At 42.1% G+C, this 71,510-nt stretch overlaps 4 protein-coding genes across 11 annotated transcripts in view; 3 read left to right on the top strand and 1 right to left on the bottom strand.

Moving 5' to 3' along the window:
* LOC117453374 (uncharacterized) overlaps positions 1 to 1,629 on the top strand; it is a 3,916-nt gene extending 2,287 nt beyond the window's left edge. The window contains exon 4 of the mRNA XM_034092197.2: positions 7 to 1,629. Coding sequence (XP_033948088.1) covers positions 7 to 980 — 974 coding nt within the window. The 3' untranslated portion in view covers positions 981 to 1,629. The remainder of the gene's footprint in view (positions 1 to 6) is intronic.
* An 11,087-nt stretch (positions 1,630 to 12,716) lies between these two features.
* LOC117454335 (serine/threonine-protein phosphatase 2A 55 kDa regulatory subunit B gamma isoform) lies at positions 12,717 to 36,198 on the top strand. 4 transcript variants are annotated; one of them, XM_034093524.2, is made up of 10 exons: positions 12,717 to 12,934; positions 13,320 to 13,693; positions 22,463 to 22,560; positions 23,369 to 23,534; positions 24,858 to 24,970; positions 25,757 to 25,934; positions 26,836 to 27,000; positions 30,701 to 30,870; positions 33,598 to 33,689; positions 34,262 to 36,198. In XM_034093524.2, the coding sequence occupies exons 2-10, from the start codon at positions 13,558 to 13,560 to the stop codon at positions 34,554 to 34,556; spliced, it is 1,413 nt and encodes a 470-aa protein (XP_033949415.1). In that variant the 5' UTR covers positions 12,717 to 12,934; positions 13,320 to 13,557; the 3' UTR covers positions 34,557 to 36,198. The 4 variants fall into 4 exon arrangements, with proteins under 4 accessions (XP_033949415.1, XP_033949418.1, XP_033949416.1 ...); XM_034093527.2 differs by having other exon boundaries at positions 13,320 to 13,633; XM_034093525.2 differs by having other exon boundaries at positions 12,717 to 12,930.
* A 5,389-nt stretch (positions 36,199 to 41,587) lies between these two features.
* Positions 41,588 to 50,196, bottom strand: wfs1b (Wolfram syndrome 1b (wolframin)). Of its 2 annotated transcripts, none has more exons than XM_034093117.2 (10): positions 49,968 to 50,196; positions 48,730 to 49,116; positions 47,481 to 47,554; positions 46,930 to 47,074; positions 46,631 to 46,804; positions 46,451 to 46,531; positions 46,121 to 46,284; positions 45,721 to 45,957; positions 45,471 to 45,589; positions 41,588 to 43,922 (listed from the first exon to the last, which is right to left on the bottom strand). In XM_034093117.2, the coding sequence occupies exons 2-10, from the start codon at positions 49,112 to 49,114 to the stop codon at positions 42,371 to 42,373; spliced, it is 2,931 nt and encodes a 976-aa protein (XP_033949008.1). In that variant the 5' UTR covers positions 49,115 to 49,116; positions 49,968 to 50,196; the 3' UTR covers positions 41,588 to 42,370. The 2 variants fall into 2 exon arrangements, with proteins under 2 accessions (XP_033949008.1, XP_033949007.1); XM_034093116.2 differs by having other exon boundaries at positions 47,481 to 47,557; positions 49,968 to 50,195.
* A 3,737-nt stretch (positions 50,197 to 53,933) lies between these two features.
* The window catches only part of jakmip1 (janus kinase and microtubule interacting protein 1), a 23,295-nt gene continuing 5,718 nt past the window's right edge, over positions 53,934 to 71,510 (top strand). The window contains exons 1-13 of one of the 4 annotated variants that reach the window (XM_034093118.2): positions 54,762 to 55,271; positions 60,920 to 60,963; positions 61,300 to 61,619; positions 62,593 to 62,925; positions 63,736 to 63,897; positions 65,201 to 65,413; positions 66,137 to 66,250; positions 66,499 to 66,645; positions 66,915 to 67,085; positions 67,852 to 67,911; positions 69,220 to 69,348; positions 70,308 to 70,436; positions 70,652 to 70,735. In XM_034093118.2, coding sequence (XP_033949009.1) covers positions 61,473 to 61,619; positions 62,593 to 62,925; positions 63,736 to 63,897; positions 65,201 to 65,413; positions 66,137 to 66,250; positions 66,499 to 66,645; positions 66,915 to 67,085; positions 67,852 to 67,911; positions 69,220 to 69,348; positions 70,308 to 70,436; positions 70,652 to 70,735 — 1,689 coding nt within the window. In that variant the 5' untranslated portion in view covers positions 54,762 to 55,271; positions 60,920 to 60,963; positions 61,300 to 61,472. Of the gene's footprint in view, positions 54,209 to 54,755; positions 55,272 to 60,919; positions 60,964 to 61,299; positions 61,620 to 62,592; positions 62,926 to 63,735; positions 63,898 to 65,200; positions 65,414 to 66,136; positions 66,251 to 66,498; positions 66,646 to 66,914; positions 67,086 to 67,851; positions 67,912 to 69,219; positions 69,349 to 70,307; positions 70,437 to 70,651; positions 70,736 to 71,510 lie in introns of those variants that run through there. The other 3 variants (XM_034093119.2, XM_034093120.2, XM_034093121.2) reach the window with 3 other exon arrangements.

A 71,510-nucleotide genomic window follows, 5' to 3' on the forward strand; every position in this document is an offset into this window, starting at 1 on the left:
CTGCAGTGTCTCACTGGGATCAGGGCGGTGCAGATCACAGATCTGTCCGGGATCAAGCCTCCACCCCTTTCCTCTCCATCTCCCAGAGCGGACGTTGCTCCCCCAGACCTGACCCTGGGCTAGCTCAACCAGGGGAGTGGTTACCAGGGCTGGACGGCACCAAAGGTGGGGTGTCCGGTCTGGAGAACCTGCAGGCCGAAGGCACCAACTGCTCTGGTCCAGCTGGCAGCAGCGCCGGCACAGACACACTCTGCTTCAGACAGGGTTTTGGCTCTGACGAGACCAGCAACGAAGAAGACGATAGCTCCTTCCCTTTTCTGGACCAGGAGCCTGAGAACCACATCTCCCATCAGAACTCTGTGCAGGGCCCGGGGGCACGGCAGGTTCAGCCTCAAGCCCCACCTGGGGAATCTCCATGGAGACCCAGAGATGACAGGGGAGGGAGAGGCCCCGTCAATCACACACGGCGGGTTTCAACTTTTGGCAATAGAGACCCTCTCCGAACACAGTCCAATTCCCAGTCGCTGGCTCTGCGACACACACACACTCTCAGCCATCCTCCAGCTCCTGCTGCAGCGAATGGACGGCCGTACACCTGCCCATACTGCACCAAGTGCTTCACCTACCCCTCCCACCAGCGCAGACACCTTTTACGCCACACAGGAGTAAGACTGCATCCTTGTCAGTTTTGTGACAAGAGTTTCCTCACCCCCTCTGAGCTGACTGTGCACACTCGCACACACACAGGGGAGCGGCCTTTCGGCTGCGCCCAGTGCGGGAAACGTTTTGCCCGCAGTGGGAACCTGAGAGCCCACCAACGGGACGTTCACATGGGGAAGAGACCCTTTGCTTGCACAGAGTGTGGGAAGAGATTTGCCCACAGAGGGAACCTGAGGGTGCACAATCACAGAGTCCACCAAGGAGACCCCTACTACATGGACGAACAGCAGGAACCCGAGATAGCCCCTAATCCCATTTGAAAACGTTTAAAAAGTGATGGCTCTGCACTTTATTTTCTTCTTTCACAGTTGCCTATCCGCCTATTTCCCCATTCAAGGATTCGGGTTTTTTCATACTTGATGTGAAGTAAAAAAAAAAAGCACCATCAAATTGTATTATATTTATTTAATACATGGTCAAAATACATTTTGAGTGTCTTTATTTTATTTTATGATTCAATCTTATAATTATGGGTCACACTCAAAAGGAAAGCTTTGTATTAGGTGTATTAAATGGATGGATATAATCATCCATGAAAATATGATGAAATATCTATTGATGTAAAGAAAAAACCTTCTCAAAGATGACACGATCTTACAATGATGCTTTTCTTCTCATTGAAAAGTAACTATACAGACCCAAGCACCTGTTCATTACGAACTGAATGATCTACAAAATAATGTTTTTCACACAGCTAATAAAGAAAGTATAGTTGGTATTAGATTTAGACATGTGGCATGCAAATGTAGGATAGCATGTCTGTTCCTTCAAAATGGTGCTTACTGTATGTATGCCCATCTCCTCAAACTTTGATGTGGTGTAAAATGGAAAGTTCATGTTGTTAAAGAAGCTATAGTTTCCCACCCTGTTCTTGCAAAGTGAAATAAAATATTGTACACGTATGTCAAATATTGCCTTGTTCAGTACCATCTCCTGTTGTTGCACCATTATTTTCCAGACACCAGGGGGCAGGGTCAACATACAAAGGATGCCTTGAAATGGATTTGGACATCATTGCAAATAGATTTTTGATAAAAGTGTTGCTGTCAGCATGTTTCACCATGTGCCCTATATTTGCAGATATTTTCCCCTGATGTATGCAGTTATGTCATCATGCCATTCCTCTCATGGCATGTGTTTACAATGCAACATCTAAATGTGAGTACATGAGTCTTTTGGTCCTTGTGCTAACCTGCAGAAAAACCCAATTTCAAGCCTGGAATTGAAAACGTTCTGTTCTGCAGTTAAGTCCTTTTTTAACAATAGTCCTTAAAAGTATCCAACACATTGTTTTTCCTTCTGTCCATCTTTGTTTAATGTTAAAGATTTACAGTTTGTCATCTTAACAATATGCTCATGCCTCTATGCTTGAAAAGTCCTCACCTCCACATCAGCCCTAAAACATTTCTCTCTTAATTTCATTTGAGTGATGGTTCCAAAATCCACCGTCTTATTCTTTTGTTTTTGCATTTTTAATCAACTGAAACTTATGAGTTAAATAACTTCATATCCACTAAAGTTCCTCTAGTTTTGTCATGACATGTATCCACTATATAGGCAATGTTTCCTTTGTGAGATGCAATAAAGGGGTAGTTACACAAACAATACATTACATTGATGCTAAAGTCACTAACTTTGGTAGGTACGTCCTTGCTTGGTTTCATTGTCTCAGAGTGCGGAAGCCTCAAATTGCTTCATCTGATCTACAAAAAGTGTTTTTACACAGATGAATGAATGAAGACTGGGTTTGTGCCCGATCACTCACTAAGGCCTACAGAAAGATGCCTTGAGCATGTGTGGAGGTTAATGAGACATTTGTCTCTGTCTCTCACTCACTCTGTCTCTCACACACTCAACGGCTGAGCGTGGCCGAGCTGCAGCCATGTATTCCCCAGGCGGCTGAGTCCTTGCTTTGGTCATTTAAAGATTACATTCAGTGACCCCATCCGGTGACCTCCCCTCCCCCAAAGGTCACCTGTGTCTGTCTCTCCCTCTGGGTTTTACAGACATAGTTATACAAATTCAACCGTTTTGAGAGCCAGAGGCCAACCATTTGCTCTGTGAATGGTTACAGGTCTTGCTTATAGAGTTTTTTATTATTATATATGAATGTATGGGTTGGATCAAGGCGGTGTGTGTGAGAGTGATTGAACTACTGTTAATGTGAGAGGATTGAACCCCCTCTAAGTAAAGCTTCAGGCTCTTACAGACCATTTAAGAGAAAATACTGTAAGTAAGTACTGTATTTATGTGCGGATGAAAGCGTCGGGTCAGATTTATACCCAAATCTATATGCAGACTCGGGTCTCAAAATAGGTGTTTGTTTATGTTTTCATAGGCAGGGGTGAAATAGGCTTTGCAGTGTTTTGTATATTTGGTTATATGTAATCTCCTTTCCGCTCTAAGCAGCTTTTCTCTGGGGGGCAACAAATGAACAGTTGAGCACAGTCTGGAAAGTCTACACAACAACGCGAAAAAGGTCTGTAAAAGTATATATAAAGGTATGTTGTATGGCGATATATTATAATACACCCACTCAAAGCTAAAGCTGCAAATATTTATTGATGGATTAGTTGTCAATTACTAAATTATTCACCAACTATTTTAATAATTGATTTATTGGTCAGTACACTAAATATCTGACTATACATCATCTTGGGATTTCTGTCAACACTTTCATTATTTTCTGGCATTATACAGACAAAAACCTCTAAACGATCAATTGAGAAAATAATCAACAATAAAAATATGTATTACTGTAGCTCCACTCATTTATTTTTGCTGATTTACCCACAGTTTTGCCCTTCTGGGACTTGGTAAAACCAGATGTATTCATTTTGCCCATTTATAATAGCTCCACAGTGATTTGATTTGGTATTAATTCAACCTTTCTGTTTGTCTTCACAGTCGGCATGAAACAATAACTGTCATCTAACCACGTACTCACAGTGTTTTATCACCACCTGACCACAGTGTTTTCATTGTGTTTCACAGCAGGGATCAGGCTATAATGTGCCCTTTGCCTTTTATGTTTTGGTGTATTTCTCTGGCCCCCGAGGCTGCTGCTTTAATTTACCAGAAATAATAACACTCTCAACCTCCTGCCATCTACTTGCCCTCGGCCAAAAAAGTCATTCCATCACCATCCCATAATCCAGGAGTAAAATGACATCCTAGTTACTGCACCCTTCTCCCCAAATGTGTCATACAGACATAAACAAAGATGGAACCCCTCCTTGGATGAGATGTAAATGGAATCAGTCAGGTTACACTCTTGGATATTCTGTTTGTATGCACACAGCTTTGTCTTTATATTTTCCATGTTCCAGCATGCTAAAGTGCAGTGTTTCCTCATGGATTTTATAGTTTTAGGTGTGTACACTTACCTGTTTCTTTTTTTCTGTGTGTGTGTGTGTGTGTGTGTGTGTGTGTGTGTGTGTGTGTGTGTGTGTGTGTGTGTGTGTGTGTGTGTGTGTGTGTGTGTGTGTGTGTGTGTGTGTGTGTGTGTGTGTGTGTGTGTGTGTGTGTGTGTGTGTGTGTGTGTGTGTGTGTGTGTGTGTGTGTGTGTGTGTGTGTGTGTGTGTCAGGGCTATAAGGGGTTTAGTGTCGCCTGAAGGCTGCTCATAATCTACCCAGTCCCACTACTCCCCAGAGGCTGTGGTTTCATACTGGTTGCCATTACTGCAGTGAAACCCCCTTTAGGGGATTACAGCGCTGTCTCCCGCTCAGGGCACTGCGTTGATCCATCGTCTGCTGACTGTATTTAAGCACTTGCTTAATGTGCTAATAGTGTTAGACTGGGGAGATGCTGCTGAGCTTCTAACTTTCCTCTTTTCAAGTCCTTTGTCTGTGGAGAAGCTGATTTCATTGCTGCAGGCTTATATCCATCGGTGATCAGTCACAATTACAAAATGTAAAGCGAGGTTCTGGATGTAGATATGACGTGATAACAAGGGCTTTTTGTCAAAGAGGCTGATTGTTTCACTATTCTGTTACATGCTTGTGCTGTACGAGTGCAAGCATAGCTTTTTACTATGACAATGGACTTAATGTGTACATACATATACATTAGTCATGAGAAGATATGAGCATTTTGATTCAAGCGATTGACAATATTGCAATATAAATCAAAATAGGCCTACAACTCTTCAAACAGCACTAAAACATACAAAACAAACCTTAAATTCTGCTAAGGAACATACACTTTTATTTCGTCACAGAACGAAAAAAAAATTAAACGTAAAAATTACGTTCCCACAGAACTAAACTGCATTCTCAATTACGTTTAGCTAGAAACGTATTTACTCCCACGTTACGTTTGTTATGAACGTATCTCAAATACGTTTATTTTCTACATATCTTCTAGAAACATGTTTTCTCCCAGGTTACGTTCCTTATGAACGTATCTGAAATACGTTTATTTTATACATATCTTTGCCATTTATTGTCTTGCTTATAATTATGATAATAGTCATTTATAAATATCATTTTAGAGCACACCTTTGAAATCGACAATCGGGCTCGATATATGGTTAAATTAAAATCAGTAGGCGAGGCTGTAATTTCGCCAGCTGTTACTCTCATGTGCGAGGCAGAACATAATAGTTTTAACATGCCAAAAAGCTGCTGTGTCGTTCATTGCACCTCAAACATTAAAACAAATCCAGAGTTACGTGTTTCTGTACTTCCTCTAAGAAGAAAGGACAGTAACAGAAGAGCTCTGTGGCTTCAGGCTTGATCGCCGTTCAAATGACAGCGTTGGTTTCCCCAAAAGTGGGCGGGGCTGTAAAGTGAAGTAGATTTTACTGTCATCTATTATTCAAAACCATTCTATTTATTCTAACGTATTACATGCCAGTGTTTTATCTTTTTATTTATTTGTTTTTATTTTAAATCGTATAATGTCGGACTTTTTTTGTCGTCTTTGAGGAAAAGAAATGGGGTTTAGAGATTCAAAATACTGAAATCTGTATTTTTTAAAATCTCTTCCTTCTAATTTGTTATTCTTTTCTAAATAACACACTGTTATTTACTCACCAATAGCACACAATTATCCTTGTTTTTATTTATTCGTTTAATTCTATAATCTTGGGCATTTTAGCATGCTTTTTAGCCGTAAATAAAGTCACCAGAAACAGACGGGACATTTCGAGATTTAGGATGGCCCAAGACACTACACTATCCATAATCCACAGCTATCGTTTGGGACTACAGTCCCGTTGACAAACCCCGTGATGTTGCGCCGAGGTTACGCCGAGCGTCAAGCTCTTTGAAATGGAACGAAACCACGGCAGACTATTCAAAACTGGACTCGAACGCCCCACCAGAACTACACATGCTGGCTATTGTGTTTCGCAACATGTTCTCTATGGCACGTCTCTACTGGGAATTGTAGTTTTAAAAGACGTTTTTCCCAAATGTAGAAGTTGACAGTATTAAACTGTGTACAGCCCTGGAGGTTTAGGCGATAGGAAACACATTGGTGTGTAGTCTGTGTACACATTTAAAACATGTAATTACTAAATGGGTGAACATCGCTTGTATCCATAATGGGCAGCATTAATATATACCCACACGACAGCTCATTGTTACTTTGTAATTCTACTCCACTACAATTCAGAGGTTAACCTGGTATTTTTACTCCACTACATTTAGTTTAGTTACTTTGCAGATTCTGATTAATGATGTGGAATATAAACAACCCTTAAAGCAGACTTTAGTTACACCTGAATACAATTCAGGGAAGGTGATTGTCAAGTGCCAACAATCAGGAGAGATATTTGATAGTTGGTGCTTGAGAAGACTAAACATTTATCTGCAGATCTTTATAAAGTATATTCATTACTCGTTATTCTCTACTAATAGTTAATTAAAAACTGTATAATGGCTATTTTGCATATCCCTTTCAAGATTTCAAGGTTTTCTAAGGTGTATTGATCTTATACACAACTTGGGTCGCAGGTTCCTCAACAGACATCTATCAATATGTGTGTACTGTATACCTCCACCATTAAACTGTCATATTCTGCACATTTCTTATTCTATCTACATACATAAGAGTATAATTAATGTGTATAATATCATTTAAAATAAGTGTTTCAACATAGTTAACATTGCAGGAAAGCAATATTTTAGACGTTAAGTACTTTGTCAGGCTTAATATTCATCTGTAGATAGATACCCCCAGAGCTTTTTTCTTGTTTAAAAGAAGACCTTAACCTAAAGTATTTTTTAATGTGTTAATAAAGGTTAATTCGTTTTTCTGTTTTGCACATCCTCCTATTAATATCTTTGTACATCCAGCACTAAACTGTTTTATTGTAGAGATCACTTAGTATCTTCTTGACTTTTTATATTCTATATTTCTATCATTGACCTTCTACTTTCCCCCTATGAAAGTATGTACTCTTAATATTGTTTTGATCAAATAAGATTATTCAACAAAAATAATTCAATAACATGCTTTAACCACTAGGCGGTGCACACAAGGTACACACAGCATACTAATAATAACTTTGTATTATTAGTGTAGACACTTATTTATAACATCTGAAGATGTGTAGTTTTATTCATGTTTTTACATAATTTTACAGGATATTGCTATACTATTTCTCTTGTTTTACTTCTACACATTAATATCTGATTTGTAAAACATCACAGACAGAAAGGCATAGGCTATCCGTCATTTAATAGTAAGCTATTGAAATTGTGATTCCATAGATGTGTCTCCCATCACCCAAATCCCCTGACTATTCTATCAACTCAGTATTTAGATTCTTATATTCAAAGAAAATCAGTAATATCTTTAGTCCTTTTTTATCAGCTGTGCACCGTTATGGTGTAAATATAACCTATATACCAATTGGATCAAATATAAAAGTCAGCCGAATTACTATTGATACTGCAAGGAGACGTATTTTGTGAAAAGAAATTGAAGATGTTGTTTAATTGTTGATATATTTATGATCCACGTCAAGTATTCAGTTTTGGCAGCAGTTCTCCTGTTTGTCTCTCTCTATAAATAAAGAATTACGGCAGATGTGTAATATGTAATGCAGCCGAACCGTGTATTACAATGCCGTTATGTGATGACTTCCAAAGAGAAAAGCAAGCACACTCTGAATTAGGTATTATTTTATTTTTCGTTGTCGAATATCATATCTCCATATCATATCAACACCATATCCCAGCGTGCATTGCGGCTAAAACATCCAATCAACAAGCTTCAAGCTGAGGATCTTGGGTAATCAGTTTAGTGGGTTTGTGGTGTGTATCGCTCAAAATGTCCCGTCTGTTTCCGGTGACTTTATTTACGGCTAAAAAGCCCAAGATTATAGAATTAAATGAATAAATAAAAACAAGGATAATTGTGTGTTATTGTTGAGTAAATAACAGTGTGTTATTTAGAAAAGAATAATAAATTAGAAGGAAAAGATTTTAAAAAATACAGATTTCAGTATTTTGAGGCTCTGAGCCCCATTTCTTTTCCTCACAGACGGAAAAAAAGTCCGACATTATACGATTTAAAATAAAAACAAATAAATAAAAGATAAAACACTGGCATATAATTTACGTTAGAATAAATAGAATGGTTTTGAATAATAGATGAGAGTAAATCTACTTCACTTTACAGCCCCGCCCACTTTTGGGGAAACCAGCGCTGTCATTTGAACGGCGATCAAGCCTGAACTCACAGAGCTCTTCTGTTACTGTCCTTTCTTCTTAGAGGAAGTACATAAACACGTAACTCTGGATTTGTTTTAATGTTTGAGGTGCAATAAACGACACAGCAGCTTTTTGGCATGTTAAAACTATTATGTTCTGCCTCGCACATGAGAGTAACAGCTGGCGAAATTACAGCCTCGCCTACTGATTTTAATTTAACCATATATCGAGCCCGATTGTCGATTTCAAAGGTGTGCTCTAAAATGATATTTATAAATAACTAATTATCATTATTATAAGCAAGACAATCAATGGCAAAGATATGTAGAAAATAAACGTATTTAAATTACATTCATAACTAACGTAACGTGGAAGAAAATATGCTTCTAGAAGATATGTAGAAAATAAACGTATTTGAGATACGTTCATAACTAACGTAACGTGGGAGAAAATACGTTTCTAGCTAAACGTAATTGAGAATGCAGTTTAGTTCTGTGGGAACGTAATTTTTAGGAGACAGGGTTGCAGAACGGACACAATGTTTTTATTGAAGAATAAATAAACAATCTTAAATAAGGTAATAATAAATCATCACCTTCCTGCCTGCCTAAATAACGAAATGTGTGAGTTGTTTTTTACATGATAATTCCAGTATTTTCAATCTGCGATTAAACCTCCATATTATTTCATCCTTAGTGTATCCAAGGCATGAGAAGTAGTCACTGGGCCACGGTTACTGAGTTGAATCTCCTCCAGCAGACAGCAGGGTCGGCTGTTTCTTTTCACATTTTGGGGGTCACAGAGCATGATGGAGGGGTGGAGTGCCAGTACATTATCTTCCTCCTTCAGAGTTCCCGGGTTTTCCAAGTGTGTGTCTGTGTGTGTGTGTGTGTGTGTGTGTGTGTGTGTGTGTGTGTGTGTGTGTGTGTGTGTGTGTGCGCGCGCGCGCGCATGTGTGTTCTCCATAGGCTGCTCTATGGTCGCTTAGCAACCCTGGCTGGAGTGGGGGTGGGAAGAGAGTGAAGCACCACAGGTCAACAGAGACAGACACTCACAAGCAGTGCTGCGTCTGGTTGGACACATCGGTGCTCCTGATGAATGATGCTGATCATTATCACGTTGAGCGGCTGTGGGCCTGAATTTTGCCTTAAAGTCCACTCCCTCCATCTGCAGAAATCCATTTGGCTATATTAAAAGCTATGTTTGAGATTATACTTTGTATCTGGTAAGAGAGATATCTGGGGGATTTTGGGTGTGACCAATGTTAAACTGATTTTGGTTTTAAATGTTTGAGCTGCTTTCCAATGTAGGCCTATAAAGAATAATTATATTACAATATCCTATTACCTTAAATGATCAACTGAGTACATGAAGTGTTTTACCCAAAAAAAATCAAACAATCAGCCTTATTGTGTATATTGTTGAGATAACAATACTGGTAATTGCTTTTCTTTATTATATTAACAAAGTTCATAGATACATTTCTTGAGTCTCTTGAGTTGCCATGAGCTTATGCCACAACAAACTCAAAATAATAAAAATACTTACAATGCCCTCAAAATTGTTCTTAAGTACAGTACTTAAGTAGCTACATCTACTTAGTCACTTTACATCCCTGTCTACAGCAAAGGGTGAAAGTGATGCTTGGAATGGTGGGTGGTCAGCTTCAATGTCACCAAGGTAACAGGGCTGGCCCCGAGGCCAAGACTTCACAGCTGGATGGCAGACAGACCGGAAAACCACTGTCAGGTTAACAAGGACAAGCTGCAGAGGATTTACTGTCCCTGGAAAACCTGCCACATGCAGGGATGATGAGGATGTTTACTGTGGTAAAGAAGGGACTATGATGATGAGGGTTTGACACTGTGAGAGGGAGGACAGTCAGTGTCTACCTACTGTATCTGCTTTTGCCTACTTTCAATAAGATCTTATTTTATTAATTGCTACCATTTAAAAGTGGACAAGCCAGAGTTTAAAGGTTAGTGACATTGTTATGTATCTTCTAGAAGCACTGCGCCCCAACATGTAAGGTTAGCTAAGTAACTAGCTATCTCTCTGCTAGCACGTTAGCCATAGCAATGCCATACGGCTAACCACTCTCAATGGTTGTCAAGTTAATACTCTTTGTTTCGGAGCGAGTTTTTAGACCTCAAAATTGTTTAATGCAGATTTAAGTCTACATAATAGTAATTTCTGTAGGTTAAAGTGTTATAAAATGTAGCTTTCTATGGGTTGAATATTGCCAAAAAGTCGTACTTCCGGATAGCTTAACTTTAAATGCTAATCAGACTGTGGTGTTGCAGCAGGTGTTTTCCACATGGGGTTTCCATTCCACATCAAAGGAGAAAAAACGGATTAAATCCTGTGCATGCTGTATTATTATATTATCCTGTGCATGCTGTATTATTATATTATCCTGTGCATGCTGTATTATTATATTATCCTGTGCATGCTGTATTATTATATTATCCTGTGCATGCTGTATTATTATATTATCCTGTGCATGCTGAATTATTATATTATCATGTGCAAGCTGCATAATTGTACCTTCTTATTGTCTCTATCCATCTCTCTGTCTATATATCAGCTGAGATATTAGCTATCTATTAGAATCATAATCAGACTTTTGCCAAGTAGGTTATCACACACAGTGAATTTACTTTGGTTTATTGGAGCACACCATAGGTGCACACACACAACACAAGATAACACATTAAGAATAATGTATTATTATAAAACATATTTAGAAATAAAAATGTGCAGCAGATACATTAATAATATATAAGAATACAATAAAATGGGACAAAATACCAAAAATAATGAAAAACAAAACTAAATATGTATTGTATTTTGTCTCTCTCTCCTTTTGCTTTAGGTTTGGCAAATGGGTCAGATCTTACACTGGTGGCACCTTCAGTCAGAGCTGAACACCAAACCGTATGGGTTTATGGATTTAACCAGAGGGGGATTTTTGTGGCATATGGTTGAGGTGAATGGGTAGAGAGACGTGCAGGTAGAACAGTAGCTATAGATGGGAAACAGTGGGTGGGTTTTCGGGAGCTTTGTGGTGGATGTTAGGCTGGCGGGGGGTAGTTAGAAGGGCAGATATGCCAGTGGAGCATTGCCCATCATTAGTAATAGTTGGGGGAGGGTGATGCTGGCAGTCTTGGAGTAAGTCAGATAAACAGCTCTTCTTGTTCCCTGCTGTGGGGGGGTTTACAGCCTGGTGGCAGACAGCCAGCACCAGTGATGGCACCAACTGTCCCTGGCAGCCCCTCACACTCTGCAGACTGAAACCTGTGTGTGTGTGAATTTAAGGATTGCTATTACAGTTAGTATTCACTTCTGGTCCCTTTTTTTTTAGCTATGTGCTTGAACTATTTATCATATTATTAATACGGATAGGCTAATTTATAATGTTGATATACCATTGCAATATGGCAAATGAATGCAAGATCCCATATAAAGTAATCAAACTATATGCAAAGAAGGGAAGGGTGATTTAAAACAGAAAGTCTTTATCCTGCTCAGTCTTGTTTTGATTATATATGCTACCAACTTGAGCTTGAATGATAAAACAGATTAGTAAAGTGTTTTTTTAATTTTTTTTAAATGTATTACAAAATAATTGTACATATTTAAACTGATAGTAAAGTATGTTTTTAGCCTTAAGTTATGGAGCATTAGTCAGACAAAAAAACATTTTGAACATGTCAACTTGGTCACAACTGATAAATTCAAAAAGTTGAGGATACAGTCGGAAATGAAAGCGCAAAAGGCGTTGTTTCCAAACTTATTTTTAACAAGTTAAACAGCAGAAATACATAGACCCTTAACTTCACAATACTATATTGTGATGTGAAAACTCTCTATTGATAATCTAATTATTTCCCAGTCATATCCCCAATGCAGACAGTTTAGATTCGGCTGTGTATGAAAGTAAGTGTGTGCGTGTGTGTTTTCTCAGTGCTAATTGAATTATGTCTCCAGGTGATTCCTCGAGTGGTAACTGTACTGTGATTCACATTCAGCACTCAGTCAAGCAAAAATCCCCTCTCCTGCTCTCTCTGCTTTCTCTCCCATCAGTCACAACTCTCTGTTTCTTTATCATATTTAATCACCTGCAGTCAGTGGCCAGGCAGATCTCAGCTCTGTGACGATTGGCTGCGCAGAGGAGTGGGCGGGACCTGCTTCGATGCATCACACACGTACCAGCGCAGCAGGACAGATCCTCAACCTCTCTCTCTCTCTCTCTCTCTCTCAGGACAGATCCTCAACCTCTCTCTCTCTCTCTCTCTCTCTCTCTCTCTCTCTCTCTCCCTGCCCCTCTCTCTACCTCTCTCTCTCTCCCTCCCCCTATCTCTACCTCTCACTCTGCCTTGCATACATACGCCAGAGCGGTGCAGCAGAACGCAGGGCCAGAAGGATTTACCTCCTCATACAATCAGCCGAGAAACCAGAGAGATAGTTGTCCCCTGAGGAGGAGAGACACGTTATCTATGGAGGATCCGCCGAGGAGAACCTGACCGACAATCCTCAGAGTGTGTAGGTGAGTGTGTGTTTATCAAGCTGTATGATTGTGCTCATGAGTGTGAGTTCACTGCAGAAGCAGCAGCATTGCAGATACACCGTCCAGGGGCTCTCATCATCCCTCTCTCCCCTCCCCCCACCCTCCTCCTCCACCTTCTCTTCATCTCCTCTATTTTTCTTGTATTGAGAGCATTAACAAGCATTAACAAGTATGGACAAGTGTGCGTTTTGTGTGTGGCGAGAGTAAAATGAGTCTGGCCACACCTGGACTCAGCAGCTGCTGAGTGGACATAGGGTGCGCTAGATTTTTCTTGCCTCACAAGTGATTTGAGCTCGTGTGAGACACAAATCAAGCTCACCCCTGGTAGTTTCTGAACAGTTTTCATATGATCCTCCTCCTGCAGATTTGCCTCTGGCTCTCAGAAGTGTGGACTCCAGCACGCATCCATCCCTCCTTCGGGACAGGCCCACTCCCTCCTCCTCTAAGGAAAGGATGCTCCGCTCTGCGCCCTTGTGCTGAGGAGGCGTCTGCGGGAAACAGTATGGGCTCTGTGCTGGCCGGCATCCCCACCACCCCCTCCACCACCGATCTGTCACCGTCACGCTGCCCCACCGAGTCGGGCGCTTCCCCCAGCCCCGCTGATGGGCGAAGACACTGACGCCCCCCCGACGCTCAACCACCGCGGCTTCCTCCCCGACCACAACTATGTGACTGAAGGTAAGACCAGGAGGGAGAAAGCTGCATCTGCTGGATGTAACAAAGTGTGTGTGCCCCCATGTGAGTGTGCTTTTTATGTGACACACTTCTGGAATGTGTGTGTGAGTGTAACACAGAGTTGGTATGCAAAAACAAGCTCAGAACAGCTTCCTAATCTTCTGTAAGCTCGGTGTTGATCAAGCAGAGTTGCAGACGAAGCAACAAGATCTTGGGAGTTAAACACTGTCCTCTCTGCAAAATGAAGCCACCTAAAGCTAGTTTTCCTCTCCTCCTCCTTTCCTCATCTTTTCTTCACCTTTCAGTTCTGTGTTTTGTTTATGTATGTGTTGTAACCTTTTGAAACAGCTATTTTGTCCCACTGCAGGGAAGTATTGATCTGGCCTGTGTTCGAATGTGTGTATGATTCTGTTTGTGTGGGAGAATATTGTCATAGCAGAAATGTCCAGAACATTCTTTTTTTTTTACTCATTTGTCATCTCTCACATCCTGATAGAGTCACACACAAGCATGGTGTCAAATTGAATATATTGACTATCACCTCCCAGGCGGAGGAATACTAATATGCCCACACAAGCTCTGCAAACCAAATAATGATTTTGGTTTGTTTCATAACATCTATGGATTATAATCTTGGATAACCCACTTCTGCTAATCTCACTTACACCTCTAATCTCACCTGCACATTAGATTCCCTGTCCGCCCTCCTGTCCCCAATCTGTTTCTTACACTCAGCTCATTGTTCGCCACGCCTCTTACTCAAGAACAACGGATTATCATTTGGGGGTCATGAACGTGTTGCGAGCTCATTTGTATCACTGCAGTAAGAGAATTATGCTTCCTGTGTCTGTGCTGTAATATAATAGCCTTCACACAGAAGCACATACTGTAGTCAGGGGAGACCTGTAGTGCTGCCTGTTGACTGTGTAAATGCTGGTGCGTGTGCATTCAACATATTGAATTGCTAAGAAGATTAAAGAATGTGTGTGTGTGTGTCTGACTTCAATGAGAAACGTGTGTCTTTTGTTTACCTAGGAAACAATTTTAATGAGTGAGTGGCAGAAAATCAGTCTTAACATCCATCACCAACCATTCATTATTGCTATAGCAACAGCCCGGGATGATAAACATGCCGCTTCATGCTTGGCCAATATGACTGACAGGTCGTCTCCACCCACCAATAATGGCAGTATTAATTATTCCACACATCTCAGGCAGAAACACATTATTCAGGGTGAATTGCTGATGAGCTCAGAGCAAGGTGGACTCACCCCTGAACACTGTGGGTCTGAAAGGAGGTACAACACATGGACAGCTCTAAAATACTAAGTTGCAGAAGGATAATTACAAACTGTGCTCTGAAAATCAATCTCACAACAATCCTCAGAATGACCAAAGAGGATACATTTCTGCCACAAATATACAAAATGAATCATTACCTGCCTCCTCTTCTACATCCACTCCAACCCCCTCCACCTTTCCTCAATGTTCACCCCATCCCCCGTCGTCCTCCTCCCCATTTCCATCCCCCACTGCCTCCCGCACTCCCTCTCGCCGTCGCTCCTCTAATGCAACTCGCAGCGTTGCCCATTGCTGAAGTGGCGCGTCTGCCAAACAATTATCCAACAATGCTCCAAAGGCCGCTCCAACACAATGTACCTCTTTATGTGTGTGTAAAAGAGAAAGGTAGAGAGAGGGGCTGCATGTGATTTTATGCTTGGGTGTATTTTGTTAGCTCCTGTGTGTCTCCATCTTTTTTTGTTGTTGCCTGTGTGGCGTTCATATTCTCGTGTGTTTCAATCAGTGCATACTCTGTTGCTTTTGTTTGCTCAGGTTTATGTGTGTATGTTGGTCGGTCTGGAAGGGTTTTGTGTGTTTATGTGTGTGTGTGTGTGTGTGTGTGTGTGTGTGTGTGTGTGTGTGTGCGCGCGCATAAATGCAGTGTGTAGATCTTCCCGTGGGGATTCCCCTGCCCTTTAATTCCTTCAGAGGAGGGATGCTTAACCTCCCTCTACCTTACCTTCCCTGCCCTCCCCACTTCCCTCAATCTCTTACTCCCTCCCTCTCCCTTCTTTTGACCTCCCCAACATCTCCTTTTGCTACACCCTGACCCTGACTGGGTTCAATGCTGAACGAGGAAATAATAACAATTAATTTTACATCAAAATTCTCAATTGCTATCTATTGAGAGTTTAATGACATTAAATCATATCATTCATATAACATAAAAATGCAAGCACACTAGCCCTGTATACAAAAGCATCAATGCTGTCAAGTGAAAACCACTAAATGGTACATTTAAGAAAATGTGTATAAGTAACTTTAAAATACCAAACATTCGCTCAACATTAATACTGACTAGCATGTCTTAATTTCACATCATTTCAAACTGTATTCCTTTGGGTTTTTAAACTGTTAACACAAACTTAAACGTTTATAGATTGCTTTGGGCTTTAGGAACCGGTGATGAGCAGATGTCGTTATGTTTGACATTTGAACAGACAGACCAATCAATAATGACAGTAATTGTTAGTCATCATACCTGTATGCAAGTAAGTGAGCTTTCGCCAGCTCTCACTGCTCTTCTTTAATCGTCAATCATTGTCGATCACCTCTAGGAAAATGTAAGAGCTACTTTGCTTCTTTTTACGTTCTTCTGCAGAACCTTATCTCAGATCAGAGGCACACTAACACTCTCTGTGTATCTCTGTCTCTATCCCGCATGTGTTGCAAGCTTTCCTGCCAAACCCAACATGTGAATACATCCTGTTAGATACAGAATGATCATAAATACAGTATCAGTATTTTTTTCATGGCCAGCTGTGGTGATGCAGTAACTTAGTCCCTGCCCATCCCACCCCCCCTGGTCCTTCCCTCCTCTCCCTCTACTCCCCCCTGTTGCCCTCCTCCCTGCCTCCCTTCCTCCCTTTCCCTCCATCCTTGCTCCTCTTGCAGGGCTGCTCCTGGCTATAGCCTGAAGAGCTCCGCCCATCCTGTCTACCCCTCTCCACCCTGGAGTCCTCCCCCAGGATGTTGAGCCCCATCCAGGTCCTCTGCTCCGACATCACTACCCTTTCTCTGGAGCCCGAGCCGTTTGCCTCTTACACTGAAGGTGTGTGCTCTATCCTCTTCTTTCGCGAAGGTCATATCTGTGTCGCACAGTTGCGCCACATGACCCCAGTGTGAGAGGTCGTGTGTGTGTGTGTGTGTGTGTGTGTGTGTGTGTGTGTGTGTGTGTGTGTGTGTGTGTAGGTGGATGAATGCGAAAGTGTGTCATAAAGCATGTGTGTGAGTCAGGTGAGTTGTCACGTGGGTGTTATAAATATCTCAAACATCACTTTGTGTCCGTCTGTCTACCTCATTTTTTACATGTCTCTATTTTTGTACCTGCCTCTTTATTTTTGTCTCAGACTGCCTGCTTTCGTGTGGATTATGTGTGATTGTGGGATTTAGTTTATTTAAATAGTTTAACCAGACCACACCCTGTCCCTTTCGATGCATATTTCTTACCTATTCCTCTGTTTAACAGAAGAAGACACACACAGACACTCTTTCTATGGACTGTGCAGACATTCATACCACACAAGCAGAGCTGCATCCCACGATTATTTCATTACCAATTCATCTGCTGATTATTTTCTCAACTTGTGACTCATTTGTGTGTTTATAAAATATCTCAAACGTTGTATAATGCCTGCTGCAATCCCTCCTTGCCTTCAAAATGATTGTTTTGCCGACAAGCAGTCCACAAGTGTTAATATGGCTTTCACAAAAGACTGAAGAGATCAACAACAAATAACACCAGAGAAAGTGGAACTAGGGCATTTATTTAATTGTTGTAAAACATTAATTCATTACATTTCAAAATCATTGCAGAATAACTTTCCGTCCATCGACTAATCGTCTCCGCTCTACACAGAAAGATAGGAGTAGCATCAAAAGGGCAAGAGCGTTCTGAATATGGGATTACATCGCAGTATTTCTGAGGCTTTGACACATAATCTGTGTGTTCAGTATAGCCGGGGTTATATTGGGTGTAAACCAGCTAAGCCCCTAATCTTTTTTGATGTTAGAGTCTGGCAAATCTGTTGGAAAAACAAATTGATTTCCATCAAAAATGAATCACTCAGCTGAGAGATGTCTCTGCAGCGGGGCAGAGCAGGATGACAGGTGTACTGCTCACACGCTGAAGCTGGCTGGTCTGTGGTTCTAATTGTTTGTGTCTACCATTAGACTCACACTAGCTCTGCTCCATTGTGCCGGTGTGTGTTTGGAGAAATGGCAGCTTCCCTGCTGTGCCCGGCTTAAATCACTCCTCCACACACATGTGCACCTCTAACACAAACACAGGCACCAGTTTTTTTGTTGCAGATAACTCCAAAACTGCAGGACAGGGATCAATTTAACATCTCCCTCCGGCAGTCTCCCCCCCCCTCGCCTCCCTCCTCTCCCTCAAACCAGTCTATTTCTCTACAGGGTAATTGAGTATACACACTTGTGCACACATACACAGGAAGTGTGGGGTGTTTGAGCTGCAGCACACACACACATCTCCTGCTGAGCTGTGGCTTGTCCTCGCTTTTAAGGGGTGTGCGTTTTTGGCTTGGCTTTAATGGTCCTTGTTTACCCAGTCCTAAGATATCTATAATTGGGTCTGTAGGGTGTCTGCTCCCCTCTCTGTCCCTTCACAAAAGAAATAAGGAAATCCACCTCCCTCTCCCAACACCTCCTCTCCTCTCCTCTCCTCTCCGATGCCATAGATGAGCACTGACCTAAAGTATTTAATACAGACTACGGTTCAAACCAACAACTATTTTTCATTTGCTGATTTATCGATTAGACATTTTTGAAAATTGCAAAATGCTGATTACATTTCCCTGAATTACTATTTTTTTAAACCAATCATCCAGAACGCTGAAATATTCAGTTTGTTATTATTTGATACAAAGAAAAGCAAAATATCTTTGCCATTTTAGAAGCTAGAGTTAGGGAGAGTTTGTCATTTTAACTAACTGTTGCAGATACATATAACTGGCTTATTTCCACAGCTATTTATGTCATTGTCGTTTGGAATTACTAGTATTGTCATCACATTTTCAAAGATATTCAATTAACAATGACATAAAACTGAGAACAATATGCACATTCTCACATATGAGGTGTTTACAAGGAGCTGCTCTCCTTGCAAACAAAAAAATCTGTAGTGCATTTGAGGGTTTGTGTGTGTTGAGTGTTCATCACTTGTGCGTGCTTTTCTATGCTTGTGTGGTCATTGAGTTAATTCATGTTTGTGTGTGTTTTTATGTTGATGTGTACTGGGTGGGTGCCTGCACTGTAGTCACAGTGTGTTCCTCCATCCCCTGCAGTGTGGCGATGCGTCAGACAGGCCTGCTGATGCTAATGGACTGTGGGAGACAGACACCGCAAGCTTGCTATACTGTTGCACACACACACACACACACACACACACACACACACACACACACACACACACACACACACACACACACACACACACACACACACACACACACACACACACACACACACACACACACACACACACACACACACACACACACACACACACACACACACACACACACACACACACACACACACACACACACACATATTACATCAGCACATTGGCCGGTGTCGGGCCACAGCCAGTCCTGATGATGATGCTAGTTTCTGCCGGAGTTAATTGTGTTCTTAGAGGGTTATTCCTCTGTAGTACTCTTTTTTAATAAAGAGCTCCAGAGAGACAGGTGGCTGTGAGCGTGAAAGAGAGAAACACCGAGAGATGAAGAGGGTTCAGTTTGAGAACAGACAGAGGATGTGAGAGAGTGTGTGCTCCATATTTTATTCAGCTACATTGTGTGGTGCTCAGCTCCTGTGTGTTCCTGCTTAGCTCGGCTCTTTCTCTGCGCGTCTTGAGTGGAGACAAGATTATCTGTAACTGTGTTGGGCGTGCACACACACGTTTGCATCATTACGTGACTGTGCGCATTTAAAGCTGCTTGGTGTGTGTGTTTGTGAATTTCACTGCATGTGTTAGGGGTCTGTTTTTGTTTTAGTGCCATCATGTGCATGCATTATCTTCATATCCTCAATGTGGACCGCAGTGCCTCCTGTCCACCTTCTGGTATTCATTTGTCAGCAAAAATAAAAACGGACACGCCATAATTATTTTACCATGCTCCTTCTTCCTGCGAGGTTTGGATTGATGAATCTCACTTCCTGCTTCACCAGACTGCCTTATACGGCTACCGTTACGAGCACCCCCGCCACTGGTTGGCTCAGCCTGTTACCATGGCAACCCCTGCTCACCGAAGGCCCCCTTCACCGCCTCCGCCCCAGCACCTCTTCCCTCCACCTCCCTTTTTCCATCCATTCTTCCAACACCATCAGCAGCACAGCTACATGCAAGCTAGCTACATACAGCCAGGCAGCAAGAGAGCCATGGGGGAGGGATGAGAGAGAGAGAGATGAATGTGGATAGACAACCAGGAAGAAAAAGAGAGAGTGAAATGGGTCAAAAGAGAGAAACTGGAGAACATGAAATGAGAGATGACAAAAGAACGCATGGGGGGAGAGGGATTGAAAAAAAAGCTGAAATAGATTAAATAAATTGAAATTGAAGAATAAAGCAGGTGCTGTCGTGACTGAGAGATCAAGAAAAAGGGCAATGACTAGTGGAAAAATGATAGAAGCAGTAATACATGAAGTGTGAGGGTAACAGGGTGAGTAAGAGATTGAGGAGCAGTCCCTGCCTCCCCTCATCATAAAATCTCTCTCTCTCAAGGCCACCACATAATGGTCAAGGCTACAGCTTTGAATCGTTCAGACTCTCAATAAATACACTCTTCACACTCCATTTTTTTACTACAGTCCATGCTTATTGAGGACCAGGCTCCTTTCTATCAAAACTAAGCTCAGCGGACTCCTTTGTTGGAGGCTTAGTGGGATACAGCACCTGACATGAAATGATTTTTTCAAATCGAATCCGACATTTTTGAAGATGGTGTTTCATTATTTGGTAGTGCAGCAGCAGATTGAAGCCTTTGCTGTATAAACACATGTGTTACTTGTGGGACTGCTTTGGATTCAAAGGTTTTGCGGCTTTCTCTCAATAACCCTGCAAATAATAAGAACACAAACTGAAGGTTTTGTGATTTTAGCAGGCATACATAGGTTTGAAGATGATATGATCAGTAATGAATCGTAATCAGGCAAATAAATCTACATTGCCCGCTTTTCATGTTCTCACAGACACAACATTATGCAGGACTTTTATTATCTTTATACTTGGTCATCGTTTATGCTAAGCTAGCATAGTTACTTAAAGAAATGGTGCTGTATATGTGTTTATATACATTGTACAAAATGTAAATCCTGTTTCATAGTTGTTGTTTGAGGGAGGTTACAGGCTTACATGGTTACTATGTATTATATTTGTCTTTAATCATGTTTAATCCAGGTGCATTACTTTGTAGAAAGCCAACAACTATCTATTTCAAAAAGCTTTTTTTACTTAAGGTAAAAGAATCAGTGTGAATTCTGAACCAGTTCTGTACCTGATGCAGTCTGTTGGTAGGGGTTATGTGGGGACATCAGTATGGATGCCTTTTGATGCTAAAACGTTTGAGATCAGTTGCCCATTTAGAAAAATCCAGTCAGCACTGAAGTCATTGCTGTCACCAGCATGAACTGCTTGTCTTCTACACAGCTACTGTATTAATAATTGGGAAGTCCAACCACACATTTTAACTTCACAGCTGAGCTGAACAATCAGTTCACTTCTGCTGGTAAACAAACTTGTTTTGCTAAATACATTTGGTTTAGGGCGACTGAAAAGCATGAATGTAGGAAGAGGACAAAGCAGGTCAAAATCTGGGCTGACATCAAATATTTAGATGATGATGGATGTTTTAATTCATCCAATCCTGACCACGGCATTGTTGATCTTCAACAACAGGCTAGTGAACAAGTTTAATGTGGCTAATTGAAACTTTGAAGAATAGATTACCTGAGATAACTTAACATAGGTTACCTACATCCTCTCATACTATACCACCTCTTATCCATTGAAACTCAGCTTATTATTATTTTAAAGGAATTGTAAATACCAACATGTTTTCTGCCTACAAGTGAAAGGAGAATAAGAAGAGTTGCGTGCCAAAATGTCGACTAAAGCATCAAACGTTAAAGTAAATGTGATTAATAACAAGCTTACTCCTCATAGCGTTGTCACTGAGTCAGACTGTGTTTCACGACACAGAGATAGTGATGGGGACATTTGTTGCTAATATGCAAAGGAATGACATTAAAAAAGATCTTTTAATGCAAAATTATTCTCAGTTGTGTTTACACTTTATGACACATCAGAGCTGGTAGATTACATTATTATTGTTATACAATTAACTCAATCTACACTCTTATATTGTGTACTGGAAGTGTCATGGTGTGCATCATTGTGTGTGTGTCCCTATGGATTACACCTGGGCCTTGTGTGAAACAGTAGTGTGTGTGTGTGTGTTTTTCTCTATGATTTGATGCTGTATTATCTGACATTTCTCTGAAAGTATACACACAATTGCACAATATTTGTGTTACCAATCAAATATTGTTTTACTCTTCACACTTATTTACATGTTAATGCATTGATTTGTTTCAATAATTCATAAACAGATTATATAGATGAATGATGATGTGTGGTCAATCAGCTAATGGTTGCTCCTTCTCTCTTCCCCCCCACTCCTCTTTCCTCTCATGCTTCATCTCTCTTTCTCTTCCTCCATCTTTGTCTAAATCTGCATCTCTATCCAGCTGATATCATCTCCACTGTTGAGTTCAACCACACTGGAGAGCTCCTGGCCACAGGGGACAAAGGAGGCCGAGTGGTCATCTTTCAGAGGGAACCTGAGGTACACACACACACACACACACACACACACACACACACACACACACACACACACACACACACACACACACACACACACACACACACACACACACACACACACACACACACACACACACACACACACACACACACACACACACACACACACACACACACACAACATTTCATTCCAGCTACTGGAGCTGTGATGAACGCACACCGTGCCCCTCCAGCTACAGTCCAGATTGATTGATAAGTAGTTGATTGTCCTGCTGAGTCACAGAGTGTATCATTAGAGCTGTGCAGAGTCCGTGCAATGCTATTTCTTTTCATGATTAAGATGATGGCTGACTGGCTTCAGCCGGGGTGTCGCATTGAACTGTGGTTACTGATGGAGGTGCTCGGATTGATCGGCCACCGGTCCATAGTCAGCTTTCTGGCTGATTCTCAAACGTGTTCTTCATTTAACCCTCCCATTAACATGTGCTACAGGATAGTTTGAGTATTGATCCATCATCAGTAACTTCACAGCCACACACGCACACATCATGATGTTGTTGTGGAAGCTCTTCAGCCTGATTGTAGAAGATGAAGCGCATGCAAATGAAAAAAGTGGAGAATTTTTTTATAAAACAAGCTTTTTACAGCAGAAACAGTGCTGTTGTTGCAGTTTTAGAGACAGTTATTTATTAGTCAATGTTCTAATATAAATATACAATACAAAAATACAAATTTCAATTTAAAACGAAAGCAAAGATACACACATATTTCTGTACGCTACCGGTTAGCGTACACGTTCTATCTATCTACCTCTTTTTTCCCCACAGAGCAAGTGTGAGCCATTCTCCCAGGGAGAGTACAATGTCTACAGCACCTTCCAGAGCCATGAGCCCGAGTTCGACTACCTTAAGAGTCTGGAGATCGAGGAGAAAATCAATAAGATCCGATGGCTGCCTCAGCAAAACGCCGCACACTTCCTCCTCTCCACCAACGGTGAGAGAACCCACACACATGCGTTTTATGGGAACCAGAAGATGTGGCAGTCGTGATGTGATTGGTCGATATTTTGATGGAGTGGGAGTTTGACAGAGTAAAGAGCATGGCAGGGCAGTTGAAATTGAAAGGACAGTTTGAAAGCTAATTGTATCTGAACTGAAGGGAAAGAGTTGCTGCATCACGTTAGCATTAGCAGCATATGGGCCTTTGTATAAGAGGTCCTGTCATCAGTGTGCATTCTAACTTTATGGCTATGTTAAAAGATCTATAGATTTTCCCTGAGCGCACTGTTATTGATTTATTCAAGTACTATATTATTTATGATTGAAGGTATGAAAACTGTAAGAACTGCCTCAGCAGTATGTTGGGTAATGCTGCTGTGTATTCAATGCAGAGACTCTCCGTGTCAGTCAGTGTTAATAAAACAAACCTCGCTGTCTGCTCATCCAGAGTTTTAGAGTCTTTTAGAGCCAACAGTCTGAAGGGTGATGATTATCTTTACCTATTAACTCGCTTCATGGGATGAAGTGAGTGAGTTGATTGAGTCCTTGTGCTGAAATCGTCAAGGAGCCTTTTTAATTGTATGGTTTGGCTTTACAGATTTGAGAGGAAGTTTATATAAAGCTTACTCTGATTATATGTTTAGATAAGATAAGATAAGACTTTATTCATCCCGAAGGAAATTGTTGTGCCAGAGTAACAGTAACAGTAACAAAATACAACAAACACAATAAACACAGCAGAAAAAGATCAAACATCCACCGACAACATGAAATATAGAAACATAGATGGTCACACAATCAATGCAATCATTATTAGCAGTATTCAGTAGTTTTCAGTAGTTAGTAGTGCAAAAATTAAAACGTAGTGGCAGTTACGTAATTGCACATTATCATAGCATTATTAATAATAATACTAATACTAATACTAATAATAATATAATATAATATAATATTGCACATAGTTATATATAGCTGTGAGTGTAATTGCAAGGATGTTAATTATATAGATATATTGCACATAGTGTTGGTGTGGAAGTTCTCAGTGCCCTTTACTTAGGGGTGAAGAGTTAAAAAGTTTGATGGCCACTGGGAGGAAAGACCTCCTGTGGCGCTGTGTGGTGGTTATCGGTGATCTCAGTCTGTGGCTGAAAGTGCTCCGGTAGGAAACCAGTGTGGCATGCAGGGGGTGAGACCCGTTGCACATGGAATTTAAGATGTCAAGCTTTCTTCTCATCAACAAGCAGCTTTAATTTATTATTTACACTTCCGATTAAATCTTGTCCTATGTGATCGGCTAACGTCCCTTTCTGATTCCCAGATAAGACCATTAAGTTGTGGAAGGTCAGTGAAAGAGATAAAAGGCCAGAGGGATACAACCTGAAGGATGAGGAGGGTCGCATCAAGGACCTCTCCACCGTCACCTCCCTACAGGTATCACCCATCTGTCCATGTCTCCATGCCTGTATCTGTGTGTCTGTCTGTTTGTGCTTCCTTTAGTCTGTCTCTTCAAGACACTAACACATTTATAAATGCAGCAGGTTGTGTGGCATAACTGGGTCAGTGGGTACAGATGTGTTTCCACATGCAAAATTGGGTCACTGGCACAATGGTACAAAGATATTCAGTTTAATATGATTTAAAGCAGAGAAATTCAGAAATGATCCCCTATTTGAAAAGCTGAAGGCAACATTTTCTGCCATTTCTACTACTCAAACCATTATGCCATTATCAAAATACTGGGATTATTTGACGATTGACTGACCAGCAGATCAGTTGACTGATGCTTGATTCATTTGTAGTGCTGCATTTCTGCTTGTGTTTGCATAATGCATGTGTAGTATGTCCTTCTTTGTGAAGGTCTCAGAAAATGTGTGCGTTTGGTGCTCCCGCTGGGCTGTATGCAAATAGGCACACACTTAAACTGTGTATGTGTATGTGAATCATGTATCAACAAAGGAATAGTGCTTTATTGCAAATGCCAAGTTATTAAAATGCAAATGAGCTATAACTCATGCTGAATTGTCTCTTGATCTTGCTATCAAGGAGCACGTTTGGGTTCAACCAATAATGTATTAGCGATGTCAAAGGAAGTGAGGCATTAAACATTAATTCATGATACATGAAGTTATTGAAATGTAATCTCCTGTCTCTGACCATCTTTCTTCTCCTAATCAGTTGCAATGGAAGCTAAACTGTTCCCTCTTTCTGTCCTTTAAGGTGCCGGTGTTGATGCCGATGGACCTGATGGTGGAGGTGAGTCCGCGGCGAGTGTTTGCCAACGCCCACACCTACCACGTCAACTCCATCTCCGTCAACTCCGACTATCAGACCTACATGTCAGCTGACGACCTGAGGATCAACCTCTGGCATCTGGACATCACCGACCGCAGCTTCAGTATCCTTTGTGGGTTTTAATATGTATTCAAAGGGAGGAGGAGAGAAGACATACATCATCACACACAAACACACATAAAAGCACGGATGGATTTAATAAAGTACAACGACACAGATAATGAATGCATACATTAACACAAAAATGCTTGTACATGCTCAATAATCAATCCTGCCCCCCCACACAGTCACACACACACACACACACACACACACACACACACACACACACACACACACACACACACACACACACACACACACACACACACACACACACACACACACACACACACACACACACACACACACACACACACACACACACACACACACACACACAACAAACTCCTACATTGCAAATCCCACTTTGCTGTATAAGGAAATGCACAAAGACACACAGCGTGGGGGGAGGGGAATATTATTCTTGAGGATTGAAAATGTAGTTTAATGAATAATTCAAATGCTGCATAAATATTTCAGCCTCTTTCTGAGTTGTAATCCAGCTCTATGGGAAACAGTGCAGTCACATGCATGACCCAGACAGGATTTATTTATGATGTTACAATTTATCTGAATATGGAATTACTTTTCTCCCCACAATCCCCCCAAGATACATTTAAATTGGTTTGCTTTATTTCCTCTGTAAATTATTCACATTGTTATTGTTGGGTTGACATTAACATACATTTGTGTTTTTTTTTGTATGTAGATTATGGAGCTGTGTAGGTGTCCACATGAATTAATACTATCTAATTATTAGGTGAATAAAATACATGAAAGACACGTTGATGTACAAACTGTATGGTTGACTGGAGCCGGTAATAATGTTGAGGCTAAAACAAACCACCGGCTGTGGGAGGTTGACTGTCTCTGTTGTCTTCCTAAATGACGCTTTCTCTCAGACATTGTGGACATCAAGCCAGCCAACATGGAGGACCTGACGGAGGTGATCACAGCGGCTGAGTTTCACCCCCACCACTGTAACCTGTTTGTCTACAGCAGCAGCAAAGGCACCTTGCGCCTCTGTGACATGAGAGAGGCAGCGTTGTGCGACAAACACTCCAAATGTGAGTAAACCTGTGGACAGCTAACATGTCATACGCATTGTGTTTCTTTTTAGTCTATAGCCTATCGCAGGAGAGATCATTAAAGGGGCAGCTCACCCCAAGCTCACCCCAAGATAAAAAAACACCCGTTGCCTTTTTATCTGTAGTGCTTTGATGCATTAAAGCAGGTCACCTATTATGCAAAATCCACTTGTTCATGTCTATATGTGTCCCCTCTGTGTAAAGAGATTCTGAAAGTTTCAGGAAAAAATATTCACTTGTGTAACCATTACGGCCCGTCCACACTACAGCTTCGACAGCTTCAAAAACGGTTTCCAACGCGTCTGCCCATTCACTTTGAATGGGGTGACGTCACGTTGCCTCGCTTTTCGCCGAACTGAATTGTGGGTAGCATAGCGGTCCGCCGGAGACGCCGGAGTAGCCAGCGCCAGCCAATCAAATTATATGCCAGTACAAGCTCTAGCCAATCAAACCGCTGCTTGTGTGTCAGGGGCGGGAGATTCATGTGATTGGTTGTTGGTCGAGCTTCAGACGCGCCCAGCTCCAAGCTTTTTTTGAAGCTGTAGTGTGGACGGGGCGTTAGCCAATAACAAACCAATTCAACCCCGCCCACCTTATCACTTGAATCTCCTCCTAGATCAGTGCTTCTCAAACTTTTTTCAGTAATGTACCCCCTTTGAAACATTTTCTCAGCCAAGACCTGACCGACCCCGAACATTTTTGATCGAAAAAGCCTATACAAATAATTCGAATATAGTGATGTTCCCTCAGTGTGTTATTTATTAACTCCTTCATGCATGCATTACAACAAACTAAGGATATTTTCATTTTATGCATGAAAAAAAATAACATAACAACATTTTTTTTAAACTGATTTTTCCAAGGAGTTTTTCAACTGAAGTAATATCTGTTTAACAAACCAATGAACAAAATGATATATTATGCAAAACTATAAAATACAATACACAAATTGAACATGTTTATATGAGGACCCCCTTGGTGGTTCTAGGAATATTTTATATAAAATGGTGTTTTCTATTTAACTTATTGTACTAAGATTATTTTTGTAATCATGCATGGTATTTTTTTAATTAATTAATTTTAATTTTTTTTTTTAAATCTCACTGCAGTACCCCAACGTACCCCTAGGGGTCCGCGTAACTCCATTTGAGAATCACTGTTCTAGAGCACCATTGTGTTCTTCTTAACCAAATATCTCTCATGCCCCTTTCACACTGGTTCCAGGGCCGGTTCGGAGCTAGAGCCTGATAAGCACCGGATTTTCCTTTTCACACCGCAGCGGAGCCGGCTCTTTTCCCCCGAAAACCGGTTCTTACCAAGCACCAAAAAATTGTCGGTCTAGAAGCAAGAACCGCATACGTCACACTTACGTTGGAGGGGGGCGAGATTAACCTGAGCTAACAGTTTATGGCGAGTACGGCAAATAAAAGTTGTAACAAGCAGTAGCGCTGAGCAAAGTGACTAGAACGCAACCACACACTTATAAAAAAAAAACACACTTTATAAAGTCAGGCAACACTAACCAGGCTTCGTGTGATTCTGTTTATTTGTACCATCCGTTCGCTGTTATTGATCATTGTGGAGAGCAGGCAGACGTTTTGTTTTGTATTATAGCAGCTATCGGATGGAATCAATACATGGGCTGCACAGGTTGTCATGTCCGACTATCACAAGTAGAATCATAATGAAAAATACGCCGGTATAATGTGACTGTAGAAAACGGCTTATGCCACAATAGGATAGCAACAAGTAGTCAAGTTATAGTCAGTTTAGCTTCGGTTGCTATGCTAACATCACCCATTTTATACCATAGAAACTTTCATAACAGTTGTGATGCCAAACAGCGGGCAGCACTGCAGCGGTAGGTACATGCAGCTGAAACACGTTAATAAACAATGAACCACGGCACTCTGGAGAAAAGTATAAGGTTGGAGAAGTAGTTATTTAATTTAATCTGGCTTCGTATGATTAAAAGTAACACGATCATCGACCCGACGCAGTCCCTCATTGTTGTTGTTATGAGCGCCGTTGGGGAGAAAATCAGCGACGTAAACGGTGACGTCATGACGCAGCAGCGGTAGCCGGGCTCTGGGCGGTGTGAACAAAACGGGGGCTGAAAAGAAAAACCTGTTCCGAACCAGAAAAGCTCTAGCACGGAGCTATAACGGGAACTGCGTTGTCGAGGGGCATCAGAGGGGCGTTGGTAGGGGCTCCTTATTTTCATCGAAAGTAACAGACAGAGAATCAGCACCTTTGGAACAGGGCTGAAACAGAGGGGTTTATGGGATGCTACAATGTATGATTTGTTTGGTATTTTAGCAAAACACTTCATGTTTTGTATATATCTGAGACCTATAATATATTGATGAAAAACAGTATAATAGGGGACCTTTAAGTACTACACCGGTAACAAGTATCTGTTTCATGAGTAGAGGCAGCCTTTTTACTGCACATTGATACGGACGGCGGCTTTAGTTTGGTATAATGAAATTCCTGTATGCTCACAACAAGGTCTGTGGAACAATCACTTTAAGGCTCCCCTGACTCTCCATTTAGCTATTGAAACTTCTAAACAGGGTTTATTCAATGTGTAATCTTAATGAAATCAAAGCACATCAAGTTTGTTCATTTATATCTTAAACCTGAAAGAAGTTTGATTTCCTAACCATTGAGGAGCCAAGTATGTCCCGTTTGGAAAATGCGTTCCACATTTAATATTCCTTTCTGCATGTCTATTAAAGGTGGTTTAGGTAATTTTGGAGAATCCAGCTCGAGTGCGCTAGAATTTGAAAATACACAGCCGGAAAAAATCTGCCACTTCCTTACAGAGCCGACCTCCTCCAACACACACGAACGCGCACATGACCAATGAGGGCACGAGATAAGTTTGTGCCCCGATGGAAGGCTGACAGGCAGGTAGGCCATCCAGTTATTTTAGCCAGGCCGGCTAAAATGATTGGTCGTGCTTTTTACAGTACTACGGCTTCCACAGATGACATTTTTTATATATTTGTTGTCAAAGCACTAAAGATATTCATTGCTGTCGGGATGTGAAGAGCATTCCATGGAATATAACAAACTGTATCTCGAGTCGGTTCCTCAAACGTACCTACCCCACCTTTAATATAGAACAAGGTTAGTGATCCCATACATCTGCTGTCCTTAAGGGACACCAACTCAATTCATGGCACATTCTCATACTTTAGATTTATGGTTTCCCAACTTTCTTTTCTTCTTTTTGTGTCCTTCCTAGTTGAAATGCTAGTATGCCTTGTGTTTCACAGCTCTGACCAGTATGAGTCACTAGAGCAGAAAACACTGCAAATTGTGTTCCACACGAGCAGCAAGGGATTCATTTTCCTTGTTATATTCAATGGCCTGTATTTACCAGGTGCTTTGTCAAATATATCTTATTGTTCCCTTCCAAATGTGCTGATGTTTGCACACAGAAGCATTTATAACATAAATCAACACGAACCTCAACATGTAAACCCATCCAAGATATTTATTTACCTTTGTACATGATAAAAACAAAGATAGCATCCTCAGGGTTTAACAGCACTCCCCCCCCCTCTCCCTCTCTCCCCCCCCTCTCCCTCTCCCCCCCCCCCTCTCCCTCTCTCCCCCCCCCCTCTCCCTCTCTCCCCCCCTCCCCTCTCCCTCTCTCCCCCCTCTCCAGTGTTCGAGGAGCCCGAGGACCCCAGCGCCCGCTCTTTCTTCTCCGAGATCATCTCCTCCGTGTCGGACGTGAAGTTCAGCCACAGCGGTCGCTACCTGCTCACCAGAGACTACCTGACTGCCAAAGTCTGGGACCTCAACATGGAGAGCAAGCCCCTGGAGACATACCAGGTGTGTGTGGGACCGCATGTGAAAAATGAGGTTAAAATAAACAAAGGAGAATTCGTATATCATCTATAGGCGTATATGCTATAACAAGAACCCTTCTGGCAGGGAGCAAAATGACTCTGAGCAAGGTGAACTGATCTGTAGTCAAGGAGGCATTTACACATTCTTTTTTTTGGATCTACTCATCCGTTGAGACACTCCACTGTATTGTTTGCTTCATCAGCTGAGTGGTAAAATTCAATGATGCTTTATAACCCTGCAGTTCTCATGTTCTACTCCTTCATGCCACAAAGTCCCGCTTACTCACTAAACCACATCCGCAAATTAAAACGTACATAAAATGACACTCATGTGAGAACAAGCAAACCAATAACCCTGTTGATATACACATATATTAAATTACGTTTGAAGCCTTTGTGTGTACCATAAATACATTTCATATTTCATTGTAATTCTAATTTTCTTAATTTGCTGTAACAACATTTAATACACCAGATACAATCCAATGCAAAACACAAGATGAAGACCGATCTTTTGGCTTCATGGTGTGCATCACTCCTAGATTAAGGAGATTAAGAAGTGCTCTATCCAAACAGTATTGAATATGTTTCTGGGTCTTGTAGTAGTAAGGACACTATATTGGTTTTTACTTTCATTGGTGCAGATCTTTAAATCGTATACAACAAAGTTCAGATGTTTGTTGTGAGGGGGATTTTTCTTCAGTTCTGTCCTGTGCTTCTTCTAATATACTCTTGGCAGAACCATTCTTTAAAACGTTCACTTCCTTCACACTTCAGTGTTTTTGACCGACAAGGTCACTAACTGTCCCTTTACTGAAAACATTGTCATCCTGGAAATGTGAATAAATCGTCCCAAAAATGAATCCATGGGAAGACTTTCAGAATCACAGTGCCTGCTGATGATTAGATTTTTCCAAAACCTTTTAAGGATAATTGGATTGATTACGAGCCAGATAATTCACTTCAGATTCTTGTCAGTGCATCACCAGGAAGCCTGGCTGTGCGCTACGTTTTTAACTTTGGCCATAATCTGTAGATGCATCAGATAATGTGAGTTTGGCAGATAAATACATGCTAGAAAACACTCAATTATCATTATGTTGTGTGTGTGGGATAGAGTTGAAGTGGCCTTGACATGCTGTTGAAAATGTGAACTTTGAAAAAAAAGTAATAAGCTGTTAAAAGAGTTTTTCTTTCTTTTTTGCCTGTTATCTCTCTCACATTCACACTAAATGAATCTAACCTTTGACTCTGAAGTACTTACAATAGGCAGCAACAGCTTCTATAAGGCAGTCATGTGCAGCATGTGTTTAGTATTCCTGGTGTGTGTGTGTGTGTGTGTGTGTGTGTGTGTGTGTGTGTGTGTGTGTGTGTGTGTGTGTGTGTGTGTGTGTGTGTGTGTGTGTGTGTGTGTGTGTGTGTGTGTGTGTGTGTGTGTGTGTGTGTGTGTGTGTGTGTGTGTGTGTGTGTGTGTGTGTGTGTGTGTGTGTGTGTGTGTGTGTGTTTGACTTGTGAGGGCCAGTCCGGAGTGCGAGGCCAAGACGCACTGGAGCTATTTATAGTCTGCCAGAGCCTCCACTCATAAAGTGAAACGGGAAGAAGGGATACCTTACACAGCGGCCGACACCTAGATCTGCAATGCAGCACGGAGATGGAGGAAGAGGTGGGGGGGGGGGAAAGAGGGGTGAGGGTTTTTGAGGAAGAGTGATGAGAGGAAGAGAGAAGAAGGAGGGTAGAGTTGGTGAATGAGAGGAGGAGAAAGAAGAATCAGAGAGGTTGAATGGAGTAAACTGAGGGTAGAAAAAAGGGATTTCAGGGCTAAGCTGTGCTTATTTAGCTAAATGTACTCTTATTCCTTCTAGAACATGACACATATGCACAAATCCATGAAGGATGAGGCACTGTACTGTAAATCATGGGATCATGCAGACTGGAAAAAAGACTATATATATTCAGCTGACACTGTACCAATTTACCCCCGAGCAGAAAGACCCTTAGGGAAAAACTAAAATGTCACCTGGTTTGATGTACAGCCATGAGCCGACCTCAGCTTGGCCATTTATTGATCGCCAGGCAACTTTTGACGGCTGACTTTATGCAGAATGTGAAAATAGGGGGCTTAATGCAGAGAACTGTGGGGAGGAAAGTGTAGATTTCAACTCCTTGCATCACGGGCTGACACAATGAAAGCACAAGGGAAAAGAGTTATTAGTCAGTGTGTGTGTGTGTGTGTGTGTGTGTGTGTGTGTGTGTGTGTGTGTGTGTGTGTGTGTGTGTGTGTGTGTGTGTGTGTGTGTGTGTGTGTGTGTGTGTGTGTGTGTGTGTGTGTGTGTGTGTGTGTGTGTGTGTGTGTGTGTGTGTGTGTGTGTGTGTGTGTGTGTGTGTGTGTGTGTGTGTGTGTTCACGTGTGTCTATTATCATGCCCTTGGAGGGTTTGGATGTTAATGGGTTTACTGATATGGGAGAGGAGTTTAGATTAAAATGTACTCCTGGCCCTGGTATTGCTCAGGGCTTCTGTTGAGTCTCATTAGAGTTGCCTTCAGGGAGGTTTGTGTTACAACTTTAATGTGTTTTGTCTGTGCTGAGCTTCGAATGTGTGCGTGTGTGTTTCTTCTACTCACTCTATTTATAGTTTACATAGAAAGTGAAGCAGCTGTGTTCTGGACTCATTTTTAATCAAATGTGTGTACGTGTGTGTGTTTTCCTCCAGGTTCACGATTACCTCCGCAGCAAGTTGTGTTCTCTGTACGAAAACGACTGCATCTTTGACAAGTTTGAGTGTGCCTGGAACGGCTCGGACAGGTACCTGAAGTGTTCTCATGTTTTATGCTTGAGTCCCCAGATTAAAAACGTTTGTGGAATGGTTTTTAAGTTAATAAATAATTAATAAATAGGTTAACAGTTAAAAGGTCAGTTGATCGAAAGATAAAAAGTCCTATTTTCCTACCTACCCAGTTGCAGTTTCTTACCATGCAGATAGTTACTGTTTTTCTAGATTTCCCTTAAAATATTATATTGGAAAATTCCGCAGTAATGTCAGGGTCCTGGTTGCTCTGGATAATCTAGATTCTAGTATGTACTGTACATTTGCTGATAATACTTGTACCAAGAATGTAGGTAGAATTATGAATGCTGCACTTACATGAATTTATAGTGCATTATTGCAAACCTTTACTTAAGTAAAATATCTAAATATGCAACACATACATTTAAAATATCTTCAGAACCCAACCAAATAAAAAAAGACCAATTATTATCATCTGCATGTTCAGATACCACAGTAGTTAAGTGTTCTTTTTGTCATTTAGAGGAAGGGACCCTGTTTGTTGAGAGTTAAGGGCAGTTTGTGAAGTCTCTCCTTTTCCTCTTCTCAGTGTGATCATGACCGGAGCCTACAACAACTTCTTCCGCATGTTCGACCGCAACACCAAACGGGACGTAACCCTGGAGGCGTCGAGGGAGAGCAGCAAACCCCGAGCTGTCCTGAAGCCACGGAGGGTCTGCGCGGCGGGGGGGAAGCGGCGGAAGGACGACATCAGCGTGGACAGCCTGGACTTCACCAAGAAGATCCTCCACACGGCCTGGCACCCGACTGAGAACATCATCGCCATCGCTGCCACCAACAACCTGTATATCTTCCAGGACAAACTCAACTCTGAGTTACATTAATGAAGGAGCGGCGGATACAACTAGTTTACACCTGAACACACAGCTATGCCAGAATGTACACGTATCCGGACATACACACAGGAATATGCCTAGCACACCCATACACGCGATCAGAAAACACACACACATCTCGGTCCACTCTTCGACACACTCCTGCTCCTCCTCCCCAGCCTCCCAGAACTGAAAGGACCTAGAAAGGGCTAGACAGGGATCTGGCTGGATTACAAAATGGATTATGGATGGCAAAATTGTCCAAACTGTGGATTTCTGGATTGGGCTTGATGGTGTGCTGATTGCTACAGCTCAGATTCTGAAGGGGATAACCCTCGTTTACAAATTTGTCTTTATTTTGTTCTTCAGGCTCTTCTTTGCTTTCTCCACCTCCTCCTCCTCCTCCTCTCCTTTCTGTATGTGTGTGCTCGAGCAAAGCCTATTCTTATCCCTTGCCCACTGTTTTGTGTAGAACCCTTTGTGGTTGTGGCACTGATGAAAAATGGGGCATTTATGTAACTAGCTGTGTGTTTGATTTCAGATCAGATACCCCCTCTTTTGTTTGGTTACTTCTTGTTTAATGATGGTTATTATGATGACAATTTAAAATGATACGTGTGATGTGCAAAGATGAATTTAGGACCCTCCCCTTTTAACCCAAGTGCACCTAGACGTCTCTGAGCTTAACTGGACCGTGTTCATTGAGGTAAAACATTTACCGGCCCGCAGATAGAAGCAGAGGTTACACCATTGCCTAATATGAGGACACACACTCGTATCTTTCCACAGTGTGTTTCAGTCACCAATGTTGTCTGCAGAAACAAGTCCTGCGACTTCTCTGATTGTGGATTCTGCTTCTGGTCTCGGGCTATGTCGTGTGCTACTTTGCAATTAATTACAACTCAAATCAAGCAAAAAAATGAAAATGAACTAAATAATGTCAACAATCAAACAAAAAGATGCTGCATGTAAAACCAATTTAGCCTAGGTGTTTATAAATTGACTGACTGACTTGGCTGCCTTCTTAACCATTTAGACCCAGCTGTACAAAGGCTTCAGGGGCCCCGGGGCCCCTTGCAGCACGAGTAACCATAGATGACCGAGCTGTCCTACCTTTATTTGTGTCTTCGGACACTGAAGCATGTTTACCAGTGTTCGGTTCATACACTTACATGTACATTATGAATGAGCTGTCCAAGAGTCAGTTTCTTCTCGACTGAAACTGAGAACCAAGAAGAATGGGGAATGTTTTCATTAATGTTGTTCTCTAAAAGAAAAAAGAAAAAAATATCAAAGGGCCTAAATGGTGTCTGTATATATCAAGTCTGTTTTTGACATGTATTTGTTTTTTTAACATCCTTAATCATCTGTATCGATGATTGCCTCTAAAGCTACAGCAGAGAGATGGTACTTACATTTTCCCTTCCTCACAGATTACTTTGCTGATGTGCAGACGTTTATTTTTAGAGAACAGTTTATTCTTTTATTTATCTTTTTGTATGTCAATCTTACTCCACCACGTCCTGACCAAACTAATATTGAATCACATATTTTTGTGTTTATGTATGTTGACAAAATTGTCAAATGGACAGTTATAAATAATGTTAATATGTTTTTTTCTGAATAAAGGTTTCAACGAAATTGCATCCAATGAGCGCACATCTGTGATTTTTATTGCCATGTAATTAGATGACAGCGACAGTAATCGGCGGTGCCATTATGGAGATGTGCGCACGTTATTGCTTCAATTTATATTGGCCTATTTGGGTTCATAATTACAGTCTGTGAAGATAGTGGTCTGAAGCTCCACCTAGTGGCATCACACACTGAATGCATTTTTATTATTTTTCTAAAGATATCCCTCTCCTGTTTACTGACAGTTAACAAGGTCTGACCAGAGGTGGGAGAAGTACTCAGATCTTGTACTTGAGTAAAAGTAGAAGTACCAGAGTGTAGGAATACTCTGTTACAAGTAAAACTCCTGCAATCAAATGGTTACTTTGCATCGAAATATTCTTAAAGTAGTAATATAATTAAATATACCAAAAGTACATGTGTGCCCTGATGAACCTGGGGGCTGTGTTGTCTGGAACCTTGTGTTCCTGGTAGGGTCTCCCATGGCAAATTGGTCTCAGGCAAGGGGCCAGACTAAGATTGGTTCAAAAGACCTCATGAAAGGAAAAACAAGAAGTGAGGATACCCGGCCCGGAGGAAGCCCGGGGTCCCTTTCTGGAGCCAGGCCCAGAAGGAGGACTCGCCCGGCCGGGCCCAGCCCGAAAAGGCAACGTGGGCAACACCTCCGCTTCTCCGTCCCGCGGGCCCACCACCTACGGGAAACATCGATGGGGTCGGGTGCGCTGCCAGAAGGGTGGCAGTGAAAGCGGAGGGTCTCGACGGACCAGACCCGGGCGGCAGAAGCTGGCTTTGGGGACGTGGAACGTCACCTCTCTGGGGGGGAAGGAGCCGGAGCTTGTGCGGGAGGTGGAGCGGTACCAGTTGGATCTGGTTGGGCTCACCTCTACGCACAGCGTCGGCTCTGGAACCTTACTTCTGGATAGGGGTTGGACTCTATTCTTCTCCGGAGTTGCTCAAGGTGTGAGGCGCCGGGCGGGTGTGGGGATACTCACAAGTCCCCGGTTAGGTGCTTCGTTGTTGGAGTTTACCCCAGTGGACGAGAGGGTCGCCTCCCTACGCCTGCGGGTTATGGGGGGGAAAACTCTGACTGTTGTGTGTGCTTATGCACCCAACAGCAGTTCAGAGTATTCGGCCTTCTTGGAGACCCTGGAAAGAGTCCTGTATGGGGCTCCTGAAGGGGACTCCTTAGTCTTGCTGGGAGACTTCAACGCACATGTGGGCAATGATGGAGACACTTGGAGGGGCGTGATTGGGAGAAACGGCCCCCCTGATCTGAACCGGAGTGGTGGTTTGTTACTGGACTTCTGTGCTAGTCATGGATTGGCCATAACAAACACCATGTTCGAACATAAGGATGCTCATAAGTGTACGTGGTACCAGAGCACCCTAGGCAGAAGGTCCATGATCGATTTCGTTATCGTATCATCGGACCTGAGGCCGTATGTTTTGGACACTCGGGTAAAGAGAGGGGCGGAGTTGTCAACTGATCACCATCTGGTGGTGAGTTGGGTCGAGTGGCGGGGGAAGCCTCTGGATAGACCTGGTAAGCCCAAACGTGTAGTTCGGGTGAACTGGGAATGTCTGGAGGAGGCCCAAGTTCAGGAGGCCTTCAACTCACACCTCCGGCGGAGCTTTTCGGGCATTCCTGTGGAGGTTGGGGACATTGAACCAGAGTGGTCGGTGTTCAAAGCCTCTATTGCCGAAGCCGCGGCGGGGAGCTGTGGTCTCAAGGTCCTAGGTGCCTCAAGGGGCGGTAACCCTCGAACCTCCTGGTGGACACCGGTGGTCAGGGAAGCCGTCCGACTGAAGAAGGAGGCCTTCAGGGATTTGTTATCCCGGGGGACTCCCGAGGCAGTTGCAAGGTACCGACAGGCCCGAAGGGCAGCAGCCTCATCCGTGGCCGAGGCAAAGCAGCGGGTGTGGGAGAAGTTCGGAGAAGACATGGAGAAGGACTTTCGGGCGGCACCAAAGTTGTTCTGGAAAACTGAACACCTCAGGAGGGGGAAGCAGGGAACCATCCAAGCTGTGTACAGTAAGGATGGGACGTTGTTGACCTCAACTGATGGAGTGTTGGGGCGTTGGAAGGAACACTTTGAGGAACTCCTGAACCCGACAACTCCGCCCTCTATGTTAGAGGCAGAGCTGGAGTATGACTGGGAATCAACGCCAATCTCCCGGGGGGAGGTCACTGAGGTCGTCAAACAACTCCACAGTGGCAAAGCCCCGGGGGTGGATGAGATCCGCCCGGAAATGCTGAAGGCTCTGGGTGTTGAGGGACTGTCATGGTTGACACGTCTCATCAACGTTGCGTGGAAGTCGGAAACAGTACCGAAGGAGTGGCAGACCGGGGTGGTGGTTCCCCTTTTCAAAAAGGGGGATCAGAGGGTGTGTGCCAATTACAGAGGCATCACACTACTCAGCCTCCCCGGGAAAGTTTACTCCAAGGTATACTCGAAAGGAGGGTCAGGCTGATTGTCGAACCTCAGATTGAGGAGGAACAATGCGGATTCCGTCCTGGTCGTGGAACGACGGATCAGCTTTTTACTCTCGCAAGGATCCTGGAGGGGGCCTGGGAGTACGCTTATCCGGTCTACATGTGTTTTGTAGACTTGGAGAAGGCGTATGACCGAGTTCCCAGGGAGTTACTGTGGGAGGTGCTGCGGGAGTATGGGGTGAGGGGGTCTCTACTCAGGGCCATCCAATCTCTGTACTTCCAAAGCGAGAGCTGTGTCCGGCTCCTCGGCAGTAAGTCGGACCCATTTCCGGTGAGGGTTGGCCTCCGCCAGGGCTGCGCTTTGTCACCAATCCTGTTTGTAATATACATGGATCGGATTTCGAGGCGTAGTCGTGGGGGAGGGGGTCTGCAGTTCGGTGGACTAAGGATTGCACCACTGCTTTTTGCAGATGATGTGGTTCTAATGGCTTCATCGGTCTGCGACCTTCAGCACTCACTGGATCGGTTCGCAACCGAGTGTGAAGCGGCTGGGATGAGGATCAGCACCTCCAAATCTGAGGCCATGGTTCTCAGCAGGAAACCGATGGACTGTCCACTCCAAGTAGGGAATGAGTCCTTACCCCAAGTGAAGGAGTTCATGTATCTCGGGGTCTTGTTCTTGAGTGAGGGATCAATGGAGCGTGAGATGGGCCGGAGAATCGGAGCAGCGGGAGCGGTATTGCAGTCGCTTTACCGCACCGTTGTGACAAAAAGGGAGCTGAGCCGGAAGGCAAAGCTCTCTGTCTACCGGGCCATTTTCGTTCCTACCCTCACCTATGGTCATGAAGGATGGGTCATGACCGAAAGAACGAGATCGCGGATACAAGCGGCCGAGATGGGTTTCCTCCGCCGGGTGGCTGGTGTCTCCCTTAGAGATAAGGTGAGAAGTTCGGTCATCAGGGAGGGACTCGGAGTTGAGCCGCTCCTCCTTCGCGTCGAAAGGAGCCAGTTGAGGTGGTTCGGGCACCTAGTTAGGATGCCACCTGGGCGCCTCCCTAGGGAGGTGTTCCAGGCACGTCCAGCTGGGAAGAGACCAAGGGGTAGACCTAGGACCAGGTGGAGGGATTATATCTCTTCGCTGGCCTGGGAGCGCCTTGGGATCCCCCAGTCAGAGCTGGTTGATGTCGCCAGGGAAAAGAAAGTTTGGGGCTCTCTGCTGGAACTGCTACCCCCGCGACCCGACCACGGATAAGCGGGAGAAGATGGATGGATGGATACCAAAAGTAAAAGTACTCTTTATGCAGATTCGTCCATTTCAGAAGTATATGTATCATATGTTTTGATTATAATTATTGATCATTAAAGTGTTATCAAAGCTGGTAAAGGTGCAGCTTGTTTGAATGACTTTGTATATTGCAGGCTAGCTTGTACATTTTACTCCAGGTGTTCCTAAAGTCTTATTTAATTGCTTATTTAAGTGTTAATTATCTTTCACATCATTAATCCAAATCTGTAAAGTATCTAAAAGTACAAAATAAAGGTAGTGGAGTAAAAATACACGATGTTCCTCTGAATTGTAGTAGAGTAGAAGTATAAGTAAAATCAAATGGAAATACTCAAGTTAAGTACAAGTATATCAAAAATTGTACTTAAGTGCAGTACTCTAGTAAATGTAGTTACTTTCTACCTCTTGGTATGACTTTTAGTTTTTTTGGACTAAAATAAATATTGTTGCCAACCCAATAATATTCCACAGCAGACATGTTGGCCCCTGTATAGCAGCAGAACACAGGTGAAATCGATTACATAAACTGTCGGTAATTGATTTCCTGTCCAGCTGGGGGCGGCAGAAACCAGTTGAACACAGCATCATCGACTTGTTAGCAATGACCTGTTAACCTACAATCATGGAGCAACAGTCTCATTCTTCTGGTGTCGTGTTTCTGGCTACTTGATGATTGTAAGTCAAAGATTCACTGTCTAGTTGCTCCATTACTATGTTCAACAGCTAGCAAAAGTTAGCAAAGATGCTAATTGTGATTTTTTTGTTGTTGTCATTGATAAAGGGATAACATTCAACGCATTCAGACATGCAATACAGATATACAAATGTTCAGTGAAGTTTATTTGAAAAAAAGTTACATTTTCAAAATGTTTAATTATTTTCTAGGAAAGAAAATTAAAATTGAGGAAGTGATTAGTAAAATAACTGGATTGAAACAATGAAATAGACTAGAGAATACAATGAATCAGAAACTCTACGGCACCATCATGTGGACTATCAAAGTAAGAACAAATTATTAGCAGGACTATCTGAGTGTTCAAAGTGCTGATGGATGTAGCCTCACCTTGATGCTCTAGAAACAGCTTCCAGATGTCAGTAGTGCAATGAGATGGTGAGAGGAGTTGGAGGGTCAGATGCTGTGTTGGAAACTCTGGGCTCGATAGATGTTATTTTCCCCCATTCTCTGCAGGGACCAGATCTGCAGTTTTCTGTACCAGGCAGTGATGCAGTGTGTTAAGAGGTTATCAATGGTTCCTCTGTAGGATGTGGTCACCGGCCTCAGTCTGTGTGTAAGATGCTGAGCCCGCTTGGTAAAAGTTGTGGTCGTGTTGGACCAGGTCAGGTTGTCGTAAGGCATACTCCCAGTAACTGCTGACTTTCAACAGCGCTGCCATTGATGGTCAGCAGTGGGTGCAATGTCTTTCGGCAGCCTATAAAAAGGCACAAATTGCTGCGATGACACTCATATCATGAACAGTTGGTTGTTGTATTGATGGGTCACTAAACTATGGAAGTGTGACAGGAAGCCTGAAGGGATTCTGCAGCTAAATGAAAATGAGCCAGCCATCAGTAATTTGTACCTATGAAGAAAGCAAAAGGACTACGAGCATGATTCATACATTCAACATTTTGTAATTCAATTTAAAATAATGCAATCGTTATTGAATAAAAACAGCAACAAGCAAATGTTTTCATTATATTTATGATCACAGTAAAGAAACCAGCAGTGACATCCTAACTTAAAACACAGCACTCAGGACTGCAAATGTTCAATATATTAAATCTCTGCACAGCAGATAAGGACAAACAAGGAGGAAGAGGAGAGGGCAGAGATTAACTTAATAATTAAAAGATGAAGCTGAGCTTAAAGGTTAAGGATCTAAGACATGAATTAGTCCAATTTCTTCCAAATTCATTTACATGCTGCTATCTCTTGTAAAGGCACTTGAAAATATTGCCCAGTACAATAAAATACTGCACATAGAGTATATGTTAAATGATTAAAGCTTGACAGCAAAGAAGACCCTTACACGTTGTCATCATCATAACAACCTATTGTAGAGGAAATCTTTCTTCTACTTGTACGCCTCCACAATATCTGATGAAATGTCTTCATTAACGGACTGTAGTGAGCAACGCAGCTTCAAATTGATGAAATGTATAACTGACCACAGCTGAGGAGGCGGATATGGTGTTTTTTTAGTGTTAGGCAGTGAATTACTGATTTTGAAAAATCGTATTAATTTGTGTTTCTCCCCATTTGTATAATTACTTACATAATATTATGTGTTCTCACATATTTTGGCTCAAAAGCTAATGCAAACACACAATCTCTAAAGATCAGGACTGATACCACAGATGTCTGGGTAACATGTTGACATTGATTTACAATCCTTAATGTTCTTCAACTCGTATAATTATCAGTCATTATCAGGTATCCTATTTCTCCAATAGGTGTCAGACAGATCTCTACCCCCCCTCCTGTGCCACCGTCTCTATCTCAGTCTCTGTTTCTGAGTGTTGCTCTAGCTTAGCGGTCAGGAAGGGGTTGAAGAAGAAATCAAAACCAAACTGCAGGGCGTTCTGAGCCGTGCGCCTCCAGTCGTGTTCGATCTTGTACTGCCTGCGACTGGGCAGACGGGCGTCCCCGCAGGACATGCAGTTGATGGCTTTGAGTTCAAACACGGGCCACTTGGAGCCCAAACGGCCCTCCAGTATGGTGCTGAACTCCACCAGGCTACCTGTTTTTAAGTATATCAGCATAGATTTGAACTCATTACTAGCCCGCAGAACTATATCCTTTGTGGCATCTTCGTCCTCTATGATTGTCCCGTTTCTGGTCTTCCTCTCCAGTGGCATGCCCATTGTCACTTCGAATTTGTATCGATCAAAACGTTTAATGTGACATTCGTGCTTGGCCAGTTTTTTAAGTTTACAGAGGGGATTTTCTGCAGGAGGTGCGGGGGCTGGCAGAGGCTGGGGCTCAGTGGTCTCGTTTTTCACCTGCTCACACAAAGGATAGGGGTCTCCATACAGGCAGCGCATCCAGTTCCCCACAAAAACAGGCAGCAGGTTCACAACCGACTGCGGCCCATTCTCGATGTCGGTCACACGGACGTATTTGAAGCGTCCAGTCCAGGTGACACGGTGTCCTTCGAGGTGAGAGCAGAGGATCTGAGTTTGGGCCATGTTGGCGTCTTTCCAGGCCATCGGGCCGCAGAGGCTGCTGTACTCCGGCCACGTCAGGGTGGAGTTATAAACCTTCATTCCTTCGGACCTGTAGACGTACATCCAGCAGAACAGAACCACCGCACTGAGCCACACCAGGATAAGCTTCACAATGCTGCTCCGTGATAAAGACCGTAAAACCACGATGGGGTTGAGGCTAAAACGAGTCCAAAGCCTCAGCACTACTGGCACAAAGCAGATTGTCAAGGTTACCACCATCTTGGTCACCTCCAGGGCAAGGAACCACTGTACTAACTGGATGAGGAGCATTGCAGCCAGGCCCAGTGAGAGAATGGGAAGGGCGAACAGGAAGAGGAAGTAGCCAACACAGGTGCGGATGAGTCCTATTGCGGTGGCGTTTTGAAGGAACACCATGCTGAGCTCACACCAGGTGAAGCAAACCATGTAGGGCACCAGGCACAGGTAGGTTCCCTTAAAGCCTCGCATCTGGGCCATACGGAACAGCAGATAGAAGAGGTGTCCATATAGCAGACATGGCACCCCAAGGTTCAGCACTACTACATCCCCAAGAGGCACAGTGATGAACGTCATCCCAAACATCTTGATGAACCAGGGAATGGAGTCTGGCAGGAAGGTAGTGAGAGAGCAGGCTCCGGAGAGGACCTCAGTGAGGAGGGCTCTGCGAGCGAACAGCTGAGCGGAGGCCTGCAGGCTGAGGAAGGCGGTGAAGGTGAAGAAGAGGGCGACAGCAGCCAACTCTGAGCAGGGGATCCAGGATTTATCAGCAACAGGGAAAGAGAAAACCACGAAGATCACAGAGAGCAGGAAGTACCTGAAACACAAATATGCGGGATGTGTTCATTTTGCTGCAAAAAAAGTTTAGTTACCTTAATGGAGTCCTTCCGATACTGATAACTGCACACAAATGTTGTATTTGTTCATGTTTTACAACAACATACATGGTTTAAGCCAGGCCATACAACAATAATAGTAATCATAACAGATCAATACGGCACAGATATGTGTATTTTTGCTTTAAAAGACATTATAGCAAAATATAGAAGCCATAATTCCACCATGTTTCTGTGTTTTATTGATGCTTCCAAGGCATTTGATAGACTGAATCATTACAAATTATTTGACAAAATGTGCCAGAGAGGGGAACCCAAGTACATAATAAGGATCTTAGCCTTTTGGTATGCACATCAGACTATGCAGGTGAAGTGGGGCAATACTGTGTCTGAACATTTTTATGTTGGTAATGGGGTCAAGCAAGGTGGGATTTTATCTCCTTTGTTGTTTAATCTGTACATGGATGATCTGTCGAGGAAACTGAACTTGTGTAAAACTGGCTGTGTCATCGGAGCTACTTGTTCCCAATATGGCATTGATTTGAATATTAAGTATAACGCCAAGAAGAGTAGCATCATGATTGTGCGAAGTAAAGAGGATAAAAAGGCTGTATTTCCTAATTTTATTCTCAGTAGCAACATTCTTCTTGTGTGCAGTGAGATGAAGTACCTTGGTCATTATATCTCTGATGATCTCACAGATGACAAAGACATCCATAGACAATGCTGCAAACTGTAAGCCCAGGCAAACATATTAATGCCTAAGTTTCACAAGTGCTCTGTAGATGTCAAGGTATCACTTTTTAAAGCTTTCTGTACACCATTGTACACGGCTCACCTGTGGAGTAACTATACGGCTCACCTGTGGAGTAACTACACGGCTAGAAGCATGCACAAACTAAAAGTTGCATACAACGATGCTTTACGGTTGCTGCTGAGGGTACCGAGATGGCACAGTGTCAGCCAGCTGTTTGTTAACTTGGGGGTACCTACTTGTCAAGCCCTTTTAAGAAAGTTAATGTACAAATTCATGTGTCGCCTGGAAGACTCGGACAATCATGTTATCTCGATTTTAATTAACCCTCTGAAGAGTTCTACCCGGTTCTCTTCCATGATTTGGAGACATTGGCGCAGCAGCCTCTACAGACGGTGAGCATGTGTTTGCTCGCTGTGATTGGATTGGTTTGTTTTTATCTGTTTTGTGTTTAGCTTTTTATCTTATTTATTGATGTGTGTTTTGTCTTTTTGTGATATGGACCTTGAGTCTGAAATAAAGATTGGAAAAACAGTTGGTAATAAACGGCTTCAAAAAGTGTATATATATTTTTTCGTAACACACTGGTATTGGTTCGAAACAGCTATTATTAATACTTCGTATAATACTTACATACCTTTTTTACTTTGTCTGTTTTTACTAAAACACTAGAACAACACTATTACTAGAAAAAGCATGATTGTATCTACAAGACAATGCTGAACAGAATTGGTAAACAAGTAAACTTTACATCTGCAAACAAAACAGATCTTACAGATAAGGCTCCAAGTGTGACAATCCAAAGTTGGTCTCCGCCTGCTCCAGATCAAGGCCGGGTTCAAAGTGAGACAGCAGGTCGGTCAGCGCCCGAAAGTTTTCCCATGCTTTTGAATTCTGTAGGAAATATTCTGATGAATTTTCTGTACATTTCACATGTATTAAGATACAGGTGCGTCTATATACTCTAGTAAACACATCTAAAGAAAGGTAAAAGTGTACATCTTTAAAAAGGAGCAGTTGCCAACCTGAAACACCCGCAGCGTGCAGATGACCATGGAGAAGAATGACAGGTAGAAAACCAGCAGGGGGATGAGGAAGATGAAGAACTCTATCGTGAGGTTGGAGATGATGAAGAAGAAGATGAGTGCGTTGACGTGGTGCGTGGGGATCAGAGCGCTGAGCCACTGCATGCCGGCCCGGGACGCCCAGTCGATCAGGTGCTCCTTGATCTCCAGCAGAGCGAACAGAGGGAACTTCAGCAGCTGGAGGAAGTACAGAGAGGAGAGTCAGGATGCTAATAAGGTGCCAACATCCGATCACTATTTCTATTACACTCGCAATTAGTGCAAAAACAGCTTAAAAAAAAGAAAAGGGAATCGAGTCAAATGGACACCAGTCAAATCCTTAAAGTCTGGAGCCTCCTACCTTTAGGTGTAAGGGCAGTTCATCTGGATTCTTCACTACTACATCGTCATCGTCGTCATCATCATCATCACCTCCTACTGTAGCCATGACTGGTGGCGGTGCAACACCCTGAGCGTACTTCTTTGTCATCTCCACAAAGTCATCCAGACCCACTTGGCATCTGGCTACAAAGACACACGTATATTAAGTTAAATGTATGTCATCTCTTCAAACTTTAATGTATTAAGTCCCCTTGAATCATCTAAGGCACAAAGCTCCATTACAATTTGGAAATAGACAATTGTATTAGTAGAATGTTCCTCTGTTGGCGTTGTTTCCTACCACACATACCTTCACTGGTGACCATAGTCTCCAAGACTCTTCTCTGTTTCTTGGCAGAGCTGTTTAGTGGGCCCGGAGACACTGGTTTGCCTGTCAATTGATGACAGAAATTAATCTTATACTGCTAGTTTAATACATGTATTTGTACTTGCGACATGATACAACCATACAATGCATCTTCTTCCTTACCCGGTTCCGTGTGAACATGTTCGACATTCTCTAGCATTTCAGAAACAGCCACCGACTTCTTCCTCTCCGGGTTCAACTTCCAGTACATTAGCAGAGCTGCTTTCCTGACTCCTCTCTCAAAGCGCGTCTCTGTACACAACTTCTTCACCTCCTCAAAGTTCTCCAGAGTGATGCCTGAAAAACACAAATTTGCACCAACATGATTGACAGGTTTTCCCAGCATCAGCTGAAGATTTGTAGTCTCATCCACTCATAACATCAGACCTATGTTGCTACGATGCAGTGGGAGATGTTGGTACCTTTCCTGGAGCCTAAGCACTGCTGCAGAGAATTGACAGCGTCCTTGCGTCCTTGTTTAGCCGCCTGGACCAACCAAGTGACCGCTGTGCAGTTGTTCAGCTCCTCATCTCTTTCCTCTGCCAGCGCCAGGAAGTAACGGCCCATCTGGACATAAAAAAAACACACACACACACACACACACACACACACACACACACACACACACACACACACACACACACACACACACACACACACACACACACACACACACACACACACACACACACACACACACACACACACACACACACACACACACACACACACACACACACACACACACACACACACACACACACACACACACACACACACACACACACACACACACACACACACACACACACACACACACACACACACCTTTGACTTTGTCAACCCAGTACCCGTCCTTCCCATCAATATGTCGCTCTAAAATAACATGTATTATTACTTGGCTGATCTGTTTTGTTCTCACCACATGGTAATTGAAGTCAATATGTGTTGCAGTATGTTAATTGACACTGACCTTGGTCTGTGCTTTTGCTTCTCCTGACTTTGCTCTCTCCTCCCAATCCTCCAGACTGACTTCCTCCTCTGGCTCTTCTAGAGGAAAAAGGCAATCACTTTTAACACTCAGGACACAGTAAGTTTCAATGATCTTTAACAATAAGGTACAAAGTATACTACAGATTCTGTAAAAAAAACAAACAAACACAAACTCGAAGCATGTCTTCCTGACCCATTGGTTTAATCAAAACCCAGCGCAGTGAAAACAGAGTGACCAAATTACTGAAACTGCTGACCATCTGTTTCTATTTAAGGTTTTAAAACATCTCTAGTTTTAAATGACTCTTCATAAACGGTTTGATAATCCCGTCAGTGGCATGAGTTAGATCCTTCCAGAAACAGTCTCTGTCCTGATAGAAGCGGCCCTCTGAGCCCTGCTGGTTTAATTATCATCTTCTTTTTGCTAATGAGTTCTGCTAATCTCAAATCCCAATGCCTCACTCAACAGTGGCGAGCATGGAAAATGTCTCTACTTCCTGTAAAGTAGGGTGTGCCATTGTTGTGTCATATATACTAGGAAAAATATGTAGGTTGCTTGAATGTGGAAACAAGATTGAAAACACCCACAGTGATACTGAAACGGTGTTCTGTCTGAGCCTGCGGGCCTCTGGAAGCTAAAGAGCATGCGATGGGATCAGGTAACTTCTATCAGATGCCCGTCATGCTGCTGGTATACTGATGATACAGCAGTTACTGCGCCGCAGCCCTAAAATAACAGCAGCAGCTGGTTTCCCAGCACACGCTTACAAAAGTGACGCAATCTGCCTCCCATTTTAACTTTAATTTGTTACATCATGATGATCTTAAAAGCTTGATAAATGGCACATGATGTGGATTTTTTAGGAAACCGGACTTAATGTGTGTCCAAACTGTGGTCAAAATATGACAGGGGTGTTAGATTTCCCTTGTTCCTGTAATACTAATATATTAAGACACCACTGCAACAATTTAAAATTTGATATTCCTAGATAAGAGTTGAAATTGTCTGTAACGACACGGACAGGTTTCTTTCCTAAAGTCAGCAGCAGAGTTGCTTTGGGAGAGTCTGCTTTGCATGTCATGGTACACCATTTGTTGTCATGGAGACACTGTAGTACACAGAGAGCTGGGAGTGTTGGTTGCACTGATAAGTTAAGAAGAGGAACTTAAGAGAGAGGTAACATGTGATTAAGAGTGTAAAAGTTTAAAGGTTAGAGTTTGATTCTCACCTGGTTCGGGTGTGGGAGGAGGCTGAGGAGCCGTGGCAGCAGCTGTGGAGCGAGCTGGTGGATATTCTGGAGAGGCTGCATTAAGCTGAGATCTGCCCACCTGAGAGGGGCTCCTGATGGGCTGATGGAGAGCGGAGGAGGGTGGTGTAGACAGGGAGGAAGAACGGGAGGAGAGACCTGGAGAAGTCCGAGGGGAGGCGGTGGAGAGGGCAGATGAGGGTGTTGTTGGAGGGGTTGGCACGGTGATTTTGGGGCCGGTGTGGTCTGAGGTGTGTGTGGTTGCGGTCGAAGACAAGCTGGAAGATGAAGGGCCTGGCCTCAGGGTAGAGGGGGAGGAGGGGCTGGGTTTTGCCGTGGCTGGGTTGACAGTCAGAGATGTCTCCATGGCTGAGAAATGTACCAGACAAAGAAAACTCACAGAGAGGTTCCACAGTATCTGAAAACAGTATTGTATGTGATATCATAGTATGCAAGAGCAGTGTGTTAGTAATAGGGGATGTAAGAAAATGAAAGATCTGCACTGACACATGTGGTGGGGTAACAGCTGTTGTGAAAGGACACTTCCTCTCTTCATTTCAACATGCCCCAGGTTCACTCTAACTTGTTTTGATGCACCAATACTTAGTAGTGATTTACAAAAATGTTATACAAAAAACATTTGATTTGCGAACACAGTAGCCTACAAATAGACCTCTCTAGCTCGCACACAGCAGATTAATCATTAAGATGGAGCAACGCTTGGTTATTTGGCTCCAGACTTGTCTTTATCTTTCTCTACATAGTTCAGTATTGACCAGTGTTATGACTAAGTAACCCAATGTCTTCCATAAACCAGTTACTACACTTGCTGCAACTTTATGTTGTGTCTTACTTGAGTTTGTGTAGCTCTGTAAAGCATTGCGTCATGTGGTCTGGAGTCTATTTTAGACATTATCAGTGAGCCCTGAGCAGCTATATTGAGAAGGTGACGTCCTTGAATGTACCGACTGGAAACTTGATGGGTCCTGTTGCATTCAAGGAAAACCCCTGTGACCAGCAAAAAGAGGCTGCAATAAAAGTGAGTGAAACAGTGGTGGGAAAATCCTGCAAAAATGTAATGCAGTACAATAAGCAGCGCTACAGTCTTTAGGTAACCGACCATAGCCTGTACATATAGCTGACAGTGATACATGTGGCAGGTTGCTAAAATAACCGGTGGGTTTGTTGCTAATGCTAACATGACACTTCTTTCCGCTTACCTTTACCACCAGCACACCAGTTTGTTTTAGATCATGAAAGTGTTAAGCCCCTCTAGAAATATCGATCTGCTATTCCGTGTCCCAAGTCATTCTTCCCTTTCGCTTTTGTAGAAATCCGCCTGTCTGCTGGCTCTGTGTGGTCAAACTCTAATTCTAAACATACACAATGTGAATGTACAGAAAAGTCTACCAGCTGCTCCACTTGCCTGCCACGCCCACTTCAGGTTCTACGTCTTTTGATTGGAGGATGCTGTGAACTCGCTTTTTCTAAACGTGAGTTGATTGGCTGTAAAGGTAGGAAGTTTATGTATTTCTCTCAGTCAAAAGCAATCAACCATCGAATACTTTATTATCGCTGAATTCATTTATTAACTTTTCTCAAATAATTTAACAATACAAATAAACAGTGATACTTTTATTTGAATCGTTTCCATTATGGAATATTTATATAAGATAAGTACGGGTTTAACATAAAACGGAAGAATATAAAGTAACATAAAAGCATTACAATTGTTGCCGAATCCTTAACGTGATCTCGGGGATAGTTATTACAGTTAATTAAACATAACACAGATTGATTTGAATAGAGTTACATTCTTCAATATGTTTTCATAATTGAGCTTGCAGCCCACGTGCTTTGTTTTGTTATGAATCATTATTCTTTTTTCGCAGCTACGTAATACAAGGTTTCTACCAGGAGATGGCAGTACAGACATGTTTCATTTACTAATGTTGCTATATTTTACATGTAAACAAATAGTACCTATTACTATTTAGGTCACGGTGTAATTAAGTCAAAGAGGTTTGGAGTAAAAAAGTAATACTCTGATATTTTGCTTTAGGAATATATCAGTACATTTATGTATTGTCTAAGAATACAATTGGTCTTAAAAGTTTAAGGTGCCACACCTTACATCCATGTACATTGTTTTTCTTTAATATTCAGTGTTAATTCAACAATTAGGTTTTTACTCTATGAAAAGAATACAGAGATTGTGCCCAAACATTAGGGGTTTGTAAGAATGTAAACAAGTATGTTTTTTTGCTTATATAAAAAATACAAGAAACCGAAAACATTAAACTTCAGAAGAGGCGGACAATTAAAGAACTGAAAGAGAATAAGCAACTCCTGGGGAGGAAGAGTGAGATTGTCTTTCTAGCTTGGGAATGAGAGTAGATCCCACATTGTGGGAAGGAAGGAAATGGGAGCAGTAATTGCTTAACTGCAGCTGCATTGAAGCATTTATGTAAATTGATCTCTATTAGTAGATTATCTCAATCTAGTTGAGAGGATAAGCATGACCGTTTTACTTGTTTTGGTCTTTCACATGCACACCTATATTCTATATTGGGCAATCCTTCTTTTAAAATAGTCTTAGACACACATGCACTTACAAATGCAATTCCCATTTCAATAAGGCAATTGAGCAGCTCAAACAAGATATTTGTAATAGTGGGTTCAAGTGTTTTTCATTATGCAAATCTCCATGTAGATTTTTTTTATGCTCCACTGCTCCTGCCTCAGAGGATCACAGTAAACACAGGTTTTTACTGCATGGTGATTACTTGAAAATTAAGCAAACTGCTCTCTTTATTTCAGTTCTTGTTTGTTTGTCTGTATCCCCTCAAGGTAGTCATGACTTTTTCCAGATCTCAAGTGATGAAGAATGCCCTATCTTTAAAAATATCAAATATGACAAGCCTAGTATGTCCGTTACACTTTTAAAAGCTGCTGAATGACACTAGTTAGTCCAACATAAGTATGTAAGAGGTCCTGTATATGTGAAGCAGGCCTCATCCACAGACTCCCCCAGAACCACCAATGACTCTCACAGGAAGAGTAGCAAAGTAGGTATGGTTAGTATCCATAGCAACCAGAAGGGTTATATACGATATACGATACGATACGTATATAATTCCTTCTAATCACACATAGCCACCCTATAAATATAATCACAGCCATTTATGTCATGATCCTCGTTTAAGAACTGACAACATCTACAGATTTCAGATGAGGACATTCTCAGACAGGGAGTCAATCCAACTTATGTAATGTTGGTGCCACTGACTAATCATCTTACAACATGAGCCATCTTTGAGTATGTTATTAAGATTTAAAAAATGCTTAAATCATTGGCACTTCCTATACATACTTTCTAAGTGGGGTAAACTCAACTCTTTCCTGTGGTTTGAGTCCCTTTTTCAGCTGCTAGCACTCTGAGTATTGGAGTATCTGTAGAGGCATGTGTTGACAAAATAAGCTGTGGTGGCAGGGGGAAAAAATGAGAAGAAAAAAGAGAAAGAGTGAGGAATAGACATAATAGCCTTGAGTCACAATCCTTTAGGTCTGCCTTGGGTTACTTCTTGTGTTTTATCTTTTCCAGTAATTTAGTTAAAATACTGGTTCCTACATCTCTCACAATGCAACTCAACCATAAATTCCCCTACCTCCTTATTCCCCTGCAGAGTCACAGAAAACATTTGACAGCAGACTGGCTAGCAATGAACCATATTCTAATTTGTGTAGTGGCCCCTCAATAACATACTTAAACAGAGGACAAAATGTTTTCAGCTAATGGCTCAAAACAGGGATAGGAATCAAATGTACGTGCAAAATACATCACATAATTACAGATTAAAATATGAATACAGTGACTTCATGCTGACAAATAAAAAGGAAATTATTTGTTTGTATTAGGTTACTGCAATGACACTGTAATGCAGCTTTAACTCACCTTGTTGAGTCTTACTTCTTGCACTGTGCTAAACCGTTTGACTTTGGGTGTGGGCAGTAATAGTGTATTTGAAGAGCAACACACTGGACTGTAATGGAACATTTAAGTACAGTGTTTCCATTAAACACCTCATGCCTACAGAAGGTCAGAGACAGAAAGAAAGGTTGGGAACACTTTTACAAATCAATGAAACCTCACTTAACACAAAAGGATGCTGTTTTATGATCATTTTATACATTTTGTTTTTTGGGGATGCACAATGGAACATCAAGCTCAGATATTTTCGTGACTAACAGCAGTGACTCATGCACAGGAAGTCTAATAACTTTCATATGCAAGTTTTACATCACCACAGGCACTCCAGACTTTGGGTTACACTGTTTAAAATGGGTCTGTTTCCTCACTGACTCAGACATTCCTCATTTGATCCTCTAGTACTCTCTGAAAGCCAAGGGACATCTCTAAAAGCTTTAATACATTTAAACTAGCAGCCGTCATAAATATGTTAAGCTTATTATGGACAGCTCTCATGGATATGCAGAAAACCTAAGATGATTATGTTAAGTTAATAAAAACAGGAACTCCTCACATCACTGTGTTACTGGGCAGAAGAGATGGAAAACAGATCTAATATTTCCTCTAAAGAAGAAACATTTGATAAATGGACCATTAAGCCTGATGTCAGAACACATCTTCTAAAAAGCATATCTCAGGCTGAGGATGCTCTTCAACTCTACCATCACTTCTAACACTTTCATTATCACCAATATTATCACCTGAATCTAAAAACACTTTATGTTGTTCTTGTATCAGGGGATACAATATCACAAGGCCTAATCACAAGTTACTTGTGACGTCAAATACAATAGTTTCCTTTATGCTTTTTTTGTGAAACCTCGTGTTTTCCTGTTCATTGAGAGCACGGTAAACAACATAATAAATAACATATCTAAAAATCCATGCTGCGGAAAACAGTAACAATCCCTGAGGCAAACTCATTAACAGAAATACTCATTACTGCTCTCTGACACACATTCGCTCTCTGAGTCAATCCTTCACCAAACAAAACAGGACACACACCCCTCCCTCTCCTCGTCGCTCTGCCTGCAACCACAATGTTTTTCTACTTTATCTCTCCATCTGTGTGTGTGTTTGCTAGCCTCAGCAGGAACCTGAATGGAATGGAGCTTAATACCCCAAACTTACCCCCTTTGCTTGCCTGTTTTACCACACTCCAAAATATTTTGCATACAAATGAAGAGCACAGGCCCTGACAACCAAACTCCTACTGGGACTCCAATTGGATGAGTGAGCGACCACTGAAGGATAAGGCACGACGTAGTCCATTTAAAACTCATCCCTGACTGTTTGCCTTCGTTGCCCTGCAGCATTGAGCTGCATATGCTGCAGCCACAGAGAGCTCTGATGGTGTGTGCTGCTGCTGCTTGTGAATGGCAGACAGGCCGGTGCAGTGTGGAGAGGAGAGGCAGACACAAGCAGCTGTGCGTGAGTAATGCATCCTCTAGAATCTGGGTCACACGGGCACCACTTATTGTCAGTCAGTTTTATGATTTTAATTATATACCTGTAATTCAAGCTTTTTAGTTACAATGCTTCACTATTAGAATGAGATACACCAACAGCAAGTGTGTATGATGAAAGTGGTTCATTTTTCATAAAAAATGAACAAATTCTTTATAAAATGATGCTTGGCAAGAGGCACATTGGCTATAATAAAATACCATATAATAATACAAAATAAAAAGATGACAAAGATGAAAAGGCCTGTTAAATACAACAATCACACAATTATAAAAATAAAATAAAAAGGAAATGCATAAAACAATTGTATTAGTCCCAATATTTAGCCTTAAATAGGTGCAGGCCTAAGGTTTTACACATATTCATTCACAATCAGAAACGTTTTTGTCCCCAATCCTTATCTGTTTTTAAAATATGTTATCCTCTTTTTTTGTGTTGCTTTGCCTGTGCCACCGTGCACCGTAACGACGTAGCGTTACGTTACTCCCGCACCGGCGGCGTGTCCACGCATTAACCGCGCGCGGTGTCATTCTTGAACACGCAGTCAGGTCGCGCTTCGATCACGCTACCGGCGACGCCCGCCCCGGCGTTTCTTTTTCTCCCCATGTTCACGTCGACACGGGCTTCACACAGTTTTATTTATTTATATGTTTTCCCCTCATGTGTGTATGACATGTGAACGGATGACTTCAAGCGCGCGCGTGTGTGTGTGGGCGCGGAGGGAAATATCAACGTGAGAGGAGGAGAATCCTGGAGCTGAATCCTGGAGCTGAATCCAGTGTGTTGCTAGAGGATAATATATGTGGAGGAAATACAACTTCAGCGCTGCAAAACGCGTGTGATATATCAGAGGAACTAAATTGTGAACCGTCGCTGTGTGCAGTTAGCTGGGCTCGGGATATTTTAAGAGCTGGAGGTCATTTCCTTTAGCTTTCTAAGACGAAGACGCTCAGCCTCCCTTCCTGGATGTGAAGCAAAGTAGGCAGCGACGTTTAAACATCTTGAGACCACTGGACCAACATTTTTGGTAAGTTTGCTTTGTCTGTATGTATAAAACAACTTATTGTGGACTCTGACAGGCGGTTAGCTGCGGTGACATGTACCCCACATCCGGGTTTCACCTGCTAACGAAGCACTGCCACCGGGTGGGCTTCACCATGCCTCGATGTGAGTTGTGGGCTACCAACAGTAACTGCCATGCCTCATATCGACCCATACAGAGATGTGCATTGTGTCTGCACCGTGTGACACCTCTGGTCTCTGCAGGCCAGCTAAAGATAAAGCGTGATGATTACATTACCTGACACGAGAGATACATATTCGACTACTGATATGTTATCTCAGTAGTTTCATTACAGAGTTCCTCCCGGCGTGCTGTCCGGTGTGAGGAGGCCCCTGGTTAGATATGGACAAAACTAGAGCACCACGATTAAAATGCTACATGGCAGTTCACACATAATTATAGATACTATAACAGTCTGAGAGTGCAAGCACATCCGACCTCTGTGGATGGAGGATGCTGCAGCTGCCCCCCATGCAAGCATGCATGTCGCCGTGGGGTGTGGTTGGCACACCGGACAGGCAGACGGGCTCTCAGCAGCACTCTACCCGATAATCTCCCATTTGACAGCTCATTAGATGCTGTCCACATCGCATTAACCCATCCGCAACATTCCCATTATATCCTTTTAGCACATTAGTCCACTGCCATGCATGTTCTGTGCCCATCTCTGTTGTGTTTACCAGCGGGGTCTGATTGTTATAACAGCTCTGCTGCTCCAGAGGCTCGTAAATCTGCCCCAGTGGACAGCCGACATGTGTTGCACACTCATTTCTGTTTGATCAGCCTGCTCTGCCCATGCTGTAAAAACTATGGTGCATGCTGTTTTCATTTGATGTGTTGTAACTGATCCGCATGCAAGCACTGGAACAAAACTCTAATTATTATTATTATGATCCCGGTCTACTTAATCTTATCTATTATGCCAGGCTGCTCTATGTGTAATATTATGGATGCTGACATTCCCCGGGAACCCTGTTTGCATCATAGTTTCCCCCTCTTTTCCCCTCACCCCTGACTTTAGCCACCCTCCTCTGCTTACCTTAATTCATCCTACTTATTCTTTCTTCATTCATTATCCTACCTCTCCCTCATTCCCCTGCTTTCCTGAGTGTTAAGTAACCGTCTGCTCACAGGATAATCCCCGTGGACCCACATGTGCATACCCATCTCATTGCTGCACTAAACCCTTCCTTGAAGACATAGGGTAGTTCATCCTATATTCTTAATGCAAAGAGTGGGAGATATGTCTGTACCTTCGAGAGAGAGAGAGAGAGAGAGAGAGAGAGATATAGAGAGAGAGAGATATATATATAGAGAGATATAGAGAGAGAGAGATATATATAGAGAGAGAGAGAGATATAGAGATATAGAGAGATATAGAGAGATAGAGATAGATAAGGTTAATCACATGACAGACTGCACTCATATCTTTCTGAGGGAGGAGAGTCCACCCCTGCTAACATAAGGACATATGAACCCATACATGCACAAAAATAATCTTGCACAGGCTAAAAACACAGCTCCAGTAGTATACATATTTATACTACATTATAAATCTAAACCTCGAACAATAACACAAACGACAGCCTAACTGAGTCGATGGCATGCTTGAGCGTGGCCGAGACACAGAGCGAGAGATACTTGTTGTTTGTGTTTGGGTTGACTTGTCATCGAGGTCAGTAACTTGCAGTCATTCTGCTGGCACAGCAGTTTGTAGGTCATATGCTCCACGAGTGCTGCACTTGCTATGGTTACTCTGCCTCTCATCTTTACAGTGTCTTTGGAGGATCCCTGTGTCTGTGTTGTGGAGTGATGTCTGGAGTGTGGCCAGATCTGTTCTGATAGTCGACACTGCTGATGCTTATGACTGCAATAGGGATGTGTATTGTGTCTGTATATAAGCCTATGAGGCCTTGTGACCAATGTGCAGCAGATACACAGGAGTTGATCTCAGTCGGACACACCCTCTCTGTAGATTTGTAACCTCGATGAAAAAGCAATGAGTCTTTGTTTCAGCGCTTTTATGTCTTTATTGGGCCTCCATGTCTCGCTGAAGTCTAGTTAATGTCTGACAACATGTGAGTGTGTGGTCTGTCTAGCTTCGAGGAGGTCCATCTGCTAGTGTGTAATAGGATTGGGACCATTGCAAAGTTGTCTGTCTGCACTAAATGTAAGTAACACTAATAGTAGAGGATCTAAGCTCACCTGTCTATCTTCTGTACTATCTAGTAAAAGAAGAACAAAAAGAAACACCGTAGCCCAGTTTATAGGCTAACATCGTTATAAATGACTCATAAAGAACTCCTGCTAAAGAACAAAGTTGGACTTTAAAAAAAGGACATACATGTAATACAAATATGAAACTAAATGTCATATTAGAAGTTGTGTTTCTTAAAAACGTCAGGTTTTATTCATTTTATTGAAGTAGCTTGTAACAGACCACCTACTCATCCAGGAGTTGTTTGTACAATGTGTATGTTAATCATTCATTGATCAAATTGCACATCTCTTTGCAGGCTTCATTTGTATGAAGTCACCAATGCCACTACTCAATCCTCCGCTTCCGACTTGTTTTAAACAGATCACATTAATAATATGAACTTAATAGAAATACAGAAACCGGCAGTGAGTAGAAGACACCCTGGCTTTCCAAACAGAAAGCAAAGATAGCAAAAAAGATTAGGTGGAATATTGTGGACAAAGAAATAGTAGGCATTTTGATAAACTATTATCCTTCAAGGTATCTTCAAGTAGAGTTGCCAAAAATGTGACTTGCTGACCTGCTGTCGAACCCATTCTTATGCTGTATCCACGCTGAAGGACACATCTTGTCGCTGACCTTATACTCATTGAAACAGAACATAGCTCAAAGGTGAAACTTCCCAGCAGCTGCAGGATTTCTTCATCACTTCTTTTCTTGCAGTCGACATAAAGTTATTTAGCGCCATTGTTTGTTGAACTTGATGTGTTAGGATGCACTCATTGTATACTTGAATAGGCCTTTAAGGTGCCTTTTTTGTTGCTTTATTATTCAGTTGATCTTTTAATCTTTTCAAAATGTTTGGCATTTGATTGAATTGATGAGTCATAGTAATGTTATTTAGCTGTATGTGGGTATCAGCTGGGTGGAGGATTACTCTTTCTCTTGGTCATCAGTTTTGTCTGTTGAAAGATTTTAGATTGAAACATGTTGCCTTGTTCGTACAATGTAAGCTGGGTTTATAGTGGATGAGCTAATATAGGGTACATGACCTGTGCTAGCTTTTGTTTGTCTCTAAAGGTGCCTTTTAGCTTCTTGGTGCTCCTATAAAATGTTCCAGTTTCCCCTATAAAACTCTGTTTGGTTCTGGCTGCCAGCTTGGGAACACGTGGCTTCAGGGGGCTTCGAACTGTATGTGGTTGTCAACTAGTGGAGGAAATAAGTATTTGATCCCTTGCCGATTTTGTAAGTTTACCTACGCCAGAATTATTGTTGGTTGCATGGGGATCAAATACTTATTTCCCACCATTAAATGCAAATACATTTGAACGGCGGTGTGTGGCGCAGTGGGTTGTGTGTATGTGTTTGGATGTAGGTGTTCGGATCAGGGGAGCACAGGTTCAAACCCCACTGCAGTCAGCATGTCGTTGAGTCCCTGAGACACTTCACCCCAAATTGCTCCTGTGGGGATTGCCCACAGTATTGTAAGTCGCTTTGGATAAAAGCGTCTAACAAGTAACATGTCATGTTAATGTAATGTATCTTTTATATAATGTCAATTTCTGGATTTTCTTTTTGATATTCTTACTCTCACTGTTAAAATAAACCTACCATTAAAATGATAGACTGTTCATTTCTTTGTAAGTGGGCAAATGTGAAAAATCTGGACTCGTACCTAAGTGAAAAATGTCCTATACATTATTGATAAGGGGTTATGTTCTGATTAAGAAGAGGTTATCAGTATACTAGCTCTGACCGAAAGTAAGATGAATATGAATAAAATGTACATGCATCACTTCCTATTTCTGCTCAGGATCAGTGTTACAAGAAAAAGCAGTAAAACTGTCCGTCATGCCTCTCAGCTCGAGGGCACACCTGGTCTCTGATAATGGCACAGGCATGCATACACATGTACAAATCAGTGGCAGGGTGGATAGTTTACAGAAACATTTCTTCATTCTTGTAAATCAAGTATGCAGATTGCAGTACACATTGTTGTGAGACAAGTCTATTCAGTTCCCGTAAAAAAAGAAAAAGATATGTTTGAGTAATGTGAATGGATGTACTGAGGTTTTTTGTGAAAAGATGTAGCTGTATCTGTTCCGAGTTGTTCTGTGTAAGAGACCGGAGGAGTGTGTGCTTGGGTCAGTGCGTTCTGTGTGTGAATAGCCTCTCTCTCTCTCTCTCTGTGAATGAGAGGGAGATCACTGATGGCCTCAGCTCGGTAACATCCCGATGCCAGCAAGTGGGGAGGAGGGTGAGAGGGGGGAGGTGGTAGTATTCTCTTCCACTTTGCCCATGCTCTTTCTCTCTTCCATCCTGTCTCTTATCCTCTCCCATCCCCACTGGTTCTCAGCGTCTGACTGTGTGTGCCTTGTAAGAATCCATGTGGAAGAAAGCGCCTCCAGCATCAATGCATTTCTGACTCTCAGTCAACCTCGGCTCTGAGATTGAACCAGATAACAAAACCATGTGCGTGTGTACGTGTTTTAAAACAAACGATCGCGTGTGTCACTGTGTGTTTCAAATCCTTCTTCCCATCAATCCTTTTTCTACGGGAGTTTCTGAGAGCAAGAGTTGCCTTGGTTACTATTGCTGCCATCTGTGAATGAATGTTTGGTGATGTGTGTGTGTGTGTAGAAAAAGATGGAGGCGCCTGCCTGCGGTCTTAATGCTTTAGGTCCCTCATCGTTGCATTATTTATTGTATAGACGGCAGAATGAACTAGAATGTTATTGGGCTACATTTCAATTCTGGAAGAGATTAGAGGAGTCCACTTTCAGCTCAGTGTATGTGTGTCATTGTAGCAACAAATCCATACTAAATATGCCAGAAATACACCTGCTAACACAACTAGAAGGAAGGCTGATCATCCATTTAAATCCTTATGTATTTATCTCGGTTTGTGTCATTCATCTCTTTCTTCAAGCTTATCCAATTCATAACAATGATATTGTGATTGGTTTCATATTAAAGCTGAAACTGTTAGTCGAAAAAAAAGATTATTATAAACATTGTCTTTTGTCACATTCTAAAATTGAAAGGATTTTTCTTGGTTTAGAATATGGCTATAAACCTACATTTGTTTGCCACTGGCCTCTCTTTCTGGAATATCCAAGGAAAGGAAAGGAAAGGAAAGAGTGGAAACAAATCTTGCAATTGTATTACACTGATGGATAAAGTGGAAATATCAAATATCAGTCATCTCTTTGGACCAGATGCATGTCTAAGAGATGAGACAAACTCAAACAGATCTCTGCGTTGAATTGAAATTTGTTTTAATGGTGTAAAGACAAAAATAAGGCAACAGAAAAGACAGACTCCAAGAAGATTACTATTAAACTTTATTAAGTACAGACTGCCAGTATTCACGGAGGCAAACTATTAAAGCAGTGCGTGTTTTGTGATGCAGGTCCTGAACCAAGTGCAGGATATCTGGAAAAACGAATCATCAAGGTAAAGGATTCATTTACAAGTGTACTAATAGAGACGTGTTAGGGAGCTGTGAGAGGCCATAACTCTGGTGGTCAGACACTCTTTCATGCACTATGGGGCTTCTAACTACGGCCCAGGGGTTGGTATAGGATGGTGATAAATGGCTTTTTGGATGTTGGAGACAAGAGTGTGACAGAGGAGAGAGAGTAAACGTTAGTCCCACAAATAGTCTGTTTTCCCCTGGCTGCAGTGTGCCATGTGGCTTTGGTCCAGTGCTTTGTGCAGAGTCGTTTGGTGTAACCCAGTTTGACTCATCCCTTTTCTTTTTGCTTCTGTTTCTCTGTCTCTCTCTAATAGAAACTCGGCAACCTCCAGCCATGATGTAGACTTGACAACCGTATTATGATGATGATGATGATGATGATGATGATGATGCAGGGCCGCGCACGCAGGCGGAGCAGCGACTGACTCTCCTTCCTTTCGCTACACCCGGTACTCTATGTCTGTCCTGATTTGGCAGCTAGAGTGCTATGTCCTCGACCACACCCCCCGCAGCCCCGCCCCTTAAAAAGGGAAGGAAGTCCGAGGTGATGACCGACTCGGTGCCGACCACCAACGAGGAACTCAAGAGTAAACTCATGGACAGCCAGATGGAGCTGCAGCAGGAGCGCAACAAGGTGAGGCCAAAGAGGAGGCCTTATGTGGGAAAGCATATGAGAGAGGGAGTCCCCTTAACCATCTCACTAGAAGAAGAGGAAGGAAAGGGTAGCTGATATAACATTTGTATTAATGAATACTTCTTTACGCAGGCTCGCTGTCACAAAGTTTAAAATGTTTTTTCAAAGCAGCTAATACTCACTGCAAGCACACACAATAATTCACATGTTAAGTAGAAGCTGTAATAAATATTGACTCCAAGTATGAGCTTATACATATATTTATTTGTTGGAATGAGCTCCCCATTGAAATCAGGACAGCAGAAAGCTTACACATCTTCCGGCGCAGACTGAAAACTCATCTCTTTCGACTCCACTTCGAGCGATAGAACTACTAACAAAGCACTTATATACTAATAAAGGACTGGCTTATCTAAAGCCAGTTGAGTAGCACTTGAAATGTTTTGTCTCTATGAAACCTGATGTACTTTATGATTCTGTTTTCTTCTAGTTTGTATCTTCTTGGTCGAATGCACTTATTGTAAGTCGCTTTGGATAAAAGCGTCAGCTTAATGTAATGTTATTTGCATATGTTGCATTTTTACCAGATGTTATTGTTTTAGGTGTCTCATTAATAATGAAGTACAACCAGCACTTTAGTTTGTTCAGTGGGTTATTCACTCTTTTAAAAGCTGTCAGGGTGGTTTGCCGCTCCTTTTATCTTCTGATCGACACAAACAGGACCTCTCTGCTCTCTGTGCCCTTCTTTGCATCGGTCCTTTTTGTGGGAGAATAGAAAAGAAAATGTTATTAATATTGCACATTTCATAACACGTAATCCATCATTCCTTTTGTTATAGAAAATAAAGCACAAAGGTTTAAATGAAGTTATCATGATGCTAAGGGCAAATGAATTGATACACCAACTGCCTGTACATTGTTTAATAATGACCTGTTGATTGAATTCAAATGGCAAAATGTGTTTCTCCACCAGATATGTAAGCTGCGTGAGCGACTCCAGGAGCAGCGGCAGGCTCGGGAGCTTGAGCAGCACAAACATGCTGTGGCGCTCACTGACCTGCGCGCCAAGCTCCATGAAGAAAAGATACGGGAGAACACGGCCGCCCGTGAGACCCTGGTGCGGCAGCATGATTTTGAGCTGGCCCGGGCCATCAAGATCCGGGAGGCTGAGGCGCAGAGGCTCCAGGGGCTCGTGAACGCCCTGAGAGATGGAGCTGCTGACAAGCTAAAGAATGCTCTCCTGGCAGAGGCTCGGGAGGAGGCCAGGAGAGCCTTCGATGGGGAGAGGATAAAGCTGCAGCAGGAGGTGGGTCGCAGGATAAGCTTGAGGTGAAGGAAATGCAGTAATCATTTTATTTTTGTTAGCAGTGCAGCGTGCCGAGATACCACTACAAGTATTAGGTATAATATATTTAAATAATTTGATCGCTTTCAAGATATATTGCTGTAAATATCATCTGGACGTGGAAAAGAGGTGGTGACACTTTACAGAATGTAATGCTTCCATTCACATGATGGGTCTAGAATGAAGCACACTAAATAATTACTCCTATGGTATTGAAACGGCTTTGGTACTGGTGTCATAACTTCTTTAACAATACGCATCCCTGATTAACCCTAATGCTGCTCTCAAACCCCATCTTGTGTACTCTGCTTCTCAAAAGTAGAGCTCAGATAAATGTGGATCTGCAGCAATGCCATTAGATGAACCGCAACATATTAAAAGCACTTCAGCTGTCAAGTGTTAAGTGTTGGGAAGATGGGGGTGATTAAGTGTGTAGATTGGATCTTTTTTGAGGGCGTAGTTTGTTCTTTGATAAAGATGAACGAATGTTTGTGGAAGTTGGCATTAGTTAGTGTGTGTTTGTGTGTGTATGTGTGTGTATTGGGGCTCTATAAACGTCTTTAAATTTGCTGCTTAAAAACAGGAAGTGGGGTGAAAAAGATGGTTCCCAAGCTATTGTTTCTTTGTATCCTTTCCATACAAACAGGCTATCTATCAGTACAAATGACTAATAGGATAGGATGTGTTTTTATGAATGTGAGAGTGTCACTCTCTTTGGTGTTTTGGTTTTGTGTGTGATAATATTATTGTTTGTGTGTGTTATTTTTTTAGATCCAGGAGCAGAAGACAGCCAGGAAGCAGGCTGACGAGGCTCTCGCTAATGCTCTGCAGGCCGATAAAGCCAAAGCAGGAGATCTCCGCACGGCCAACCAACAGCACCAGGATGAGGTGCACCGCATCAAACGGGACTGTGAGAGAGACATCCGCAGACTGGTGAGACCTCATGCTGCTGGGAAAGACACACAACACACATGTCTCATCTCAATCTGACATGGACACTTGCTAAGTCTTTACATGGGCCATAAATAAAAACATCACAACAGATCATTTAAGTTATAAGAAATGATTAACTGTTTTGTACCTTGGTACGCCAGTTGGCACGTTTGTTTTTACAATATCAACATGACAAAATAAGCCACATTGACTCTTTAACACAAAACTGAGCTAATGAGCCTCTGGACTGTGTGGTTGTTATTTAATAATATATTATTGTCAGTGATCTGGCAAAAAAGTAAACCCATTGAACTTCCACAACTGTCATCCCGTTACGTTGTTGTTATATCCTTATGACAGAAGTATCTGAATTGAAACAACCAAAACTGTACTCACTCAGCTGTTTATGAAAAATAAATGTTACGGGCCTTTAACATTCAATACCATATGATAGCTTCCCCTTTGAGCTTCTGTTGGACTGCCCCGTTATGTCCAGTGTCACAAAACAGTGCAGCAATAAATAACAAAAACAAATATTTACACTGCTTCATAAACCATCTGTCAGTATTCCCATGATAAAAAACTAGCAGCTTTTCTTTGTATAGCTCTCATCTGACTCAACCACATTTGAATATCACCCGGAGTTCGTCACAGTCCAGCATCTGTTTCCCTGCTTCTGAACTTTATCTCACTGAAATTGCATGAAGGTTAAAGGCTAATAGCTGTATTGTCTGCCTAAGCCCATCTCCCCATGTGGTGCTCATCTGCAAAGACAAACGTCTGAATACCTGCTGCAGTTACTCATTAACTCGCTGACATACAGTAGGGCTACATCAGGCATTTTTGTTGCATTTTGTTCTTGTTTAAAGAAATGTCTGAGCAGACTGAATATTATTTGGAATCAGAGTACCGGTAGTCAGAGGGTAAAAATGCCTCATTGATGGAGAGCAGGCAGTGCCGAATATTCCAGTGTTAGAAGAAGGGAAGTAGAAGTGGGAACATTTGTCAGCTTCATGAATTAATAACATCCTTAGCACTACATTACAAGTTAGAACACTGTCCCTCCTGTTCTCTGCCATCTGTGCATACAGCTTGTACACTGAGGGCGTACACAGTTAGAGAAAACATCATCATTTTTCATTTGTTTTCTACAACATTATCTTAGAAATATCTGCACTAAAAAACGTGTTCATGTTTTGTGGACATTTTCACTATTGATGTGGGCTGTAACTGGGCTTGAATGTGAAACTGTCTGACTCACTCCCTTTCTCTACCACCATGTTCCTATCCATCCCTCTTGTAGATGGATGAGTTGAAGTCGAAGGACCGAGTGATGGGTGCTCTGGAGAGGGAGCTGGGGGTGCAGGCCGGCTACACCCAGAAGCTGCAGCTGCAGAAAGACGTTCTGGACGAGCAGCTGGGTCATGTACGAGAGGCCGAGAGATACAACCACGGCAGCCCCAAGAGAGAGCTGATGCCTGGGCTGGGGGACAACTCAGACCTGCTCATCAACCAGGTACACACATGCATCTGTACATCTGTGCATGGATGTATTCATATTATGGGTATTAAATGTGCACATTCTTTACATGCATCAGTCTAAAATAGAGACTTTCAAGTTATGTCACAGTATTTGATAAACATAATTAATAGAGAGCATTTTTCAAATATATACTGTACAGTTTTTATGCAAAGAATTGAAATATTTTAGAAGGGTAACAACACCTTTTTATATTGCCATTGAAATGCATTTAAATAAAGAAAAGGACCCTAGCTTTAGATTGGTTTTCGGGATCACCTGCAGGTACCCTGGCAAACAAGTGTGATTCCTGATTTAAACTTGTTATAGGACTCTAAAAAAGGAAACAAAAGTACAAACAAATGTACTGGTTACGCTATTGTTGTTTTGTCAGGTATGCTGTCATGGTTTACACATTCCACCATTGCAATTTAAAAAAAACCTCACAAACAAGCGACAAGGAAGAAACATTAATTAGATGTTATTTCTAGATTTTACTATATTGCATATCTGTACATTAGGCCACACCTTCACATACTCGTATGTTCTAGAGATGCATATACTTGTAATGCATATAAGTTTCTCAATGAAATGGCATCTCATCCTTCATCCCATCACCTTCTCTTTTCCATCCATTTGATTACCTGTCTGCCTGCATGCATGTACTCCCTTTTTTAGTTTGTGTCTTCCTCCTCCTCTCCTCTCCCCCCTGCTCCCCAGGAAGTGGAGGAGCGCGACATGAGGAGATTCCAGCTGAAGATTGCAGAGCTCCACTCGGTCATCAGGAAGCTGGAGGACAGAAATGCACTGCTGGCAGACGAGAGGAATGAACTAGTGAGAAAAACACACATGTAAACAAATGTCTAGAGTGATTCTAGGGGATGCAAATACGCAAACATATATTATTACTCTTACGACTACAGGTATACATACATAAATAAACATATATGCTTCTATTTGAAGATTTTCAAAACATAGCCCTACGACCTTGATCTTGCCTCTCCTGCTTAAACTGGAAATTCCTTGTCACTAGAAGACTTAAGTTCACATTGTTCCCTTCCCTGTTTCCTTCCTGTGTTCAGTTAAAGCGCATGCGAGAGGCCGAGAGCCAGATGAAGCCCCTGTTTGAGAAAAACAAGCGGCTGTCCAAGAAGAATGACGACCTCCTGCAAACGCTGCAACGCATGGAGGAGAAACTGAAGAACCTGAGCCGAGTCAACGCTGAGATGGTGAGAGAGAAGCATCACGTCTATGTTTTAATACAAATACTCTCTGTCCATGTCTGTCTATTAATCCAAAGGAATAACAAATACAATAGCATACATCTTAGTTTAAATCTGTTGAGGAAGAGGGATTGTGTTACTTTGAGTGTCCCTGTGAATATCATCAATAAGGAAGAGGGCCCCCTACTGGCGGAGGAGTACAGGAGGACAGGAGGAGCATGGGACTATTTTCTGTAGAACCATCGTTTTGCTTCTCTCTCTTCTGCCCCCCTCAGAAGGAAAAAGCCGCCGCCTCTCGGCCCCCCCCACAGCAACAATGCATTCAGTCCCAGCTGAAGCGGCCAAGCTCGCTGACAGACCTGAGCCATGCCCACGAGGAACAGGAAGTGGAGTTCCTCAAGCTGCAGGTTTCTGAGCAAAGTGGCATCATTGACGAGCTCACGCAGGTCAGGAATTTACTCCAAAAACTGACAGAAATCAATCAATTAACCATCTAATTGTTTTTAATGGTGTTACTGTTTTTACTCAAATAACAAATCCCTAACTTGTGTTTCTTAAATGTGCGCTGTTATCTCACAACTTTCTGAAAACAAATCAAAGATTTTTCTCAAATGTGATGGTGCTGGGCGGTTTAACGACATGCTGTCAGTTAATAGGAGTTTGTCTCCTGTCAGGCATTCAGCAGTCACATGGATTATATTTTCACATGGGCAGTGTTGTGTTTGGTGGAATACATTATTTCTTTAGGAATAAATGCACATTATCTCAAATTCAGCAAAAAATCTGTCTCCCCCTTTCTCATAACAAACACTTTAACCACCATGCTTTATTGCTATGATAATATTCAGGGCTTAACAATAAGGATTGCTTGATTGCCTGCGGTCGGTAAAATAGCCACATCTTGCTTGTAAATCTAGGCCAGTTGTAAAACATAATAAACACGTTGTTTTTTCCGTAGCTGATGATGGAAGCAGTTGAGAAGAGAGGCCTCTCACTTCCTTCTTGTCTCTGTTACAAATGTGCGTTTTGGGTTGGGAACTAGAAAGACAATTATGGCTTCTATGACATATTTCCTCCTTGTTTTGTTTGTTTTTCATAAATAAAGATTAAACCAGACGATAAACTTTACACAATCACTAACTTAAAGCTTTTGCAGCTCATGAGTCTCGTTTGAATCTCAGATGTTCTTAACTACTGTGTGTTTGTCTTTAGGAACGTGACCGATTGGCGATGTGCAAAAAGAACAGAAGGAAACCTCTCAAACTGTCTAAAGTAAGTTTCCATACATGTTTAAAATCCAATGGTGTAACTGAGCAACTACCTAACTAACTATCTGTTGTTGACTGATCCTTTGGTACTGCTTTTAATTGAGTGTGTGTGCATTTGTCTGTGCATGTTTGTATTTAATTGGGCTCAGGAGACAATTATGACAGCATCCCTCACAGCTGGGAGCATCCAATGAGCAATCATACATCTCCTGCCTGAACCAAAACCAACAGCTAGTGCAAACGTATTTGTTTATTCCCATTTTTGCTTTATTTTATGACATTGTTGGACCGTGAATACATTTATCTTAAAGATTTGAAGCTCAATTTCTGTGCAACAGTTTGTGTCTTTTTATCTGTGCTTTTCTAGCGGGTACAAAAAGAGTGAACCAGGATGACTCCGTCTAATTGGGGGAAGATAATAACTGCTGGGATGCGTGTGTTTGGGCGAATACACCAGGGCACACTTTAGAGTCTATGTGGTTGCTAGGAGGAGGAGTTGTTTGATGCATGTCAGATATCTTGTCCCACCTCTCCAGCTGGAACCAGTTTGTCACCTTGGCGAGATAGATGCAGGGTTGGGCACAGCCGCTTGGCTCTTGGACTTGCAACTGGAAGTTTGTTGGTTTTTCTTGGAATGTAAAGCAGTCGCTGAATATCTGAGCCTGAAGACAACACCATCTAATTTGATTAAACCAGAAGCTTTGTCGTCTGCTTTTTCATTTTGTGTGGGAGTGCAAAGGAAAGTGCTTTTTCAGCGTTCCTTGAGGCCTTCACAGCTTTGAATAGTCCAAAATATTATAGACATATTTTGGGAGAGTCTCCATAGTTGTGTGTTGGTGTTTTTGGTCCAGTAGCAACATGACGGAGTACCTCCTCCTCATCCTCTACTTCTCGTCCTTCATTTGCCTCTGTACCCTAGTCTGCCTCTACTTCTCTGGTTGCCAGGAGATGACTTATAAACACGATGGTAAGGACGCTGTGGGGTTTGGAAGAGTTATTAGCAAGAAAGAAGAAAACAAACATGCCAATACGTTATCTGAGTCTATTGGCCTGAGATAAACAACAGAATGACAGTACCTGGTTTTGACAAGTGTTAGGAAAATATTGGTGTTTAAACTTTTAATATCATTATTACGACCATGTGTGGTGGATTAAAGAATGCAGTGAATTTAACATCTTTTTTTTTCTCGGAAATCACGTGTGATGTAATCCTGATAAAGGTTGGATTTGTTGGCTATCGTTCTAAACTTAGAAGGGTTTATTATTTTTGTAACATGGGCATATCCTCCATTGTCCTCTCTCCTCTCTGCAGAGGCATGTTGTGGAGACGTATTTTGGATTTGATGAGGAGTCCGTAGACTCTGAGACCTCCTCTCTGACCTCCTACAACACAGACCTCACTGACCGCACACCTGCAACTCCAGAGGAGGATTTAGACGAGGTAAGAAATGCTGTGTGTGCATTCAAATAAACAACAGAACATCAATTATATTGTTCTGGAGTAAGGTGTGTGTGTGTGTGTGTGTGTGTGTGTGTGTGTGTGTGTGTGTGTGTGTGTGTGTGTGTGTGTGTGTGTGTGTGTGTGTGTGTGTGTGTGTGTGTGTGTGTGTGTGTGTGTGTGTGTGTGTGTGTGTGTGTGTGTGTGTGTGTGTGTGTGTGTGTGTGTGTGTGTGTGTGTGTGTGTGTGTGTGTGTGTGTGTGTGTGTGTGTGTGTGTGTGTGTGTGTGTGTGTGTGTGTGTGTGTGTGTGTGTGTGTGTGTGTGTGTGTGTGTGTGTGTGTGTGTGTGTGTGTGTGTGTGTGTGTGTGTGTGTGTGTGTGGCTCAATTAATCGCAATTACGATTTTGGCTTGCAACGATTATGAAAAGAACATAATCTAAATAAAACGATTATTATTAGTTTTTCAGTTGTATTATACTTAAAGTAATCAACTGTTAAAAACATACTGTTCAATTAGATTTTTTTCAATAAATGGATGTTTTCAAAGTAAATGGATAATCGTTTTTAATAATCGTGATATCAATTATTCACCCAAATAATCGAGATTATGATTTTTGCCATAATCAAGCAGCCCTAGTGTGTGTGTGTGTGTGTGTGTGTGTGTTGACCCTGTTTAAAAAAGAAAGTGAAATTCAACCTCAGATTCACACTCGTTTTGGGATTTGCAATGCTGTGTTTGCCATTTTCACAGTTTCCTCTTGCATCTCTGCCAACAACCTTGCACCTGATCTCACTACATTTGTATAGATGTTTACATCCAGAAATGCAGTGGCCATGGTTAGGTGTTGATTAGGAAGATCCCTTTTATGTATTTATATTGTCTTTAAAGTGTATTAAAGGAACATCCTACTCAGCATACTAATTTGTCTTTAATACATATGTTTTTTTTTTTTAAATTAAGAGTTTTTCCAGAGAAGAGTCAGAGCTTCGTTTCCGTCAGTTGACCAGAGAGTACCAGGCTCTCCAGCGGGCCTACGCGCTCCTCCAGGAGCAGGCGGGGGGGACTCTGGATGCTGAGCGGGAGGCCAGGGTTTGTATTATTTTACTCGGCTCCTTTTAGCAACAATCCAACAATACCCAAATGTTTTTCTTTGCAAAATAAACAGTTGAACATACTGTATCTGTATTTTAACAGAGATAAAAGTTCAACATTCTGTATTTACCAGGTGTGATAACATATTGAAATGTATGTTTTTTAGAATTACCATCTAATTTTCTGCTCATATGGGCCCTTCCCTCCCACAGACACGTGAGCAGCTGCACATCGATCTCAGCAGCTGCCAGACCAAGATCCTGGACCTGGAGAAGGCCCTGGCCGAGCGGGGGCAGGTAACAAAGACGGGGGACAGGGGCTCCCTGGTCCTGCTCTCTCTGGCCCTCCTGCATGTGTTTCTGGCTGCTCTGCTCCTCGGCTGGCGCTTTGTTGACCTGGTTTTCCACAGAATCCTGTGATGCCACTCCTGCATGCTCTTTCCCCTTCCTGTTGGTTTCGTTTCTTTTGGGGACTTTCTGGGACTTTCTGGGATGTGGAGCCTGGAGAGGAAGCTTGAATCACTTTGAATCCTGTTAGCTGTGAATAGATTAATGTCGTAGAGCAGTAATGTTTTATCTGAACTGAATAGAAAAATACAATTCACATCAGTAATGCACTGATAATAAAAACATTTTTAAATGCTATATCCTGAAATGTATTTTCTATTTAGGTTTTTAATAACTTGTTGCATTATAAAGGTTTATACATAGAGATTGTAACTTTTTTTTTAACACACTTTGCTATGGTTTTGCTTTTATTATTTTAATAATTAATCATATTTGAATAATGAAAAACAATTGAATACATATGTATTTATTAGATATATTGTGTTTTACTAAGTAAGGAAAGTAATGTTTTAGTCAAACCTGATGTTGCGTTCCACATAGAGTGGTCCCAATCACATCCACCCGGCATAAGGCATATAGCTGATATAAAAACTGGTATCAGATCAGTACTCCACATCAGCAGACCCCAAAGCCCTGGTATCAGTATCTGTTTACATTAATTTAACTTATTAAAGGTACAAAAGTCATCATGAATCATCTTGGTGTTTAATAAATAAGCCAAGCA

This window comes from Pseudochaenichthys georgianus, chromosome 10 (assembly GCF_902827115.2).
Source record: "Pseudochaenichthys georgianus chromosome 10, fPseGeo1.2, whole genome shotgun sequence".
Classification (NCBI taxonomy): Eukaryota; Metazoa; Chordata; class Actinopteri; order Perciformes; family Channichthyidae; genus Pseudochaenichthys; species Pseudochaenichthys georgianus.

Bases quoted from the DNA above. Each gene is read 5' to 3' on its own strand.
- LOC117454335 (XM_034093524.2), top strand. From the start codon at position 13,558: ATGGGCGAAGACACTGACGCCCCCCCGACGCTCAACCACCGCGGCTTC. The intron at 25,935-26,835 runs GTATCCTTTGTG...GCTTTCTCTCAG, and splicing joins CATCACCGACCGCAGCTTCA to ACATTGTGGACATCAAGCCA. The intron at 33,690-34,261 runs GTACCTGAAGTG...TCCTCTTCTCAG, and splicing joins GCCTGGAACGGCTCGGACAG to TGTGATCATGACCGGAGCCT.
- wfs1b (XM_034093116.2), bottom strand. From the start codon at position 49,114: ATGGAGACATCTCTGACTGTCAACCCAGCCACGGCAAAACCCAGCCCC. The intron at 46,805-46,929 runs GTACCAACATCT...TGTGTTTTTCAG, and splicing joins GTGCTTAGGCTCCAGGAAAG to GCATCACTCTGGAGAACTTT. The intron at 46,532-46,630 runs GTAAGGAAGAAG...ATCAATTGACAG, and splicing joins ACATGTTCACACGGAACCGG to GCAAACCAGTGTCTCCGGGC.